The sequence below is a fragment of the Schistocerca cancellata genome, chromosome 8, assembly GCF_023864275.1.
Source record: "Schistocerca cancellata isolate TAMUIC-IGC-003103 chromosome 8, iqSchCanc2.1, whole genome shotgun sequence".
Taxonomy (NCBI): domain Eukaryota; kingdom Metazoa; phylum Arthropoda; class Insecta; order Orthoptera; family Acrididae; genus Schistocerca; species Schistocerca cancellata.
In genome coordinates, this window is record NC_064633.1 from 591,076,948 (window position 1) to 591,149,036 (window position 72,089).

General features: G+C 43.5%; 1 non-coding gene across 1 annotated transcript; it reads right to left on the reverse strand.

Annotated features, from left to right (window-relative positions):
• Window positions 1-44,899: 44,899 nt before the first annotated feature.
• Window positions 44,900-44,974, reverse strand: Trnaw-cca (transfer RNA tryptophan (anticodon CCA)). Its single transcript has one exon. It is a non-coding gene; the product is annotated as a tRNA-Trp (tRNA).
• Between the last annotated feature and the right edge of the window lie 27,115 nt (window positions 44,975-72,089).

Genomic DNA, 72,089 nt, shown 5'->3' on the forward strand with positions numbered 1-72,089 from the left:
AAGCTCCATCTGCTTAAATAGTCGCTTTATCCCTTCAACATTTCTACGCTGTTTGAACTAAAGATATCTCACGATTTGTATCATTTTTTAGAAGTAGTACCTGTTCATAAATTTTTTCTAGATGACATGGAAAAATGGGCACAAAAGGAAAGAAACAAATAATAACCGGCTCTGAACATAAATTTCATCTGTTATTGAATTAGTAGTAAGTCTTTGTGTGATTCTCATCACAAACAACCGCGTTTCCAGTCAAAACCGTCTGCAAATTTCGCATATTGAAAACATTACTGTCGTTATATAACCCTCCTTGAGGAATAATTCAAGTTTGTTTATGCAAAATGAGATATTCAGAAACACATCACTTCATGAATTTCGTTAGAACTTATCTTGCTGGGGAATAATACTCCGCAACCTGTTTTGCTGAAGAACTGTTGAAATCATTGATTGTTAATGCCCCTGTATTTAGGATGATAATAAACCGAATTCTGAGTTTCATTGTTTCTACGAAGGTTGTATAACGACAGTGATGTTTTCAATGTGCGAAATTTGCAGACGGTTTTGGACTGTAAATGCGGTTGTTAGCGATGAAAATCACAGAGATGGTTTTGTCTGCACAACAGTGTTTCACAGAGTTGCCACACAGAATCCAAAACCGCTATAATCCTCTGAAATACACAAGATTCGATTAATATTATTTCGATTTGACCGACAACTGTGGAAGAAACGAGCAGAGATGTGCAGATCACAAGTCGGCGGTTGAAATCCTCATACGACAATACAGAACTACATTTTCCATGGTTTTCGTAAATTACGAGTAATAAAGATCTAACTGGTTCCATCGGAAAGGACAGAGCCTACAGCCTTTCCTAGTGTAACTAGTTTTATTTAAGCATTTCGTCGAGGAGCGTAGCGTTAAACCCAAGTAATCCTTCATTTCATTGAGCAAATGCGTAGAAAACCCTCAGACTTTTCCTCACGATTAAGAAACGCAGGAATAGAATTTTAAAAATTACACCTATGGTAAATTGAGAAGAAACCAATTTAATCATTATTAACTATCTACGTCTTTAATTAGGCGGTAGATCAGCACAGGCCGTAACCCACCAGAAATACGTGAGAGGCACGCCAGGCTCGATGAATACGGACATCCATACATCGGTGACGCAGTTGTAGCAGCTACAACTATCGACGTAAAATAACTTTTCGAAAGCTACTCGTGGGGTTCATTTCTGCCCACATTCCTTCTTCCCAGACGCTGCTTGTACTGAGAACAGCTACAGGTACTCACTCTATACGACCTGCTGTACGTCATCATTGTGAACTCTTCTAACATACTTCTTTTACATGCTCAGACATCTTGCATCTTAACACATACGTTGTTTGATCGTAGCTGAGTTTTCATGATTTATTTACGTCGCATTGTGTATTCTTCATTCGGATAAATTTCGATCACGTTCATCATGTAACTTCCAGAATTATCACGATAACACCTTCATTTATGAAAAATAGTGCGCAGAAGGCATTCGTTTGCGTTTCTTCAGGAAAATTTTAAGCTTCTGCTGTAAACAAACAACCAATTACTTAGGTTGGTTTATGGATTAAGATTAACCAAAGTTCAGATGGTATTACAACATGAACATAAGAATACAGTACGGAATAAGATGTGGAAATATACTCATGCCCAGGAATCATGGATATGTTAGATGGTATAACAATACAACTTTTTCAATACAATCTAATAAATTTTAATTAACAAATGTGGTGTACCGGTATCGTATATTAAGAAATAACTTAGAAGGAAATAACTGAAATTGTAAATACGAGGGTTGGAACTTAAATAATGGCAAGTATTTATTCACAACCCATACAAAACAGTTACATGTTTGCACCTGTTACTGTCCTTCAAAGAAGTCACCAGCCTTGTGTAGAACCCCGTTGCCAGCGATGTGAAAGGCGTTGTATACCGTTAGCAGAGCCTGTTCTGTTGATAGCGCGAATGGAGCGGTCTACTGCCTGTCGAATCTCTGGAACAGTTCTGAAGCGCATGCCACGAAATAGTTCCTTCATCTTCGGAATCAGATCAAAGTCACAAGATCTTAAGTCCGTGGAGTATGGTGGATGGTACAGTACTTCCCAGTCCCATCGACCGAACAGAGCAGCCACAACCTGCGCTGTTTGCGCCCGCGCATTGTCGTGCAAAATGATGGGTGGGTTGCGCAGAAAATGTCGCCGCTTCTTTCAGAAAGCTGATCGCACGTGATGCTTCAAAAACGAACAGTTATACGACTTAAGACCTTGTGATTTTGATTTGATTCCGAAGATGAAGGAACCTCTTCGTGGCATTCGCTTCAGAACTGCTCCAGAGATTGGACAGACAGTAGACCGCTCCATTCGCACCATCAATAGAACAGGCTCTGCTGATGGTATACTACGCCTTCCACGTCGCTGGCAACGGGTTCAGCATAACGTTGGTGACTACTCTCAAGGACAGTAACAGGTGCAAACATGTAACTCATTTTTATCGGTTGTGAATAAAAATAGCAGAGAAAGTAGGCCTTAGAATATCATTTGAAAAAACGGAGATTATGCTAACTGATCCACCACTTGCAAACAAAATTACAATAGCAGAACAGAAAATCAAAATTGTTGATAAATTTAAATATTTAGGCGAAATAATAACATACAATCTAAATGAGAAGCCATCATGGCAGAATAGAATAAAAAAACTGAACTATGCAAATTACACTACCAAAACTACATACAACAAAAAAAGCCTATCTACAGATACAAAATTAATACACTATAAAACAGTTACACAACGAGAAATAGCGTATGCAGCTGAAACTATCTTCAAAACAACTAATACAGCAGAAATTGACAGAATACTAAAAATAGAAAGAAGAATAATTAGGACGTGTATAAATAAACAGTATAAAATAAATGGACAATGAGAATAGCATCAAATGAAACAGTATATAAGAAAATAGAACCAGTCATGAGCACAATCAGGAAGAAACGCATCTCATTCTTTGGATATCTGATGAGAACTCCAGAAAACAGAATTAGTAAGAAAATAATACAAAAATTGTGGAATAGCAAGAGCGACATTAAATGGATCACAGAAATTAAGGAATATATAAAAGAACTACAAATTACAGTAGATGACCTAAAACACAAGACAGAAAAAAACCAGAATACTGCAAGACCCGCAAACCAGACTACAAATGAAAATGAATAAAAGGAGTACAGGAAGAGTTGTCTCAGATGAAGAAAGAAAGAAAATATCTGAAAGAATGAAGAAATATTGGGCAGACAGAAAAGCAAAACACCTTTCATATAAGAATAGACTCTAATAATTATATTACCTAAATATCATATTAAGTTATTGTTGAACCAAATTGTATCCCGGTGTAACAACTTGTTTAGAACTTTGTATTTTTGGCTAGAGTGGTCCAATGAAGGCCATATAATAAATAATAATAATAAGTTGCCACTATTTAAGTTCCAACCCTCATATGAAGAGAGTTTTCTATGGAATGTGGAATGCAACAAAAAATGGTACTGGAAGTGTTTAAAACGACGTGATGTACAGTTGTGTAAGATATAAGTAGTCCTACGAAGTGTGAGGCTGAAAGGTATTTCCAGGAGTAGCTGAGGATGAAAGCCAAAAGAGGGTACTGCTTGGTAGCATTCTTGCTGCGGCATCAATGACTGTTTGCCTAGGCACTTTGTAACGTTACTGAATTGCTTTTTAATTTCATTATTTGTACAGATTATTCAGTGTTTTAAACATCAATAATGGTGTCACTGGCGACTATATAGGCACAGAAATGGAGATTTCTCCCTGTTTATCGTCTTATTTTCCTTTTATTGTTGTTAGTATGTAAGTACTAATTAGCTAACACTGCAGGCTGCTTATTGCTGATAGAGAATGTTACATTTTATGATTCTGACAGTTGTATTTGTATGCTGATTAATTCACTAGAGATAAAGGAGAAACTGTCATTTATCAATGTATGGATATTGAAATTGTAATCTGATACGGCATCATTTGGTTACTAATTATTGCTGATGCCGTATTCATCACTCCAAGCTATTCATTTCGCAGATTACTTTCAACCGTCATTTGCAACTGATGTTTGTTTTGACCCTTAGCCAGATACGTTTCACCAACAGATATATGATACGTGGGAGAGATAACAATAACAGAACAGTATGTTTCCTTTATGTGCAAATGATAGAGTAGAGCAACGAAACAAATTAATAAATGAGACAGGCGTATGTTAAATACAAAACAGATTGCAGTAAAAAATTATGTAACACAGCCACTTTTGTTTCAGGACTTTGTCAATGCCTAAACAAATAAAGGGCAAATGGTTAATTAGTTACAAAACATTTAACATAATACTCATTTATTGTTCCATTTCAGTTGCACATTTTTAACTATATTACATATTTCGATCACTCTGAGTATTCTTCGCATGTAAAGAGTTGCGTCAGCAACCAGTGTTGTCTCCTGAGAATCGGTCTGAATCTCGTGGTCTAGTGGCTAGCGTTGCTGCCTCTGGATCACAGGATCCTGGGGACTGGGTGTTTGTGTTGTCGTCATCATTTCATCATCATTCGTGACAGTGGCTACATTGGACTGTTTAACAATTGGGACTTTGTACTGGCTCTAATAACCGCGCCGTTGAGCGTCCCACAGACCAAACATCGTCGCCATCCTGAGAAGCACATATCAGAGTGTCGTGTCTGGCCGTACATCTACATCTAGATACACACTCCGCAAACCAAGTATGGAGCGTGACAAAGGGTACATTGCACATTTCACTTCGCATTGTGCTTCAAAATAGAGTGACGAAAAAACGACTCTCTGTATACCCCCGTCCAATTCTAATTTCTGTTGTCTTATGTTTGCAGTCCTTACGCGAAATGTGCGTTTGTGACAGTGAAATAGTTCACCAATCAGCTTCAAATGCCGGGTTCCAATTTTATCAAGTGTTCCTCACAAAGAGCGTCGTCTTCCCTCCAGGGATTCTCGAAGACGTATGTAGTTCTGATAGAACGTCATGTACTCCAGCAGCCTAGTTCCGATTTAGATCTTTCGTCTCGCAGTATCATATCATCTTTTCTTTATCTACGTCCTCTTCTCTTTCTATAATAATTCACCTGTCTTGTATAGCTCCTTTACGTACTTGTTCCACCTTTCTACTTTCCCCTTCTTTGCTGTGTACAGATTTTCCATATCAGCTCATGATATGCATACACCCACTTTTCTTTTCTCCAAATGTCTGTTTAATTTTCCTATATGCAATACCTATCTTTCACCCTAGTAATATATGCTTCTATATGATTACATCAATTGTGTAGTCATTGCTGCTTAGTCATTTTGTACTTTCTGTCAATCTCATTTTTTAGACTTTTGTATTCTCTTTCGCCTGCTTCATTTGCTGTATTTTAGTGGTTTCTCCTTGCATACATTAAATTGAATATCTGCTGTAATATCCAAAGATATCTATTAGGCCTTGTCTTTCTGTCTATTTGATCCTGTGCTGCCTTCACTATTTTACCTCTCAAAGTTATCCATTCGTCACCCTTGCATTCCTTCCCGCTGTGTCAGACAATCTTTGCCTAACGCTATCTGTAAAGTACTCAAAAACCACCGGTTCTTTCGTCTGATTCAGATCCCATCTCCTTAATCTCGCACCTTCTAGCAATTTCATTAGTTTTTATCTAACCAATAAATCGTGCTCAGAGTCCACATGCGCTTACAGTTTAAAATCTGGTGCCTAATCTCACTCTTACCATTATATAATGAATCTGAAATCTACGAATTTATTCGGGTCTCTTCCATGCATTCTTTCATGATTCTTAAACCAAGCATTAACGACGATCAAATTTTGGTCTAGCATATTCTACTTCTATTTCTATCTCCCAGTCCATATTCAGCTATTACTTTTCCTCCTTTTTCCTCTTCCTACTGCCGAATTCTAGCTCCTATCAAAATTAAATTTTCTTCTTTCTGAGCTACCTGAATAACTCTTTTATCTTGTTACCCAATCTTTAAGTCTCATTATTATCTGCGGAGCTAGTTTGCATGTAAACTTCTACTAATGTGGTGGGTGTTGGCTTCGTTTCTATCTCGGCAATGGTAACGTTTTCTCTAGGTTGTTCGTAATATCTTATCCACATTTGTGTTTTGTTATTCATTATTAGACTCACTCCTGCATTGACCCTATATGATTTTGTAACATGGCTACCAAGAACGGGATCAAATCCAGACTGCGCTCTGCAGGGTACAGGGTAGAGGGCGAGGGGCAGTTATCCAAGTTGTGGAACGGATTCTTATGGATGCCAAGAGGAGAACAGTGTGCAGCCAACTACAGGTGGTGCCTCGCGCCGGTACTAATGATGTGTGCAGTTTTAGACCAGAAGACAATCTCTATGATTTTGGGCGGCTAACTGAATTGGTACAGACTGCAGTCTTGTTTGCGAGATGAAAGGCAGAGCCCACCAGCTGTAGTATCACCAACAGGACGGACTCCGAACCTCTGGTGGCGAGTGGAGGGTCGAATCAGAGGATCAGACTGTTATACGACCACGTAGGCTTCAGATTACTCAACTTTCCCCACAGAGTGGTGTGGTGTAGGGTCCCGCTTAACAGGTTCAGAGATTCTACACACACAAAGCGTCTACACGGGTAACAGGAGCTCGGTGAAACGGACCGGGCAGCTTTCTAGATGAGAGGGTATCTGGAATCTATAAAACGGCGTTCAGTCTGGGTGCCAAGGCAGGGTGCAAGGCAGACACAGGATGAGGGTAGACATAGCAAGAAGCTGTAGTTATAAATTGTCGTAGCTGGGTTGACAAACAACCAGAGATAAAAGTACTAATAGAAATCACAGATGCAAAAATGGTTATAAGTGCGGAAGGCCGGCTAAAGCCGAAGGTAATTGAAGCCGAAATTCTTACAAACGACCTAACGGTGTTCAAAAAGAATATATTAAATACGGTTGGTAGTGGCGTCTTTGTTTCTGTTGGAAGTAGTTATCTTGTAGCGTACCTGAAGTTGGTAGATTCTTTGTGTTAGCAGCGGCAGAGGTTATGTTTCACAACCGTATTAAATCGGTAATAGGTGGCTTTTACCAACTTGAGTCTCATTTCGAATAGGTATCCCCTTCATACAATTATGCTTAACAGGGACTTTAATCTACCCTCGTTATTTTGCAGATATTGCATGTTTTAAGTCGGCAGTAGGTACAAAACTTCGCCCCAAATCGTACAGAATGCTTTCTGTGAAAATTATTTTGAACAGTTAGTTCAGGAGCCCACGCGAAGTGTAAATGGTTGAATGGTTGCGAAAACATATAATTCGAAGCAAACAGAGAACTTTATGATGGACACGTGGATTAGTGACCTCAAGGTCGTTGTACCCTGCCAGGTTCCTAAGAAAGAGCCTCCACTCGTAGCAAACAAACTATGAAAAGCGTAGACTAGATGTCGATTAGATTCAAAGAAATAAATCTGTCGTTAGCAATGGAGAGACTTATACCAAATAAATTAATAATGGTCGTAACTGACCCTCGATGGCACGCAAAACAAGTTGAAACAGTGTTGCAGAAGCAACGAAAAAAGAATGCCAAATTTAAAACGCAGAATCCTCTAAATTGGTGAATATTTACAGACGCTCGAAATATAGCGCGAATTTAAATGAGAGATTCTTTTAATAATTTTCACTACAAAACTCTATCTTGAAGTCTGGCATGAAATCCAAAGAGATTCTTGCCCTTATGTGAAGTACATCACCGGGTTGACAATCAATACCACCGCTGTACAGTAGAGAAGATAACGTTGGCACCAAAGCAGAGTTACTAAACACGGTTTTTCTAAACTTCTTCAACAGAGAAAACGGAGCAGGTACTCCAGCATTCGAAAGAAGACTAGCTCCTATATGAGTAACTTGGGAATCGATATCCTTGGTGCAGTAAAGCAGTTTAAATCACTTAGAGTCAAGTGCTCTGGTGCAGATTACATGTCAGTTACGTTCATTACAGAATGTGCTGATACAATGGCTACGTACTTAACGATCATGTAGATCAGCTCGCTCGACGTAAGACCTGTACCTAAAGATTGGAAAGCTGTACAGGTCATATCAATACTTACGAAAGGAAGGGGGAGTAATCCGATGAATTACAGGCCCATATCACTGACGTGGATTTGCTGTAGCACTTTGGTAGCCCTACTGTGTTCTAACATTATGAGTTACCTCGAGGAAAACGATCTGCTAACACATATTCAGCACGAATTCAGAAAATATCGTTCTTGTGAAACACAACTATCTCTTCTCACGAATTAACGAGTGCCGTCGACAGTAGAAATCATACTGATTCCATACTTATAGGTTTCCCAAAGGCTTTTGACGGGTTCCTCACAAGCGGATTATAATTAAGTTGTGTGTCTGTGGAGAATCATCAGACTTCTGCGACTCGATTCGTGATTTCGTGTAGGAAAGATCACAGATTTTAGTGACTGACTGGTGGTCATCGATTAAAAAACAATTGATAGTTGGCTTTCCCAACGATGACCTGAACAGTACATAGATCGTTTGCAGATGATGCCATCATTTACCGTCAGCTGAAGGATTCAGAAGATCAAAACCAATTGCAAAATGATTTAGGCAAGATATGCGTGATGACAGAAAACTGGCCAATGGCCCTAAATAATTGAAAGTGAAAGGTCATCCACAGTAGTACCAAAAGGAATCCGTCAAATTTCGGGTACACGAAAAATTACACGAATATGAAATCTGTCAATTCACCTAAACACCTAGGAGTTACAGTTACGAACAAATTAAATTGGAACGATCGCACAGATAATGTTGCTGGAAAAGCGAACCAAAGGCTGCGTTTTGTAGGGAGAACACTTAGAACATACAAAAGGTCTGCTAAAGACACTGCCTACACTGAAGTTCTACTTCCTCTGCTTGACTATTGCCGTGCGTTATTGAATCCTTGCCAGATGGGACTGAAAGATGGCACTGAAAAAATCCAAAGACGAGAGCACTTTTTTGTATTATAGCGAAATAGGGAAAAGAGTGCCAAGGAAGTGATAAGTGAATTGGGGTGGAAGTCGTTAAAACAAAGGTGTTTTTATGTGTGGCAAGACATTATTGTGAAATTTCAGTCTCCGACTTCCTCCATCGAATGGGAAAATATTTTGACACCCACCTACATACGGAGAAATGATCACTGTCAAAAACTAAGAGAAATCAGAGCTCTCAGAGAAAGATTTAAGTTTTCTTTTTTTTTTTCTCGCACGGTTAGAGAGAGGAACGGTAGAGAAATAGTGTGAAAGTATTACGATGAAATTTCTGAGAGGCACTTACGAGTGAATTGCAGAGTAGCCATACAGATGTAGATGTAGATGTGCAGGAAAAGTCTTTTTCCACATATTTACGTTTACATTTTATGTGATTAGGTTAATTTTGAAGTTATTTAACACGAAACTATGTAAATCGCTTTTCTACTAATTATTTCTTGAATTTATGTAAATAGTATGCATCAGTTAAACTAAATTAAATCTGTGCCACTGCTGCACGTAATTTAAATGCCTTTACCAACACATACAGTCGTTGATCTATCTCTCACACTTCATGAGAAGAGTGCTCCAAAAAAACAGTCATGTGAGTGAATTTATGCAGACAGGCATGTGTTTGCGCAGACATATCGAATAGTTCGAATTTTGTAGCTCATGTGAGCAAATATCTGATAAATTTGGGAGCTGTACGTAATTTGTGAACCAGGAGACTGAGAATTTTTAAATACAGAGGCAGAGAGGAAGGAATTATTACTATCTCTTAGCTGAAGTGGCCCAGTAAATGAACCAATTACGAGGGCAGTTCAATAAGTAATGCAATACATTTTTTTTCTCGGCCAATTTTGGTTAAAAAAACCGAAAATTTCTTATGGAATATTTTCAAACATTCCCGCTTCGTCTCGTATAGTTTCATTGACTTCAGACAGGTGGCAGCGCTGTACGGAGCTGTTAAAATGGCGTCTGTAACGGATGTGCGTTGCAAACAACGGGCAGTGATCGAGTTTCTTTTGGCGGAAAACCAGGGCATCTCAGATATTCATAGGCGCTTGCAGAATGTCTACGGTGATCTGGCAGTGGACAAAAGCACGGTGAGTCGTTGGGCAAAGCGTGTGTCATCATCGCCGCAAGGTCAAGCAAGACTGTCTGATCTCCCGCGTGCGGGCCGGCCGTGCACAGCTGTGACTCCTGCACTGGCGGAGCGTGCGAACACACTCGTTCGAGATGATCGACGGATCACCATCAAACAACTCAGTGATCAACTTGACATCTCTGTTGGTAGTGCTGTCACAATTGTTCACCAGTTGCGATATTCAAAGGTTTGTTCCCGCTGGGTCCCTCGTTGTCTAACCGAACACCATAAAGAGCAAAGGAGAACCATCTGTGCGGAATTCCTTGCTCGTCATGTGGCTGAGGGTGACAATTTCTTGTCAAAGATTGTTACAGGCGATGAAACATGGGTTCATCATTTCGAACCTGAAACAAAACGGCAATCAATGGAGTGGCGCCACACCCACTCCCCTACCAAGAAAAAGTTTAAAGCCATACCCTCAGCCGGTAAAGTCATGGTTACAGTCTTCTGGGACGCTGAAGGGGCTATTCTGTTCGATGACCTTGCCCATGGTCAAACGATCAACTCTGAAGTGTATTGTGCTACTCTTCAGAAATTGAAGAAACGACTTCAGCGTGTTCGTAGGCACAAAAATCTGAACGAACTTCTCCTTCTTCATGACAACGCAAGACCTCACACAAGTCTTCGCACCCGACAGGAGCTCACAAAACTTCAGTGGACTGTTCTTCCTCATGCACCCTACAGCCCCGATCTCGCACCGTCGGATTTCCATATGTTTGGCCCAATGAAGGACGCAATCCGTGGGAGGCACTACGCGGATGATGAAGAAGTTATTGATGCAGTACGACGTTGGCTCCGACATCGACTAGTGGAATGGTACCGTGCAGGCATACAGGCCCTCATTTCAAGGTGGCGTAAGGCCGTAGCATTGAATGGAGATTACGTTGAAAAATAGTGTTGTGTAGCTGAAAGATTGGGGAATAACCTGGTGTATTTCAATGCTGAATAAAACAACCCCTGTTTCAGAAAAAAAATGTGTTGCATTACTTATTGAACTGCCCTCGTACAGAGAATTACGGACGTCATCGCACAGGAGGAATTGGAGGCCACCATAGCCCTGAGACGAAGACAATGAAACGAGGGATAAAAATCAGCTAGGAAAAAAATGGTAAGTCTATCAAACTGGGGGTGCCTTTCAGTTTCATTCACAAATTACAAACATCTGGGCCATGAGTGCGTCACAACGAGTACCGTAACCTGTCGTCAGATCTGCGAGAGGTCACCACATGTCCTTCTTACAGAACGGCCAAGCGTCTAACCGGCACGTCCTCGGATGAGGCATGGATGTCCAACAACCTACACGTGGTTTCACAGTCCTACAACCAGCCGGCAAGTTTCTCCGTTCGCAGGACTCTCGTTCACAGGCGCTGTGCCATGACAATTTGCCCTTTGTAAGAGTCGACTAGGTTATTGGAGTTCTCCATTCACGCTCATCATCGGGGCTGGAATGATTCACATTCGTCTCTTCTCTGGTTAATACTGTCGCCACCGCGTGACGTGACCGCTACACAGCTAGACAGCCTAGCGGCATTCAAACGTTTTCGCTCACAAGTATGTATACAATGACGGGACTGTTTACAAAAAAGTTCGTCCCTCGAAATTATAGGATCAGTAATGGGTTGTGACGCATTGGTGTAAGGCGTTCGATGAGGACGAAGAGATGAAGTCAACAGAGGTGGTGTACGATGGGCTGCGTGCCGTACAATGAAACTGGACGACCGCATGTGGCCTATGGTGTTGTGGAATGTTTCACTAAAAACAAGGTGGCAATCGTCCTCCGTCCGCCGTACTCGGTCGACGTAGTGTGTGTCACTTGGTTCTTCCCGTCAGGATGGAAGTCCAGTTTAAGGGGCGAAGAACTGAGGAGGTACAGGAGATTGAAGCTGAGTCGTACAGATCAGTAAACAGATTGACAAAGCTAGGCTTCCAGGTTTGTGATGGGAATAAAGGAAGGGAGATTAGTGCAGGAACATACACATGTTGATAGCTTTTTTTGTAACTCAATACCCGAATGGAATACGCAAAAATTATCATTTAAATAAAAAAGAGTTACTAATGTGCCTATTATTTTTTAAATCTGGGAAAAAGTACAAAGTAATTTCTCGTGGCACCGTACGGATTACCAACCTCATACGATTATTCCTGAATATTTTTGATTGTGAAATTTTTGATAGCTATGAATATACTTGTAAGATTTAAACCGGAGAAAGTAGGGTGCATGCAGCAGACAATAGTGAGGTGGTCATGCTTCAGCTATGTATTGCATGTCTCCCATGTTTAAATCTTAAAACTAATTTTATAGCTATAAAAAATTCACAGACAAAAATTTTCATGATTATCTGTATGGGATTAGGAATCTGCATGCTGCTAGAAGTAATTATTTCATATTTTGTAGTCTTATTTAAGACATGGTATATCGATATCAAAATTTTGATGAGTTCGTAACAGAGGTATCCAGTAAATTGCAGGTTTGTTTTAGTTTGTCTTTACCTGGCTCAAGCAACAGAGTGCTTCCTCCTCCGTGTATCTCGTGACAAGAAGATGATCACAAAAGTCAGAAAGATTAGAAGTCACACGAACGCTTTTAGCAGCAGCTGGTATTCCCGTAAACCATTCGTCACGGGAACAGGAAAATAGGGAAATGGCTATCATACACAACGTACCCTCCACCAGACACCACGTTTCATTGTTACCCACTTCCGAGTTATGCTGATAGTTCCAGTTACCTAGCTCATCGGAAAATGACCGTCATAAACAAAGTATCCACCGCGACGCAGCAGCCACAAGAGAGCGAGATAATATTACATTGCCATCCAGCTCTAAGCTGTGTTTATAGTTTTAGTCTCAAGCTCAGTCGCAAGGTCATTTATAATGAATTACGGGATTTGTACCGAACAGAGAGATAAGGAAGCGATAGATGTCTACGCTCTCCGTCTCTACATCCACATTTACCTCAGCACTCCGAAAGCCGCCTCACCGTGTATGGCGGATGGTATTCCTGATACCAACATATGATCCACCTTTCCCTACTCCATTCTAGATGGCACGCGGGAAGAATGGTTGTCGGGAAACCTCTGTATTAACTCTAATTTCTAGAATTTTCTCCTCGTGCCAATTTCGCGAGACGTATGTTGTATGTAGTAATAGGTCTATGTTTTCCGACAGTTCCCACAATAAACTCTCTAGTAGGAAGAGCGTAGCGTTCCAAAAGGTTGGCAAAGGGCACAGGTCATCCCCGTGTTCAAGAAGGGATGTCGAGCAGAAGTGCAGAACTATAGACCTTTATTTCTAACGTCGATCAGTTGTAGAATTCTGGGACACGTATTATGATCGACTATAATGACTTTTCTGGAGACTGGAAATCTACTCTGTAGGAATCGCCATGGGTTTCGAAAACGACGATCGCGTGAAACCCAGCTCGCGCTATTCGTCCACGAGACTCAGAGGGCCATAGACACGGGTTTCCGGGTGGATACCATTTCTCTTGACTTCCGAAAGGCATTTGATACAGTTCCCGACATGGTGCATGGAATGGTAATTGAATCTCAATGTAGACAAGTGTAATGTGCTGCGAATACATAGAAAGCTTGATCCCATATCATTTAGCTACAAAATAGCAGGTCAGCAACTGGAAGCAGTTAATTCCATTAATTATCTGGGAGTACGCATTAGGAGTGATTTAAAGTGGAATGATCATGTAAAGTTGATCGTCGGTAAAGCAGATGCCAGACTGAGATTCATTGGAAGAATCCTAAGAAAATACAATCCGAAAACAAAGGAAGTAGTTTACAGTACGCTTGTTCGCCCACTGCTTGAATACTGCTCAGCAGTGTGGGATACATACCAGATAGGGTTGATAGAAGAGATAGAGAAGATCCAACGGAGAGCAGCGCGGTTCGCTCTAAGATCATTTAGTAATCGCGAAAGCGTTACGGAGATGATAGATAAACTCCAGTGGAAGACTCTGCAGGAGAGACGCTCAGTAGCTCGGTACGGGCTTTTGTTAAAGTTTCGAGAACATACCTTCACCGAAGTGTCAGGCAGTATATTGCTTCCTCCTACGTATATCTCGCGAAGAGACCATGAGGATAAAATCAGAGAGATTAGAGCCCACACAGAGGCATACCGACAATCCTTCTTTCCACGAACAATACGGGACTGGAATAGAAGGGAGAACCAATAGAGGTACTCAGGGTACCCTCCGCCACACACCATCAGGTGGCTCGCGGAGTATAGATGTAGATGTAGATGTAGACTTCGCTCCAGCCTCCAGCGTACTTTATCACCATCGTCTCTGCCTTCGGATCACGAGGGCAAAAGGGTTGTCAGTCCTCCACATATATGTAGAGAGTTCATTGAAAATGTCCACAGCAGAGTTCAAAGCTGTCATCAATGCGAAGGGTGGGCACAACCCATATTATTGTCCAGTAATAGGTGACTGGACACCTCTGATCAAACAGTGTACCATCGCTACATCTTCAATGGAAGTACTTGTGTAGGGAGTAGTGGCACTGCAGCGGCTATTTCCAGGAACTTGGCTATTCCGGCCGCCTGTGAGGATGGACTGTGTGTCTCGACTGCGTCAGAGCCAGGACGCACACACACACACCTCGGCTGCTGAGCCGTCGCCACGGCTCCGTCGCACGTTCCTCTCCTCCTCCCCCGCCTCAACCCGTCTGCCCCTCGCAGGAGTCAGTCGCTGAATAGGGCGGTAACCCGATGCCGGCAGGAGGCGGCTGCTTAATGAGCGGTTAATATTCAGGAAGGCCAACCTAATTAGACGCACGCGTAATTAGCGAGCGCGCCGCGGCGCCGGGCGGCCCCGGTCTGCCACCACCGTGAGGGCCATCTTGTTAGCCAAACTACCTGCGGCGTCGCCGTCGCCGCTTGTTAGCGCTAACGTCTCTCGCGGAAAGGACGCCGGGCAGAGCGGCCGCAGCATTCCTGCTGCGACGACGTCCGTAGGGCTCACAGCGTGTCGTCGCACGTCACCAGCCTTCAGCCTGCTGTCTGTCCACACGACACACCCGCGACACCGACAGTCCGTATCATTTCGACATCTCCACTCATACAGCCCGGAGTTGTTCATTCAAGTATTATCTACACTCCTGGAAATTGAAATAAGAACACCGTGAATTCATCGTCCCAGGAAGGGGAAACTTTATTGACACATTCCTGGGGTCAGATACATCACATGAACACACTGACAGAACCACAGGCACATAGACACAGGCAACAGAGCATGCACAATGTCGGCACTAGTACAGTGTATATCCACCTTTCGCAGCAATGCAGGCTGCTATTCTCCCATGGAGACGATCGCAGAGATGCTGGATGTAGTCCTGTGGAACGGCTTGCCATGCCATTTCCACCTGGCGCCTCAGTTGGACCAGCGTTCGTGCTGGACGTGCAGACCACGTGAGATGACGCTTCATCCAGTCCCAAACATGCTCAATGGGGGACAGATCCGGAGATCTTGCTGGCCAGGGTAGTTGACTTACACCTTCTAGAGCATGTTGGGTGGCACGGGATACATGCGGACGTGCATTGTCCTGTTGGAACAGCAAGTTCCCTTGCCGGTCTAGGAATGGTAGAACGATGTGTTCGATGACGGTTTGGATGTACCGTGCACTGTTCAGTGTCCCCTCGACGATCACCAGTGGTGCACGGCCAGTGTAGGAGATCGCTCCCCACACCATGATGCCGGGTGTTGGCCCTGTGTGCCTCGGTCGTATGCAGTCCTGATTGTGGCGCTCACCTGCACGGCGCCAAACACGCATACGACCATCATTGGCACCAAGGCAGAAGCGACTCTCATCGCTGAAGACGACACGTTTCCATTCGTCCCTCCATTCACGCCTGTCGCGACACCACTGGAGGCGGGCTGCACGATGTTGGGGCGTGAGCGGAAGACGGCCTAACGGTGTGCGGGACCGTAGCCCAGCTTCATGGAGACGGTTGCGAATGGTCCTCGCCGACACCCCAGGAGCAACAGTGTCCCTAATTTGCTGGGAAGTGGCGGTGCGGTCCCCTACGGCACTGCGTAGGATCCTACGGTCTTGGCGTGCATCCGTGCGTCGCTGCGGTCCGGTCCCAGGTCGACGGGCACGTGCACCTTCCGCCGAACACTGGCGGCAACATCGATGTACTGTGGAGACCTCACGCCCCACGTGTTGAGCAATTCGGCGGTACGTCCACCCGGCCTCCCACATGCCCACTATACGCCCTCGCTCAAAGTCCGTCAACTGCACATACGGTTCACGTCCACGCTGTCGCGGCATGCTAGCAGTGTTAAAGACTGCGATGGAGCTCCGTATGCCACGGCAAACTGGCTGACACTGACGGCGGCGGTGCACAAATGCTGCGCAGCTAGCGCCATTCGACGGCCAACACCGCGGTTCCTGGTGTGTCCGCTGTGCCGTGCGTGTGATCATTGCTTGTACAGCCCTCTCGCAGTGTCCGGAGCAAGTATGGTGGGTCTGACACACCGGTGTCAATGTGTTCTTTTTTCTATTTCCAGGAGTGTATTTTCACATGACTCTAGTTGGTTTTAAACTAGTTCCCTGATAAGCTAGACATTTCAAAAACCTATCTCAGAACTATGGAGTATTGACTAGCTTTCTTGTCAGTCTGTTTGATGCAGGTGACGGTGGGGATGGTAAGCTGAGTAACGCCTGATATCTCGGCCGCCCTGCTGGACTGACATGTTGTGTGGTCAGTATCAGAATGCACACAGGGCCAACACCCGGCATCATGGTGTGGGGAGCGATCTCCTACACTGGCCGTACACCACTGGTGATCGTCGAGGGGACACTGAATAGTGCACGGTACATCCAAACCGTCATCGAACCCATCGTTCTACCATTCCTAGACCGGCAAGGGAACTTGCTGTTCCAACAGGACAATGCACGTCCGCATGTATCCCGTGCCACCCAACGTGCTCTAGAAGGTGTAAGTCAACTACCCTGGCCAGCAAGATCTCCGGATCTGTCCCCCATTGAGCATGTTTGGGACTGGATGAAGCGTCGTCTCACGCGGTCTGCACGTCCAGCACGAACGCTGGTCCACCTGAGGCGCCAGGTGGAAATGGCATGGCAAGCCGTTCCAAAGGACTACATCCAGCATCTCTACGATCGTCTCCATGGGAGAATAGCAGCCTGCATTGCTGCGAAAGGTGGATATACACTGTACTAGTGCCGACATTGTGCATGCTCTGTTGCCTGTGTCTATGTGCCTGTGGTTCTGTCAGTGTGATCATGTGATGTATCTGACCCCAGGAATGTGTCAATAAAGTTTCCCCTTCCTGGGACAATGAGTTCACGGTGTTCTTATTTCAATTTCCAGGATTGTATAAAAAGTCCACATGGACTCTGCAAACAAAGATTTCACTCAGTTCCTTCACGAGACTGACAGATTTGTAGACATAAATACTCAGACGCAGCGAAATGGCCCACTCGACTCGTATTTGAGAGAACAATGGTTCAAACCCAAAATGGTTCAAATGGCTCTGAGCACTATGGGACTTAACTTCTATGGTCATCAGTCCCCTAGAACTTAGAACTACTTGAACCTAACTAACCTAAGGACATCGCACAACACATAGTCATCACGAGGCAGAGAAAATCCCTGACCCCGCCGGGAATCGAACCCGGGAAACCGGGTGGGGGCAGCGAGAACGCTACCGCACGACCACGAGCTGCAGACGGTTCAAACCCATATCCGGTCATCCAGTTTTAGGTTTTCCATGATTTCCCGAAATAACAGGTGGCAAATGCTGGGCTCGTTCCTTTGAAATGGCAAAGCCGATTTCCTTCCCCATCCCTGACACGATCCGAGCTTCCGCTCCGTCTCTAATGACCCCGATGTCGACGGGACATTAAACCCATTCTTCCTTCCTCCTCTTAGGTGCTCAGGTTAGTGCCACGTTTTTTTGTTTTTTTTTCAGAGGAACATTTCACAACATCTCGCACTGCAGTTTAGTGAGAAAAAATCCATCTAACCCAGCATCGCACTAGATTTATGACTTGATTCAATATTTCTTTTCAGATATAAACCAGCACGTTGCTCTTAACGGATTAAAATCGATAGATGTAAAAGTTAGGGAGCGGATGGTACGGCGGGTGAGTCAGAAGCCAAGGGAGTGTGATAGCAGAATTACTGTTTTCAGTAGATATTGACGATCTAGCACTATGTGTCGGGAGTTCTTTGAGCATCTTCGCAAATAATGCAGTTGTGTACAAGAAGGTTGCAACGCCAGCGGACACTATCGATATGCAAAGACCTACAAACGACTGATGAATAGTGCAGGGACTGATACCCTACGCTGAACGTAAATAAAAATAACACACCGCGCATGTACAGGATAAGAAATCCACTACTGCAACACTGACGAGAAATTTATGGAAACAGTATCTGCCTTAAAATACCCAGCAGTAACCATTGGGAGCACCCTTAAGTGGAATGAACACACAAAGAATTTTAAGGAAAAATAGCTCACCCACGAAGGAAGTGGCTTATAAGGCGCTTGTTCAACCGATTCTTGAATATTGTTCATCAGTATAGGATTCTTGCTAGGTAGGACTGATAGAAGACATAGAGAAGATCCAGCGAAGAGCGGCACTTTTCGTCACGTTTAGTCGGCGCTAGAGCGTTTCAGACAAGCTCAACAAACTCCAGTGGCTCATGTTACAGGAGAGTCGTTGAGCATTACGGAACAAATTCTATATCTACATCTACATCCAAACTCGGCAAACCACCTGACGGTGTGTGCCGGAGGGTACCTTGAGTACCTCCATCGGTTCTCCCTTCTATTCCAGTCTCGTATTGTTCGTGGAAAGAAAGACTGTCGGTATGCCTCTGTGAGGGCTCTAATCTCTCTGATTTTATCCTTATGTTCTCTTCGCGAGATGTACGGAGAAGGGAGCAATATACTGCTTGAGTCCTCGGTGATGGTATGTGCTCGAAACTTCAACAAAAGCCATACCGAGCTACTGAGCGTCTCTCTTGCAGAGTCTTCCACTGGAGTTTACCTATCATTTCCGTAACACTTTCGCGATTAATAAATGATCCTGTCACGAAGCGCGCTGCTCTCCGTTGGATCTTCTCTAACTCTTCTATCAACCCTATCCGGTACGGTTCCCACACCGGTGAGCAGTATTCAAGCAGTGGGCGAACAAGTGTAATGTAACGTACTTCCTTTGTTTTCAGATTGCATTTCCTTAGGATTATTCCAATGAATCTCAGTCTTGCATCTGCTTTACCGACGATTAATTTTGTATGGTCGTTCCATTGTAAATCACTCCTAATGCGTACTCCCAGATAATTAATGGAATTAACTGCTTCCAGTTGCTGACCTGCTATTTTGTAGCTGAATGATAAGGGATCAATCTTTCTATGTATTCGCAGCACATTACACTTGTCTACATTGGGATTCAATTGCCATTCCCTGCACCATGCGTCAATTCGCTGCAGATCCTCCTGCATTTAAGTACAATTTTCCATTGTTACAACCTCTCGATACACCACAGCATCATCCGCAAAAAGCCTCAGTGAACTTCCGATGTTATCCACAAGGTCATTTATGTATATTGTGAATAGCAACGGTCCTACGACACTCCCCTGCGGCACACCTGAAATCACGCTTACATCGGAAGACTTCTCTCCATTGAGAATGACATGCTGCGTTTTGTTACCTAGGAACTCTTCAATCCAATCACACAATTGGTCTGATAGTCCATATGCTCTTACTTTGTTCATTAAACGACTGTGGGGAACTGTATCGAACGCCTTGCGGAAGTCAAGAAACACGTCATCTACCTGTGAACCCTTGTCTATGGGCCTCTGAGTTTCGTGTACGAATAGCGCGAGCTGGGTTTCACACGTCTGTCTTTTTCAAAATCCATGCCTGTTCCTACAGGGTAGATTTCTAGTCTCCAGAGATTATACTCGACCATAATACGTGTTCCAAAATTGTACAACTGATCGACGTTAGAGATATAGGTCTATAGTTCTGCACATCTGTTCGACGTCCCTTCTTGAAAACGGGGATGACCTGTGCCCTTTTCCAATCCTTTGGAAGGCTACGCTCTTGTAGAGACCTACGGTATACCGCTGCAAGAAGAGGGGGGGGGGGGGGCAAGTTCTTTCGCGTACTCTGTGTAAAATCGAACTGGTATCCCATCAGGTCCAGCGACGTCCATTGGGTTCAGATCGGAAATCTGGGCAGAAAAGTCTACGTCCACAAACCATTGCCTCCCAGACGTTCCTTTACGACAGGCTGCATTGTCACGGTGACACTATTATCGTCTCCAAACTGTTCCCCTACCGTATGCAGTACCCAATCTATTACAATGTGTTCATATCATTCCGTATTTAGCGTTTCCTCAAGGGGTGGGGTGGGAAGGGGGGGGGAAGGAAGTCAAACGGGCCGTCCTGGAGCAGGATAGGTACCACAGTACATTTTGATTTCCACTGTCTACACTTTTACAAATAAATAAATAGAGGATTCACACTCATACAAGTAAGAGTTTAAAACCATAACATAATATTTTTTTACGCGTAAAATTTCATCACTTTTTCATTTACTATTGGCTGCATTTGTTGCTTCAGGTACACTTTCCCTCATAGGTAAGAGAGATTTTTCGATGTATTTGGCACAGCGTAAAACCATATTTACAGGTATACGAAATTCTAGAATTTAGTTAATGAAAAATGATTAAGCTGTTACATTTTAAACTTCATGTTCAGAAAACACTCAATTTTTATAGTTAATTGTCTCAGATTTTACCATAGTTTTTAATAGATTAGGAAAAATGTAGAATTTTGCTTTAACGAGATTGTATGTATTAAGCACACGAGGATTGAAAGTAGTAGGCTATTGATTTTGGATCTTACGTGTACCGTAGTACAGAAAGTTGTGTTTTGCGTAAAATATCCATTAAAGTTACTGCTTGTATTTGGCATTCTTTCAGAACTGTGCAGCACCATAAGCAGGTTCTTTTCCATTTACTAAATCAGTTTTCTTCTCTTTCTCAATCCTATGATGCACTCTTCTTGATTTTATCAACTCCAAAAATGATTTTTCTGGTTTCATTACACGCTCTTTTTCAATCGCATACAGAGCTTTGGTGCAGTTCGCTCTGGGCTTGATTCCCATTTTCTCTAAAACATATTTCCTGCTTCGCACACCACCATTAACACATGAAACTGCGTCATAAACACAAATAGCAAGAGCTTTTCTTATCACGAAAATTGTTTTTGGCAATTTTTCCCATACACATTGGTTAAACTTACATTAGGATTTTGGGTACCGCCATGAAGACATTTGTTCAATAAGTTTTCATTAGCAACGTCCCTGAATATAGCTGTGATTGTTTCCATTACAGCAGTTGTTAGAGAATTCCTGTATGATATTCTCCACTTACGTACGACAGAAGAATGCTGTGCGAAGGGTTGTGTCGTTGCATCTTCTTACACTTCAGACCAAGTAACGTGCCTTATAATCTCTCAAATATATACATTTTGTATATCAAAGTATTCAAGGAGACGTGTGCTACAAAAGAGGCATATTTTCGAAAAAACCGATTTCTTTAAATTTTTTACGTCATACCTCCCTTAAGGAGAAAAAGACTATCACACCCTAAAGACACTCTTATGCCGTAATATCACCTCCTCGTACTTCACTGTTGGCTACACATGGTAGCTGGTAACGTTGTACCAGGCATTTTCCAAATCAAAACCAGTCTACCGGATTTCCGGAGGATACAGCGTTATTCAACGCTCCAAATCACTCGTTTCCAGTCATCCACAGACCAGGGCGTCAAAATTCCCTATACACGAGTCACTGATTCCTCTTATTAAATGTTGTAAGGGTTTACGGGTTGCACCCAGGCGTACTGTACGTAACACGCGCTCACCAGCCGACCTGTCTGGGATGCTGACAATTTGCCTGGTCAGTAGACGGGCGCCTGGCCGCAGTGCGACGCGGAGAGTAAGCGACTGGCCGCCGTCCGCAGCGTGCCTTATTAACTAGCGTGGCCTCGGGCGCGAATATGTCATCTTTTTCTTAGCTCACCATGGACCCTTTCGATATGACCGTAATTAGCCCGTGTTAGGATGTAAGACACAGTGATGATTGGTGTGCACAGCGTGCGTGTTTCATAGTCAGCCTTTTGTTAATAAAACTGTTTAAACTTACTTCTCGGTGTTCGCGTATTGCTGCACCTCAAGGACACACCGCTTAAAAATCCAGACAAATATTTCGTCTAGTTATCATCCAGGGCAACAACACAAACAGCCCCCTTATAAAAGTGGTGTCAGCATGGGAATAATTATGGAAAATCTACAGTCCTGGAGAGGCGCAGCACAACACGAACTTCGAGCAGCAGCAACAGCATGAACCTCTTCTGACTACGTGGCGACATCCAAAGCTGGAATTCAGGTTGGTCTACTCCAGTTTGGCTAGAATACGAAAGGCAGTGAGGGATTTTTATTTTACAGTTGAGTGACTCGTTGGCGTTAAATTTTTTCGTAATCTTGAAACTACCTCCTTGTTAGAATCATGGACAGATTTCGATAAGCTACTGGATGCCAAATTAAGAATTCAGGGAGCAGCACGAGATTTCATTAGCGCACAGCCTAATTGCGTGAAAACAGAAGACTACAATGAGTTTAGAACGATTGCTCAGAGATTTAAACGTAAAACCGCGACCAGATTTTACAGAGAGATGCCTCACAATTTGCGAATGCACCGAGACGAATCTGTCGAGCAATTATGCCGACAGAATACGAAACATCAACGCTCAAACGTACGAGTTAGTAGCAGATGGAAATGAAAATCGCATGTTGTTACTGTTTCTCTGCTGACAACAGAATACCCACCCTTCTCTCTCTCGTTATATGCTGGTGGGTCACCGTCTCGTGACATCTTGTGCTCAATCCCGTATTTCATAATGTGTCCGGATACTTTCTATCTGATGTTGCATAAGGTATACCCATTAGCGTATTTAAAAATGTTCTTGTTATCTCCATTTGTTGTTTAGGTAGACTGCCGAAATCAGTGGACCTACATCTTTCGCACTGCTCAAGAACACTTGAATACCTATACCCCGCACAGGTACAGACGCCTTTACCGCTACTACGTATCCATTCTTGCCTTACCTATCTCTGCTGGATCGAAGATCAGACGGCGCGGGGACGCACGGTGAGCTGGCTAATATGGGGGAGCTTTCGGCCCTTGCGAAAAACGTCGTGACAATAGGCGGGTTGAGAAGTGATATCATAGAGTGGACGCGTACGAGTTACAGCGCAGGCCCGTTGACGCACATACTGTCGCAAAGTATTTATTCCCTATAATATTGTGCCATCTAAATCAACATACTGTTTGTTTACAAAGGCAAGCGAACTAACTTCATATTAGCAATGTCTAACTCGTTTGATAGACTGAATAGTGTACGTGAATTCGTGAGCTAAGTGGTTTATTATAGCGGCTTAGGGACCATTTTTATGAACCGGAAATACGCTAAACGCAGTATTACACATAAACTGTTTAGTTTCAAGAGCTTCGTTCATCATACGACACCGTCAGTATAAAAGAATTCAAGGCTATATTAATAAAAAATATAGAGAAAAGTTAAGATGGTGGCCTTAAAACTCCAAGGGCTTTACGTGGTCCTTCCCCACTTGCGTAAAATGCACAGATTGTTGGTACAACCATGTGAAACTGTAATAAAAGTCTTGCTTTCGGATGTTGAACTTACGCGTCATATTGACTTGATTGTCGGTTAAGTCTTCGGTGCATTAACCCTCCATGTGAATTTCTGCAGTTTGTTGGTTTATGGTACGTTCGTGTTGATAACATCAAGTCTTGGTCATTTGCGATGATTTTTTACAGTGAAGAATCGATCCCCTCTCTAAGTTCAATCAAGTAACTGCAGGCCTACACGTCTCATCGTTTCTGTTAGCGAGTCGTGGCAAAATCTGACATATTTTTGTCTTCTTTATAACATACTGGAACGAGTTTTGAGCAATTGTCTTACAGATTCTCGGTTCGTTGTTCAGTACTGATCTGTCATACAATAGCGTTGACACATAAGGACCGAACGTCCTCCACTGAAAACTTCCTGCTCACAACTGGTCGTATTTATAGCTGTTCTTTAGAATAGCTAGTTCGAGGCTGCCACCTTAGTCACTACGTCGATGTCGCCTACACACAATAAACAAAATCAGTCTCGAAACATTGTGGACAGACGTTGCATATTTAGTGAAAGAAGTTTTCTGAAGAGAGTAAATCTCAGTTTCAGAGTACACCTATGAGATAATCAGATGTTCGGTAACGTTATTATACTCATACATGTACCACTACAGTATGATAGTCCTGTAACGAATAATCCGATGCTGAGTCAAAACGACAAGATACCACGAGTCAAGGAAAATATCTGGAAAGAAGAGTAATCGAAAATACCGGACATCTTATCTCCTTCACCTATGTGCCCTGTCGCTCAATGCATACAACCAGTACTCTCCACGCATCACGGGAAACATCAGCGCGTATTTATAAAAACGCCAAGGTTGCTACCGGTTTCCCAAAAGAGAACAAACAAAATTAAGTCAGGATATTTTTATTGAGATGGTCACACCACAGCAAAAATACATTTTATAAAGAATGAGATTTTCACTCTGCAGCGGAGTGTGCGCTGATATGAAACTTCCTGGCAGATCAAAACTGTGTGCTCGACCGAGACTCGAACTCGGGACCTTTGCCTTTCGCGGGCAAGTGCTCTACCATCTGAGCTACCGAAGCACGACTCACGCACGGTACTCACAGCTTAACTTCTGCCAGTATCCGTCTCCTACCTTCCAAACTTTACAGAAGCTCTCCTGCGAACCTTGCAGAAGTTTCACATTTTATAAACTTTGCGAGAACACTATCTATAACTTACGCTACCACTCTTTGGTCTAAAATGGCCAGGTCACAAATTGTTCCTGGATAGGATAACCAATGCCAGTGGAACAAGGTAACATATATACAACGTCTAACCAATGTTGTGCAGTGTTGTAATAAAAGCTCTCAGCCGATGCTCATAGTGCTGGAAACAAACACATGCTTGTACGCCACCCTCGGGTGCGTAGGACGAAATTCTTTCGCGCGCAATATAATCTTCGTACAACGTATGTTTTGGACATCCAATTATGGGTTGGTATCTCCTTCCTCGTTACTTTGTATTTTAATGTAATGTTGTATTATCTGCAGCTTTGAAGAATTAAATAGAATTTTCCAAAAGATTTTTAAGGGGGATTATCCCTATTTGCCTGTGCTCTGAATTTAGAAAGAAGACCTTTTATTAAATGTTAGTAACAGTAAATGGCCGAAGTTCATCCATACATCACTGCAACGTTGACAACGTCGAAGAAATTATACAACACAATGTGGGAAGTTGAATAAAATATTACAGCTAGATACATTCAGATACATTTGCTTGGTAGACCAATGTACAGGTACTCGTTGATTGGTTGTCGTGTCCACTTCCGTAGGTGAGAGGTAAGTGTGTCTCAGTGCCATGCGAGGGACCCGGGTTGGATTCCCGGACAGGCTAGAGATTTTCCAAATTCGGGGACTGGGTTTTGTGATGTTATCATCATTATTTCTTCGTTATCAGTACACGAGTCGACGAAGAGACGTCAGATAAAAAGACTTGCACGAGGCGATCTAAACCCCCGAAAAAGGAATGCCGGCCAAAGTATCCATTACACACATTTCGTTTCATTGGTTGTCGTGTTATGTCTGAAGCTCCAGAGCGATGAACTTCCGACCTGCGGTTATCTGGAGAATTTTACTCTACTCGATATCTCCCTACCTTTCTCTGGCCTTATTATGATGTTGCCTTTCTTACCCTACAGACCCTTGGGAACTCTCATCATGAAAGTGAAACCCAGTTTCTGTGACGAAGTTTATGCAGTACGACGACAGGCAGCGGCTTCCGCGAGCTTCCCCGCCTGGTGCAGAGATTGCGGATGGCTGCTAACGTGATTAGGAGGCGGTGTGCAACGCGACGGTGACGAGATGCGACAGCCGGCAGCGGGCGGCGAGTGCCGAGCCGTGTCGGCGCCGCCCGCGCCTGACGCTGCTGCGGGTAGGCCGCCCGCAGCTCTGCTAAGCCGAATTGGTGGTCGCGCGTCACAGGCACGCGTGTGCTCGTCTGGGTCGGGGCTTCACAAGCATTCCGTCACCATCGCCAGTGAAATAGGGTATACATTAGTCAGTACTTCCAAAAATTTTAAAACTACGAATGTACAAATAAACACTCCATAGTTCAAAATACGTTCTTGTTGTGATCTTAAACCCAAAGACTATTTTCACGTAGCTCACCTCGGTAAACTATTCTGTGCAAGCGTCTTAATCTCAGCGCAACTACTCCAACCTACTTCCATTTGAATCTTTAAATGTTACTTTCTCTTCCTGATCTGCTTTTTGACTTTATTTTGCAATGAGACGCCCTGTGTTTCGGTAGCAGTCTTGCAACCTTCTTGCCAATCTCATCATCCCAGCACAAAAAAAGGACGACTCTCACAGCGATTTCACGCTTTAAAGAGGGAGAGAAAAAATAAATTTTCTGCCCGTTGGATAATTAGTCGCACAGAATAAAACAACCAAAGGTTTCCACTGAAATGTTCTCAAATTGATCTCAGTGGGATAATGGTATTGCACAGATTAAAATAAACAAATGTGACTGATCTTGAAACTTCCTGGCAGATTAAAACTGTGTGCCCGACCGAGACTCGAACTCGGGACCTTTGCCTTTCGCGGGAAAGTGCTCTACCAACCGAGCTACCGAAGCACGACTCACGCCCGGTACTCACAGCTTTACTTCTGCCAGTACCTCGTCTCCTACCTTCCAAACTTTACAGAAGCTCTCCTGCGAAACTTGCAGAACTAGCACTCCTGAAAGAAAGGATATTGCGGAGACATGGCTTAGCCACAGCCTGGGGGATGTTTTCAGAATGAGATTTTCACTCTGCAGCGGAGTGTGCGCTGATATGCGCTGATTTGCCCGCGAAAGGCAAAGGTCCCGAGTTCGAGTCTCGGTCGGGCACACAGTTTTAATCTGCCAGGAAATTTCATATCAGCGCACACTCCGCTGCAGAGTGAAAATCTCATTCTGGTGACTGATCATATTTACAAAATTTTCAGTAATGAACGGTTGCCTGTTAAAGCGAAATAAGTTAAGTGGATCATTTTTAATCTATTTAAGTTCGTTGATTTAGAATACGAAATATAATCTGAGCTCAGTCTAAGAATGGTATAATAAGAAAACGCTAGCAGGAAAGTGAAAATCGTGGATCTTACCTATCAAAGAAATGATCAAAGAGTCACGAACTACGGTTCGCAACACCATTAAACTAATTATTAACAAGGACTCCTCACAAAGAAGATCGAGTTATCAAACCAGAGAGTTGATTGTTATATCTCATTATCACACAAATTATTGTGGATAATACCTTAATTATTTACAGGCAATTGAAACTAATTATAAGGAAGACCACTAGCGAGAGTGCAGGCCTGAACAGCGTTCAAACACAGTTAAAGGAAACTGTCGCAAACTAAATCCCACTCTGAATTGATACAAGTGCAACACAAGTCGTGACACGCGAGTTGCAGGTTGCTCAGAAGCGAAAGAACTGCGCTGCTGCGAAATCGCGACGCTCACTCGAACAACAGTCCTCTCCAAGACTGCAGATCGGCGTCTTGACGAGCGAAAACAGGCCTCAAGGACCCAGCCGCCGCTCTCCGCCCTATCTAAATCCACGCTCTATCGCTTTATTCACGAGGGAAGAGAGTATTACGATTACCAGCTTGACATTCGAGGAGTTCTCTTCGCAGCATAAACTCCAGGGGGAAACCGGTAAAATTCTTGATCAGCATCCACTGTGTATACCTTATTTTTGTGAAAGCTGACACCCCTACTGCTATTTCTCCACTCACTGACTAAACCGAAAATATGGGCAGTCGGCTGCTGGAGCTCCCAGAACAGGAAAAATTCTCTTTCTGTGGAATCACAAAATGGCAGAGTAGCGTTCTTCAGTGCCCTGCAGAGAGAACACATTCGTCAGGCTTGCGAACACTTCTAGTATTCAGCTGAACTTCCTGACATGAAAAGGCATGCTCTGTCCTGCCGACAGACAAGAATGATCACAGATATCCTGTGAGTTCTTAGACTTTCGAGTCTCTTGAGAAGCTTAGAGACCGAGCTATGTGTTCCGAAGCGACCAGCCCTCCTAGGCACGATGCTGAGTCGCTGGAGCTGTTACGCAAAAGAGAAAATATTGAACTTGGCTCCAAAAGTATACACAAAAACACGCACTCCCTTACCATGCTGACGATTCGTTGATTTTTCAAGATTAGACCTATCAACAGAAAACTCAAAGCAAAGAAATATGTCGCTCCCCATTGAAAAAGTGGGATATCATGCTGTAATTCGTTTTCCACATTTAAACGGAAGCAATGCTGCAATTAACCATGTCACGTTGGTTCATGTGTACGGAAACAATTCCCTATGATAATAGGCAGAGCAAACACATCCAGTGCGACTGAAGAATTCAAAATGTCGAAGTACAAAATGGGAAATTGGCTCTCTGTGAGGAACCGAGAATCACACGAAAGGGTCAAGACCGTGCTGCTCCAAGAGAAGTGTACCACAATCTAGACGTCACCGGAAAAAGTGAAAATCAGTCAAGAATGAGTTTCAAAAATTTTTTCATTATTTGAACATGGCGAAGGCCACCCTTCAAAGGGTTCTCCGCCTGCTCACAACTATTCAAAGGGCCTATTGACTCGATGCAACAGCGCAAGTATTCCATCTCTAGCAGACCAAGCCGGATTACTTATTTATCCGCCTAATAACCAAGTAAGAGTTCTGGGCGTATCACTAGACGAAGAAGCAAAGCTAGAAACGGAAGGCTTGGATTCACCATGGTCGAAAAGTCTGAAAACTTTCATCACCGGGCAAGGGTTGGGGTTGGGTTGTTTGGGGAAGGAGACCAGACAGCGTGGTCATCGGTCTCATCGGATTAGGGAAGGACGGAGAAGGAAGTCGGCCGTGCCCTTTGAAGGGAACCATCCCGGCATTTGCCTGGAGCGATTTAAGGAAATCACAGAAAACCTAAATCAGGATGGCCGGACGTGGGAACCGGGCAAGGCAAAGCAGAGTGTTTTCTGGAAGAGCTATGAGATGATGCTAAATGATTAGCTTGTAAAGAGTTAACCGTCACATGACTGTACAACAGAAATCTTTGGAAGAGTTAACGAGTATCTGTGAAGAACAAGCGTCACATCAAAATATCCAAAAGGATGGTTATGCTTCACAGCAATGTCTCACCTCAGCTTGTACAAGTTGTAATTTGACACCCTGTTTCACTGGGCTATCAAATCTCCCCTCATATTCTCCTGGCATGCCACCCAGCGACTTCTTCCTCTTTCCTTGGACGAAGAAATATTGTGTGGCATGCAGCTCCAGAAGATGTGATTTTGGGAGCCTTTGCAAAACAGCCGTCACCCAGACATATCTCTGCCCAGTTATCCAATGATTCGAAAAAATATGGATTGAGGGGTCAATTTGTGGAGGAGAGCTAAGATCAGCAACAGTTTATTTTATTGAACAGACAGTTAAAACATTTTATTAAACCACGTATACCACATTTTCAATGGGAACTTCACTTTGTTGTTATTTGCCATTCTCAACACTGGCTCTGTAACTACAATATTGGCAACCAGAAAGTCATTAGCGAAACGTGAAGCCTGTAATTAGAATTCCTAATGCCCACTTCATCTGAGAAATACATTTATAGCTCTGAGGAATTAGGAGATTGTCTGGGATTCATAATCCAAAACCATTCTCTCTAAAATGTTCACTATATTCTAAAAAGTCACAGACCAAAAAGAATGCACACAATCCAACTACCAGAGCAGTTCAGAGTCTAATGCACTGATGCAACTATAACTCTTCAAATTAAATGTTTAAGTCAATGCTCGCCATAATTTGATGATAATGTTCATCAAACGCCACGCTAATAGTGGTAGAATGTCTGTCCTGCAGCGGCACGTGAAAATACGAGATACAAAAACTAAAGATAGATCATTAACGTCATCCCAAAATTAACACATCACTCGAAAACGATTTCATGGTTACGCGTATCCCGAGTAACGTATTACTACATCCAAGGCTGTTTATATCAACGATACCGACGCGATGCGACTCCCAGCACAGGTGGTGCGCTAATCAGCGTCTGGAGAGAACTGGGGCCTTCCTTTTCTCGCGCAGCGTTCTTACATATAAAGCCACGGTGCTTGCGGCTAAGGTAACTCCTGATCAAATCTGCTCTCCCGACTAGCCGATAGGCTAGTAATGCACCACTTCAAGTTATCGAATAAATCATTGCTTCCTTTGTTGATGGCCGATGAAGATTTCAATTTAATTGTGCAATGAGCACACAAGTGCGTAATCATAATAAAAGTCTAACGTGCCTAAGTCAAATATTTTGGGCGAGAGAATTAATTTAATTACACTACATGCAGTAGACGAGCTCTGAACTTGCTCTTTGGAGATGCGCTATAGCTATAGTTCTATAGTTATTCTGTTGAAACTTCTCACATTTTTATGATTATAGCGGATCTCCCTTCTACTTAAATTTAAGCATCCTAGCATTATTTATTCGCCTACCTAATCTATCTTGCTTCCTTAGTTTCTAAGACAAAAACCAGAAAATCATGAATTTCAACTAAAATTTTAATTTGTGAGATCCAGAACACTGTTTCTACTAAATTATTATGCAAAAGGAATGTAAATATAAATTTTTAAGCTTCTAGCTCTTTTCTGTTGTGCCAATGATTTTTACAGAAAAACATCCAAATTTCGAAAGTGGTTAAAGTTATTGAACTGATATCCAACACATATTGATTTTGCATTATTTCTGACATAATAGAAACGTTTCAGGTTATTTACTTCATTTTGAAGTATTGCGTAATATTTATGACGTCAGAACTAGTTACAGCGGACTAGGCTGGCACACAATGGAAAGACTGATGTGAATTTTATAAGGCGTGAGTATGCTGCTTCCCTACAATAAGCACAAAATCTGCCCGAGGTAAATGCAACATAATATGTCCCCAATGTAGACAACCATCAAAGTCCAATCTGTCCTCTGTTCCTGGCCGCGGTTCCTTGTAACTAGTTTTTAGCGACAGCGGTAATATCTCCCGATCTGCTCGCATAACGAATGGTTGTGCCGGCCAGTCAGTGACGGATAACACCCGCCACCGTGTTTGTACTTTCAATGAATTTTATAATTAACTGCAAGCTTAGAAGAAAACAGTTTACCTTCGTGGAAAATTTGGAGCCAGACTAACTCTTGTTATGTATTTATCGTGAATGAAGACAGCATTTAAGTAGGACATGATGGTGATTCGAGGGTTTAGTATTTGATGGACTCGAGTGTTTCAATGTGCCCGACACCTACCGAGCCGCTGACTCCCTCCCCTCGTGTGAACAGCCTTTATGTATTTATCTTTTATTTTTGCCTTGGCGTCAGCACTCTGGCGACTCGCAGCTGTATCAAATTTCACCTGGCACGTACAAGGAGCGATTCTAGACACCAAATCTTTAAATTGCATGTCCATGCCTACCGGATATTTTCCACTTCTGAACCAGTATTCGAACCAGATTTGTAAGTTATATGTTGATTAGAGATACTTGTGGCAGGAATGGTAAGTGCCCAGTGGGTGCCTCTTACCAGTCCTTTTGACAGATAGATATGAAGATCTGATGTGGAAACCACTCCAGAATCCTAAATAGCTCAGTGATCAATTGGGAGACGCGTGTGAAGAACTGCTAAGAAGCACAGCAAACAGAATAGGGCAGAAAACATGATTTTGGTTGCAATCGAAATGAAGTGCGGAGGAGAGCGTGAAATAATGGAAAATCCACCAATTAAGCTTTTTACAGGTTTTCATCTACTTAGGAGACACCGTACTGACGATCAACTAAATGGTGGATGTATCACTTCGGTACCTCACATGCAACAGAATGAGGATGAGCTAGAAATCAGTTGAAAACGAAGGAAAACCGTCAAAAACATTATGCAGGCGTTCTAAGAGAGTGCAGTAATAAATTATACGACCACTGTTAGTTGTCCAATATCGGTCACAGCAAATATAAACAAACAATAAAAGAAGGAGAATAGTCTATGTGCATACAAACACTGTCATATAAATTTCATATGGATTGCTGGACACTATGAAAACAAAAGGTTAATTACAAGAAACTTTTTTGCAACCATTCATACCGAAATCGATAGGTTTTTGAGAGATACTTAGTGTCCCGGTGCTTGCAACCAAAATGCATTTGTCAGAAGACTTGCAAGATGAAACCCACCTAATAAACCTACAACATGAAATCCACCTAATAAACGTACAACATGAAATCCACCTAATAAACGTACAACATGAAATCCACCTAATATGGCATTTAACGTGACGTAATCCAATACGTCGTATCCCAAGTTCTACTCGTGACGGAAAACATGGTCTTGCATCGTATTAGCCACGAACCTTTCGCTAAAGCAAAAATGTGACTCATCTTATACAGCCTTTCACGCTTCGGAAGGCTGTGGATCGCGAAATATTGCGCTCTGACCTCACGGAACCGGACGATCCTCTCGTCTACGAACGCTTTTACGTCCCGTGTGCTAAAGGCTTCAGATTTGATGGGAGGACAAAGAGTGTAATATTTAGAACAAAATATTGAGGATGTAAGCAACTAGAAAAAGTGATCGTCAGTAGAACACAGTTTGAGAAATCAATGGCTCACTAGATTAGTACTGGAGATCAGTGTGGTGGGTTCAAATGGTTCAACTGGCTCTGAGCACTATGGGACTTAACTTCTGAGGCCATCAGTCCCCTAGAACTTAGAACTACTTAAACCTAACTAACCTACGGACATCACACACATCCAAGTCCGAGGCAGGATTCGAACCTGCGACCGTAGCGGTCGCGCGATTCCGGACTGTAGCGCCTAGAATCGCTCGGCCACCGCGGCCGGCTAGTGTAGTGGGTAAAAGCCGTAAAGGGTGACAAAGAGATGAACATGGTAAGCAGATTCAGAAGAATGTACGTTGTTGTAGCTACTAGGAGATGAAGAGGCTTGAACAAGATAGAGTAGCGTGGAGAGCTGCACCAAAGCAGTCTTCAGACAAACAGAACAACAAGACGTAAGTGCTACTTTGAGATAAAGAGTGATGTACAATGGATGAAATCGTGTCGGTTCGCATCAGTTATAATCGGAGGACTGATTATCCTCCAACCGCGGCAAACAAGAAGTCTTTCAATAGCGTGACCTCTTTTTTGTGCCGAATTTATTGTTCGTGCATCCGGAAGCGATTTGGGTGCGCGCACAATTCCTCCGCTGCTACGAGAGTGTGGGTGGTGGAAGACGTGTCCCGTGAGGGCCGCTGCTACCACCCCCGAACGAGCAGCCCTCCTGCCCTCCTCCCTCCCTCCCTGCTCAGCCATAACACGCCCTTCCTACCCCACCCCCTCCTCCCCCTCATCCCCTTCCCTACGTGCTCTGCGTTCAGCGATAAATTGCGCGGCGCTGCCGTTGCGGCCGAGCGTGAATGTTGGATGTGTTCCGGTCGCTCCTTCCCCCGCGTCGTCCATTTCACGGCCACTTTGACGACCCTTGGATTTTCTTTCGGGGGCCATCCCTGCGTGTTTCCACATTTTTCTCTGAAGACGGCACGTGTAAGCGCTTTTCTGCGCAATGCTGCGGCCATTTATAGTGGCCAGGGCAGAATGCGCACCACTGAACTCCTGCGCGTGTCAATATCGCCGTCTACATCGTTATCATCAACCACATCATCAAACACTCGACATCTACTTCTATATAAAATCCAGCTCTAGCCTTCTTCACGCACTTTGATCTAGGCGCATTCATGCTGCTCTTCCAAATTCTCCACTGTCATACAACCAATTTCAATTTTTAATTCCTGGCTTCGATTATTTCTTATATCTTGGAAACAAGCAGAGTGTCTCACTGACACGCTTACCAACTATTCGCCTGATTGCATGGTGTTTCCATCTTCACTTCGTTTTCAATACGCTCATAATTACGTTTTCAATGAATTCTTTAAAGAAGAATAGAAATACTGGTAGAAGCCGACCTCGGGGAAGATCAGTTTGGATTCCGTAGAAATGTTGGAACACGTGAGCCAATACTGACCCTACGACTTATCTTAGAAGAAAGATTAAGGAAAGGCAAGCCTACGTTTCTAGCATTTGTAGACTTAGAGAAAGCTTTTGACATTGTTGACTGGAATACTATCTTTCTAATTCTGAAGGTGGCAGGGGTAAAATACAGGGAGCGAAAGGCTATTTACAATTTGTACAGAAACCAGATGGCAGTTATAAGAGTCGAGGGGCATGAAAGGGAAGCAGTAGTTGGGAAGGGAGTGAGACAGGATTGTAGCCTCCCCCCGATGCTATTCAATCTGTATATTGAGCAAGCAGTAAAGGAAACAAAAGAAAAAATTGGAGTAGGTATTAAAATCCATGGAGAAGAATTAAAAACTTTGAGATTCGCCGATGACATTGTAATTCTGTCAGAGACAGCAAAGGACTTGGAAGAGTAGTTGAACGGAATGGACAGTGTCTTGAAAGGAGGTTGTAAGATGAACGTCAACAAAATCAAAACAAGGATAATGGAATATAGTCGAATTAAGTCGGGTGATGCTGAGGGAATTAGATTAGGAAATGAGACACTTGAAGTAGTAGATTAAATTTGTTATTTGGGGAGCAAAATAACTGATGATGGTCGAAGTAGAGAGGATATAAAATGTAGACTGGCAATGCCAAGAAATGCGTTTCTGAGAAGAGAAATTTGTTAACATCTAGTATTGATTTAAGTGTCAGGAACGCGTTTCTGAAAGTATTTGTATGGAGTGTAGCCACGTATGGAAGTGAAACATGGACGATAAATAGTTTAGACAAGAAGGGAATAGAACCTTTCGAAATGTGGTGCTACAAAAGAATGCTGAGGGTTAGATGGGTAGATCACATAACTAATGAGGAGGTATTGAATACAATTGGGGAGAAGAGGAGTTTGTGGCACAAATTGACTAGAAGAAGGGATCGGTTGGTAGGACATGTTCTGAGGCATCATGGGATCACCAATTTAGTATTAAAGGGCAGCGTGGAGGGTAAAAATCGTAGAGGGAGACCAAGAGATGAATACACTAAGCAGATTTAGAAGGATGTAAACTGCAGTACGTACTGGGAGATGAAGAAGCTTGCACAGGGTAGAGTATCATGGAGAGCTGCATGAAACCAGTCTCAGGACTGAAGACCACAACAACAACAACAGGAATGTTATTTGCATGACTCATGTGTTAACTGGGTAACATTCATTTGACAAGACTTCCTGCAAACATCACGTCATTTTTACGTCACGCGCAATATCGAGAACCGCAGCTATCGACTATCGTTTCCGTTCGATGCTGGCATCTCTTGCGCGGGTAACAGCTCAAACATGTCGTTATCTGCAGAAACATACCAGTAGGACGTGTCGTTGGTTTGCAGGAAGTCCTGTGAGATGACTATAACCCATGCTAGCTCTCCTGCCCCTCTTACTCTTAGTATTTCCCAGAAAGCCTCTCTCCATTGTTCGATAAGACATCCCCCATCGTTTGAGTGCTTCTTTCATTACAGTCCCAGACTTCACTGCCTTAAGTTAACAATCGTATGAGACAGTGATCCTATTTAGCTTAAGAAATGGCGCCTCGAGTCGTCTTTAATCTTCTGTCAATCCTCTTCCATCTCTATTGAGTGGTTAACTTTAACTGCACCAGATAGAAAAATTCCATTTTGTACTTTTACCCTTTCAATACTTTCACTATATTCTTTTCTACTCCTAATGTAATTAATTTTCTGTCCTTCTTTCAAAACTTGTTCTCTTGAATTTTTACGTTCTTTGCGGAGGGTTATCTTCACTTTGTAAGTAGGCTGTTTAGGTTCTTATATTAGTAACGCCGCCGCCACGTAGCGCTCTCTGTATGAAAATCACTGGCTGTGCTGTGTGCAGTCTGTGGGTAGTTTGCGTTGTTGTCTGCCATTGTAGTGTTGGGCAGCGGCAGCTGGATGTGAACAGCGCGTAGCGTTGCGCAGTTGGAGGTGAGCCGCCAGCAGTGGTGGATGTGGGGAGAGAGATGGCGGAGTTTTGAAATTTGCAATACTGGATGGCATGAACTGCTATATATATTATGATTATTAAGGTAAATACATTGTTTGTTCTCTATTAAAATCTTTCATTTGCTAACTATGCCTATCAGTAGTTAGTGCCTTCCGTAGTTTGAATATTTTATTTAGCTGGCAGTAGTGGCGCTCGCTGTATTGCAGTAGTTCGAGTAATGAGGATTTTTGTGAGGTAAGTGATTTGTGAAAGGTATAGTTTAATGTTAGTCAGGGCCATTCTTTTGTAGGGATTTTTGATAGTCAGATTGCGTTGCGCTAAAAATATTGTGTGTCAGTTTAAGCACAGTCTTGTATAAATGTTCAAAAGGGGACGTTTCATACGGCGACCCTGCAGGGCAGCGGCAGCTGGATGTGAACAGCGTGTAGCGTTGCGCAGTTGGAGGTGAGCCGCCAGCAGTGGTGGATGTGGGGAGAGAGATGGCGGAGTTTTGAAATTTGGAATACTGGATGGCATGAACTGCTATAAATATTACGATTATTAAGGTAAATACATTGTTTGTTCTCTATTAAAATCTTTCATTTGCTAACTATGCCTATCAGTAGTTCGTGCCTTCCGTAGTTTGAATCTTTTATTTAGCTGGCGGTAGTGGCGCTCGCTATATTGCAGTAGTTCGAGTAATGAGGATTTTTGTGAGGTAAGTGATTTGTGAAAGGTATAGTTTAATGTTAGTCAGGGCCATTCTTTTGTAGGGATTTTTGATAGATTGCGTTGCGTTAAAAATATTGTGTGTCAGTTTAAGCACAGTCTTGTATAAATGTTCAAATGGGGACGTTTCGACTTGGTGGCAAATAATACATCTTCGGGAAAATGATTATGGCAGAGACGCGAAAAGATAGGTTCTTTGGTTTGTTCCGGAAGGAGACGGAGTGGATCTATGGCATGTGAAATATTAATTCACTTTATTAGAATATAGGTACGAAGATTAGCTTAAGTGTGTATCATCCATTTCGACATGGGTATTGTTAGTATTTACAACTGTCTCTGAGTAACTAACAATCACCTGATACAAACCAGTTTACAAGGCTCTTCACTTGAAGAATCACAGGAAACCTAAATCACGATGGCCGGACACGGATTTGAACGGTCGCCCTCAGGAACGTGTGTCAATTGCGCCTAGATCGGTGATTCGTAAATGTTAGCTCATAAATGACATTTTATGTGCCTGGCGGCACACCTACCGCAATATAATGTCAACTGATGTGCTGCTTTCCTGTTAAGACTTGATCGTGAAAGGCATTTGAAATATCTTTCTTTTCTAGGTGATAGAGCCTAGTGGCAACCTTTTTGTGCAGTAAGTAATTTCTTTGCACTGTATTCCAATACCGCCCTTTGCTTAGTAACAGGGTCAAATGAACTCGCATATTGCCCAGTGTTGGGACTACATCAGAGCGAAGTAAAGGAGTTCCAAGAACACTTGTTATGGAAGAACACAAGGAAACTACCAACCCAACAAAGTGTCTTTGTGTGTTATTACTGAAAAGTAAATACGATATCAAGAACAGCAGGATAACGTATTAGTGTTCACCATAGGCAAGTAAAAAAAATGAATATCACGATCTCCATTACTACGAATAACCCTGATATTACCCCATAAAGTCGACATCAATAATAGATGAGTAATAAAATAGTATTCGGCACTTGCACCTGAGAATATTAATATGACGTTCTAAATATTACCAAGTTAGTCACAAGGACGTTAAAAACTCACTTCTTTTTCCCAAGTGTATTAAGGAATCTCTGTTTACGATCACATTATCCAAAGCTTCTTCCAGCGTCATGCAGCTGCGATTAATTATTATGCCTTCCAGTTTGCCTGCAGACATTAGCTGCATGCTTCGATGTTTGCCATTTCACGTGATATTACCTAAGTACGTCATTCATCTCTTCTAATGTATTGTTATGTCTCCGCTGATTTACTTGAAGTGCTTCTTCATTTCCCGTCTTCGATATTAACTCTTATACTCTGCAGGACGGCTGCTTCTTGGAAAAATGTTGGTGTGTTTGAATTTCAACCCTCTACATCGTCAATTTGTTTCTCTCCCTCACTCCACCTGCTCCTTTCCCTGTGCCCATCTTTCCTGTGCCTCCCGTAAGTCCATTCCCACCACCCATCTCTCATTGCCCATATTCCCCTACATCCTGACTCTTCTCTCCTTTTTCTGCCCCTTCTCTCTATGCGTCTCCTTTACACCCCTCTCTGTCAATCTATTTTTCCCCCCTCCCGCTGTTCATCTTCTTCTCTTTCTCCTCTGTGTCCTTCTCCTCCTCTTTCCTTTCTGCATCCGTCCCTTCCTCTCCTACTTGTCTCGCCACCTCCTCCTCTTCCTTTCTCTGTCCTTTTCCCCTTCCCTCTCACTGTTCGTCTCCTCCTCTCCTCCCTATCTACGCCTATCCCCTCCTTCTTCTTCGCTGTCTGTCCGTCTTCTACTCCACCATCTCTCTCTACGTTATCACCCATCTCCAATAGGAAGCTGCTGCTTCTTACCTCCACAGTATTTCTTTCCAGACAGTGAGTAATATGTGTATAAAATTGGGTTTAAATCAATACAGGGCTTTAGGAGGTGCATTTTACGCATGGCTACGCCCGCGTATGTGCGTCACATGTATTTTTGACATATTTTCACACATATTTCACTTGTACTTGTTTCTAAACTCACCCTGCAGTTTCGTTTCCACACACCTCAGCAGATATGACTTATATATATATATATGCAGAACTATACGTCGTACATCGATATAAATTGGCAGGTGCATCCAATGGGATACTTGAATAACGTTTGCGAAATGTGTTGCTACTAACGTTCATAGTGCCGAAATAATAAATTCAAAAGTTATGCATGATGCAGCCGTTTCTCACGAATCACAGTGTTTATGACGTAATATCTCCTAAACTATGTATCGCACAATGATTTATTTTGCTGGTGCATTCAGTGCCATATGTGAATACTGTCTGAAAGATTTGTCCGAATACAGAAAGTAGTAAAGAAATAATGAATTAAAATGGCATTCCTAAAGCAGAAATTTTACTGCACGTACACCGAAATTGTAATAAACGATAAAATTTTCTCCTTTCATCATTTTATAGGGGTGGATAGCATGAAAAACTCTCGTAATGTTTTGAAATTGGTTGTAAATTTGGTTGCAAGTTACTCAATGCCCTCATTCTCAAATACTGGACGAATATAGTCTGGCTACCTAGGCGCCGGGCGCTTCGCTACTTCCTCACTCATAACCGAACCATTTCTTACCCCCCACAGCGCCTTTTTCCAGACAGTAAGTGATATGTATACCAAACTTTGCTAAAAACTGCCCAGTGTTTTAGAAGGAGATGTGGTAAATACATGTATAAATATGTATGTATATCCATTTTTATAATATGTATGAATGTAAGGCAGCTTTATTCCCAATGTCTGACATATATGTTTCTTGAAGAATAGGTATTTGTCCAAGAGAACTCGAAGATACCTGGTGAATTCAGATAATGTAACACTTTCATGAACCATGGACCTTGCCGTCGTAGGGGTGGCTTGCGTGCCTCAGGGAAAGAGGTAGCCTTACGGTAGGTGCAATCACAACAGTGGGGTATCTGTTGAGAGGCCAGACAAACGTGTGGTTCCTGAAGAGGGGCAACAGCCTTTCCAGTAGTTGCAGGGGCGACGGTCTGGAAGGTTGACTGAACTCGTCTTGTAACATCGTCCAAAAGAGCCTTGCTGTGCTAGTGCTGCGAACGGCTGAAAGCAGGGGGAAACTAGAGCCGTAATTTTCCCCGGGGGCTCTCAGTTCTACTGAGTGGATAAATGATAATGGCGTCCTCTTAGTTAAAATATTCTGGCGTTAAAATAATCCCCCATTCGGATCTATCGGCGGTGACTACTCAGGACAGTGTCATTATCAGGAGACACATAACTGGTATTCTACGGATAGGAGAGTGGAATGTTAGATCCCTTAATCGGCAGGTAGGTTAAAAATTGCAAAACGGAAAATGAATAAGCTGAAGATAGATATAGTGGGAATCAGTGACATTCGGTGGCAGGAGGAACAAGACTCCTAGTCAGCTCAATACAGGATCATAAATACAAAATCAAATAGGGTAACGTAGGAGCAGGACTAATAATGAATAAGAAAATTAGAATGTTGGTAGGCTACTAAGAACAGCATAGCGAACGCATCATCGTAGCCAAGATAGAAATGAAGCGCACACCCACCACAGTAGTACAGGTGTACATAGCAACTAGCTCCACATATGATCAAAGGACTGAAGAAAAGTACGACGAGTTACAAGTTATTCACATAGTTAAGGGAGACTAAAATTTAACACTTATGTGGGACTGGAATTCGATAGTAGGAAGAGGAAGAGAAGAAAACATAGGAGGTGAATATGGACTGGAGGAAAGGAATGAAAGAGGAAGCCGCCTGGTAGGGTTTTGCACAGTTCTTGAGTGTTTCAGAGTGTGAATTAGACAACTGTTCACTGGAACAGGGTATAGTAATACAGTAGAAGATGAATGGGTAACTTTAAGAGATGAAATAGTGAAGGCAGCACGGGATCAAATAGGTAAAACGACTAGGCCTTGTGGAAATCCTTGTATAACACAAGAAATATTGAGTTTAATTGATGAAAAGAAAAAAATATAAAAATGCACCCAGTGAAATATGCGAAAAGGAATACGAAAATTGAAATGAGATTGACAGGAAGTGCGAAATGGCTAAGTAGGGACGGCAAAAGGACAAATGTAAGCATTTAGAAGCATATTTCACTAGGGTAAAGGTAGATACTTCCTACAGGAAAACTACAGAGGCCTTTGGAGAAAAGAGAAGCAGCTGTATGAATGTAAAGAGCTCAGCTGGGAAACCAATCCTGACCTAAGAACGGAAAGCTCGAAGGTGGAAAGATTATTTATCAGGTCTATACAAGGAAGGCGTTCTTGAAGGCAATAATATAGGAAGGGAAGTGTAAGCAGATGAAGATGAGATGGGAGATGCGATACTACGAGAAGAATTAGACAGAGCTGGAAGGTCTGAGTCGAGACGGGAGCCACGCGGAGTGGCCGCGCGGTCTCGGTCGTCTTGTCACGGTCCGCGCGGCTGCCTGCGTCAAAGGTTCGAGACCTCCCTCCGGCATGGGTATGTGTGTTCCGTCATAAGCGTAAGTTAGTTTAAGTAAGATGAATTAGTGTGTAAGCTTAGGGACAGAGGACCTCAACAGTTTGGTCCCGTAAGACCTTACCACATTTTTGTCGAAACGGGACCCCGGGAATAGACGATATTCCATCACAACAGCTAATAGCCTTGGGAGAGCCAACCATGACAAAACTCTTACACCTGGTGTGTAAGATACGTGAGACTGCGAAATACCCTCATACTTAAAGAAGAATGTAATAATTTCGATTCCTGAGGAAGCAGTTGCTGACAGATGTGAAAATTTGCCGGTCAGGGTGGCCGAGAGGTTCTAGGCGCTACAGTCTGGAACCGCGCGATCGCTACGGTCGCAGGTTCGAATCCTGCCTCGGGCATTGATGTGTGTGATCTCCTTAGGTTAGTTAGCTTTAAGTAGTTCTAAGTTCTAAGGGACTGATGATCTCAGCAGTTAAGCCCATAGTGCTCAGAGCCATTTGAACCGTTTTGTGAAAATTACCGAGCTATCAGTTTAATAAGTCATAGTTACGAAATACTAACGTGTAATCGTCACAGAAGAATGGAGAAACTGGTAAAAGCCGACTTCGGAGAAGATCAGTTTCGATTTAGAAGAAATGTAGGCCCATGAGAGGCAATACTGACTATACCAATTATCTCAGAAGATGAGTTAAGGAGAGGCATTTGTGGCATTTGTAGACTTGGAGAAGGCTTTTGACAATGTTGGCTGGACTAGTGTCTGTAAAATTCAGAATGCAGATTGGGTAAAAATCAGAGAGAGAAAGGTTATTTACAATTTATTCAGAAACCAGACATCAGTTACAAGACTCTAGGGGAATGAAAAGGAAGTAGTGGTTGAAAAGGGGGTGAGCCAGTGTTGTAGCATGTTCTCGATGTCCCCAATGTGCACGTTGGACAAGCAATAAAGGAAACCATAGAAAAATTTGGAGTAGGAATTAAAGTTCAGCAAAAACAAATAAAAACTCTGAGGTTTGCCAATGACACAGTAATTCTGTCAAGGGCAGTCGAGGACTTGGGAAAGAATTTGAAACGAATGGACATTTCCTAGAAGGGAGGATATGAGATGAACATAAACGTTAGCCAAGCAAGTATAGCGGAATGTAGTAGAATTAAATAAGGCGATCCTGGAGAGTTCGATTAAGAAACAACACTCTTAAAGTACCAGCTGACTTTTGCTATTTGGGCAGCAAAATAACAGATGATGGCCGAAGTAGATAGGATATAAAATGTAAACTGGCAATGGCGAGAAAAGCATTTCTGAAGGAGAAAATCTTTTAACATCGAAAACAGATTTTAGTGTTAGGAGGTCTTTTTGAAAGTATTTGTCTGGTGAGTAGCCATGTGTGGAAGTGAAACATGGACAATAAACAGTTTAGATACGAAGAAAATAGAAGCTTTTGAAATGTGGTTTCACAGAAGAATGTTGAAGATTAAACGAGTAGATTACGTAACTAATAACGAGGTACTGAATAGAACCGGGGAGACAAGAAATCTGTGGCACAACTTGAGCCAAAAATGGGATCTGTTAATAGGACACATTCTGAGACATCCAGGGATGACCAGTTTAGTATTGGAGCGAAATGAGGGGGTGGGGGTAAAAGTCAAAGGGCGAGACCAAGAGATGGATACAGTAGGCAGATTCACTAGGATGTAGGTGCCGCTAGTTATAGAGTAGCATGCAGCGCTACATCAAACCAGTCTTCGTACTGATGACCAGAACAGCAACAACGCTTTCACTGAATAACAGCTGTGGGGTTTGTAAATCCGGTTTCTCTTCCTCCCATAATATGTTGCTTACCTTTTGCCCACAGTTATTTTTTCTCCAAACCAAGCAGTAGTATGATGTACTTCATCGTGAATGTTAGCTGTGTTGTTGCCTTTGTAATATACAGCCATATTGTCGGTGTAGGAAGTTACACTATGTGATCAGAAGTATCCGGACACCTATCTGAAAATGGCTTATAACTTCGTGGCGTCCTCCATCAGTAATGCTGGAATTCAATAAGGTGTTGGCCCACCCCTATCCTTGATGACAGCTTTCACTCTCGAAAGAATAGCTTCAGTCAGATCCTGGAAGGTTTCTTGGGGAATGGCAGCCCATTCTTCACGGAGTTCTGCACTGAGAAGAGGTATCGATGTCGGTCGGCGAAGCCTGGCACGAAGTCGTCGTTTCAAAATGTACCACAGGTGTTCTACAGGATTCAGGTCAGGACTCTGTGTAGGCCAGTCAATTAGAGGGATGTTACTGTCGTGTAACCACTCCGCCACAGGCCGTGCATTATGAAAAGGAGCTCGTCGTGTTGAAAGGTGCAATCGGCATCCCCGAATTGCTCTTCAGCAGTGGGAAGCATGGTGCTTAAAACATCAATGTAGGCTAGTGCTGTGATAGAGCCACGCAAAACAACAAGGGATCCAAGGCCACTCGATGAAAAACACGACCACACCATGACACCACCGCCCGGAATTTCACTATTGGCACCACACATGCTGTCAGATGTTGACTGGGAATTCGCCATAACCACAAACTACCATCGGATTGCCACAGTGTACCGTGATTCGTCACTCCACACAACGTTTTTCCACTGCTCAATCGTCTAATGTCTACGCTCCTTACACCAAGCGAGGCGTCGTGTGGCATTTACCGGCGTGATGTGTGAGTTATAAGCAGTCGCTCGACCATGAAATCCAAGTTTTCTCACCTCCCGCCTAACTGTCATAGTTCTTGCAGTGTATCCTGATACAGTTTGGAATTCCTGTGGGGTGGGGTGGATAGACGTCTGCCTATTACACATTACGACTCTGTTCAACTGTCGGAGGCCTCTGTCGGTCAACAGACGATGTCGACCTGTACGCTTTTGTGCTGCACGTGTCCCTTCACGTTTCCACTTCAATATCACATGGGAAACAGTGGACCTAGGGATGCTTAGGAGTGTGGAAATCTCGCGTACAGACGTATGACACGTGACACCCATTCACCTGGCCGCGTTCGAAGACCGTGAGTTCCGCGGAGCGGCCCATTCTGCTCTCTCACGATGTCTAATGATTACTGGGGTCGCTGATATGGAGTACCTTGGAGTAGGTGGCAGCACAATGCACCTAACATGAAAAACGTATGTTTTTGGTGCTGTCCGGGTACTTTTGATCACATATTGTATGTTGACCGGATGCAAGTCTGGAATGTCAAATAAGTACAATATGAAACTTCCTGGCAGATTAAAACTGTGTGCCCGACCGAGACTCGAACTCGGGACCTTTGCCTTTGGCGGGCAAGTGCTCTACCAACTGAGCTACCGAAGCACGACTCACGCCCGGTACTCACAGCTTTACTTCTGCCAGTATCTCGTCTCCTACCTTCCAAACTTTACAGAAGCTCTCCTGCGAACCTTGCAGAACACTCCGCTGCAGAGTGAAAATCTCATTTTGGAAACATCCCCCAGGCTGTGGCTAAGCCATGTCTCCGCTATATCCTTTCTTTCAGGAGTGCTAGTTCTGCATGGAAGGTAGGAGACGAGATACTGGCAGAAATAAAGCTGTGAGTACCGGGCGTGAGTCGTGCTTCGATAGCTCAGATGGTAGAGCACTTGCCCGCGAAAGGCAAAGGTCCCGAGTTCGAGTCTCGGTCGGGCACACAGTTTTAATCTGTCAGGAAGTTTCAAGTACAATACGTCTTATGTTAAACAGTGTCGGTTTCGAAAGGGAACCATGTGGTTCTCCCGATTTTATAGAGCAGAGATCAGAAGCAGTATCACCGATAAGTACACTAAAAGTACAGCCTTTAAGATACAAATTAATTAATTTTATAGCATGCTATGGGAAACTGTTACCACATTTCTTTACTGCTTTTCGAAACAACAGGGTGAACATAATTGGGGATGTTTATAACCCTCTTTCATTCCATTCTCACATACTGCCACCATTTGATTTCGTTAGACTTTTAGAACTGCAGTCTGATTTCTGTGGAGGTTGCAGAAAACGTTCCGCTTTCTATTTTAATTCAATAGTAACGTCTTAATTTGTGCTTGTATCAGTGATTGTCCCAAGTTCTTGCAACAATACAAATCAACATAGAATTAAAATTCGTAGAAAGAGTTTCAATCTTTTTCTGTGGTATTTTACCCGTAAAAGTACTTCGGTACTTACTGCAATAATACTATCAACATGCAATGAATTTACCGCTACTATAGTGGAAATGTCGTAATGTCACCTTCGATGCGGAACTGTTTCCACTTCAGTGTAACGAATCTACATGGAAACGTATCTGGATACCTGTTAACTATAATATAATCACTGCATCCAATACGAGAGCTCATTAGCAGTGATGGCTCATTTTCTAGCAAACGTGTAGATGCTGGCATTCAATTTCGCCGTACCATTGACGAAGTGGAATTAAACGTACCACGCTTCTGCTCTGGTTGCCGCTTTAATTTCACATTTCAGTTGCCCTGCGAACTGGAGTCGGAGTTATGATTGGACGTTCGCATGTCGCAAGTAATACGAATCTGCTTCATGCTCTGTAATTTCCGACTGCCGCAACTCTCTACGCTGACTGCTCTGTAGTATGTAATGCATTGAAGGGTACAGACCAACAATCTGTCAGCCAATAGAAAGAGGTAAGTAAGTTATTATATCAATGCAAAGATATTGTTTGTAGCGCAGGTCGTTCAAAATCTCTAGATGTGTTGCAGTGTTATAAATGTTCCCTTATCAGTGACTTTTGATTACAGACCTTAGAGTTTTATGCGCAGTTACAGACCGCTCTATTTTATGCGGGGAAATCGCACCATATGACATATCAAGAGCGCATTAATAACTTGTTCTTATGTATCGACAAAGATTTCTGGTCATACCTGAACCCATGGCTTTGAGACGTCTGATTTTGGTTCCTCAGTTGATAATTAGACGTTCTGTGCGAAGGAGTGAATTGCATTTTCCAAAAACTATCCTCCATCGTTTGTGGTGAACTGGGTTTATACTCGCAAGTACTATTTGTACATACACTCCTGGAAATTGAAATAAGAACACCGTGAATTCATTGTCCCAGGAAGGGGAAACTTTATTGACACATTCCTGGGGTCAGATACATCACATGATCACACTGACAGAACCACAGGCACATAGACACAGGCAACAGAGCATGCACAATGTCGGCACTAGTACAGTGTATATCCACCTGTCGCAGCAATGCAGGCTGCTATTCTCCCATGGAGACGATCGTAGAGATGCTGGATGTAGTCCTGTGGAACGGCTTGCCATGCCATTTCCACCTGGCGCCTCAGTTGGACCAGCGTTCGTGCTGGACGTGCAGACCGCGTGAGACGACGCTTCATCCAGTCCCAAACATGCTCAATGGGGGACAGATCCGGAGATCATGCAGGCCAGGGTAGTTGACTTACACCTTCTAGAGCACGTTGGGTGGCACGGGATACATGCGGACGTGCATTGTCCTGTTGGAACAGCAAGTTCCCTTGTCGGTCTAGGAATGGTAGAATGATGGGTTCGATGACGGTTTGGATGTACCGTGCACTATTCAGTGTCCCCTCGACGATCACCAGTGGTGTACGGCCAGTGTTGGAGATCGCTCCCCACACCATGATGCCGGGTGTTGGCCCTGTGTGCCTCGGTCGTATGCAGTCCTGATTATGGCGCTCACCTGCACGGCGCCAAACACGCATACGACCATCATTGGCACCAAGGCAGAAGCGACTCTCATCGCCTCCATTCGTCCCTCCATTCACGCCTGTCGCGACACCACTGGAGGCGGGCTGCACGATGTTGGGGCGTGAGCGGAAGACGGCCTAACGGTGTGCGGGACCGTAGCCCAGCTTCATGGAGACGGTTGCGAATGGTCCTCGCCGATACCCCAGGAGCAACAGTGTCCCTAATTTGCTGGGAAGTGGCGGTGCGGTCCCCTACGGCACTGCGTAGGATCCTACGGTCTTGGCGTGCATCCGTGCGTCGCTGCGGTCCGGTCCCAGGTCGACGGGCACGTGCACCTTCCGCCGACCACTGGCGACAACATCGATGTACTGTGGAGACCTCACGCCCCACGTGTTGAGCAATTCGGCGGTACGTCCACCCGGCCTCCCGCATGCCCACTATACGCCCTCGCTCAAAGTCCGTCAACTGCACATACGGTTCACGTCCACGCTGTCGCGGCATGCTACCAGTGTTAAAGACTGCATTGGAGCTCCGTATGCCACGGCAAACTGGCTGACACTGACGGCGGCGGTGCACAAATGCTGCGCAGCTAGCGCCATTCGACGGCCAACACCGCGGTTCCTGGTGTGTCCGCTGTGCCGTGCGTGTGATCATTGCTTGTACAGCCCTCTCGCAGTGTCCGGAGCAAGTATGGTGGGTCTGACACACCGGTGTCAATGTGTTCTTTTTTCCATTTCCAGGAGTGTATATGTACACCAGACGAAAATTAGTCACCCCAGGAGACATTATAGTAACACCATGTATCCACAAATTTTGATCAGGTACACTTCATTTTGCAGTAGCCTCTCGCTGATTGTAAGATCCCGTAGAGCAGGGTCGGCCATGGTGTGCCAAAATGCGCACAAGCAAGATGCGTGGGCAGCATGCGGACCAAGGCTCAGCCTGTCTCATCTCTGATCGGTCCTTTTTGGAGAGACCATGTGTGACATTTCATTCAGTGTTGCAGAGTGGCATTTTTCGGTCAGCGCAACATTCTTCAGTTTGACAGAATCATGGTGTCGGAGCTGCTTACTCTACGCCATCTATTCATTGTGCAAAAGAAGTTCATAGGTCCAGGGGCTGTTTGCACAAAAAGAGGCAGTCTAGCGATCTATCATTAGAAGCGTTCAAATGTGAATGAGAGAGGAAGAAGGGATGGACAAGGATTCTGAGTATCTATTATGCGCTATACAATTGCATAATCATCAGGTACCACAAATGTGCTACACATCAAGATGTATTTTGTGCCAAATTCGTAAGAACGGAGGACGTGGTCACCTTGGTAGCACAAAAAGCAAATTCTGTGATGTCGCACGCATTATTCCACTATCATTAGAAAATTGAACGAAGACTGTGTAGACCTCATATATTACTTCAGTGTACATTGGCCAAGCTTTGCCCATGCCTGGAACGACTTCCTCAATTTAAATCTGCTGTAGCTGAATTAATGAATGAATATGAAGAACAAAAAATAGTTCAAATGGATCGAAGCACTATGGGACTTAACATTTGAGATCATCAGTCCCCTAGACATAGAACTACTTAAAACTAACTAACCTAAGGGCATCACACACATCTATGGCCAAGGCAGGATTCGAGCCTGCGTCCGTAGCAGCAGCGCAGTTCCTGACTGAAGCGCCTAGTACCGCTCGGCCACAGCGATGAAGAGCAGGAAGGGAAATTATGGCATCCAGAAGATATGGAAAACACCTTATGTTAAGAGGACTTGACTGATCTCTGCCCACAGTAAGACATTTTAAGACGAGAAAAATTTGATGGGGATGAATTTAAAAATAAAATCGCATTGGGGAAGGGACAAATTCTGACAATATATACCACCCCTTTACTTAAGCTCATTGGCGTTAAAGAAACGCAACGTTAGAAAAAGACACTGTGGTCTTGAAAGAACTGTAAGAACAATTTTCTGAACTATTCTCTGCTATATCTTCTCATGCTGTATTCGCGGACGATTGCCTTCTCAGTTGAAAGCACCCCCATGCATGTGCAGATGGAAATGATTTATCTGCCATGTAAAACCAATTTTAAAGACAAATTGTTTTATGTTAAAACTGTCGACGAGTTCTACATTACTGACCTCCAAAAATGTTTGCATGTCTCCACAACGAGGTTGCAAATGCGATAAATATATCTATGAATGTATGGGTGTGAAAGCCAATTTTTGACAGTCAAGCTAAGTATGTCATGATTACATTTTCGAGCTAACATCCTAAAGATGTTCGGCCTCACATGCAGTTCCTCTTCGTCGAAATGTCTTGGCTCAAACTCGTCTAGTGGTTGAACAGCACGTGTCGCATAAATTAGACACTTGTGACCCCTTTGGTTAAATTGTCTGGCTGAAGGCAAGTTTGCGAAATACAAAGTTAACGTAACATACAGGGTGTTTCAAAAATGACCGGTATATTTGAAACGGCAATAAAAACTAAACGAGCAGCGATAGAAATACACCGTTTGTTGCAATATGCTTGGGACAACAGTACATTTTCAGGCAGACAAACTTTCGAAATTACAGTAGTTACAATTGTCAACAACAGATGGCGCTGCGGTCTGGGAAACTCTATAGTACGATATTTTCCACATATCCACCATGCGTAGCAATAATATGGCGTAGTCTCTGAATGAAATTACCCGAAGCCTTTGACAACGTGTCTGGCGGAATGGCTTCACATGCAGATGAGATGTACTGCTTCAGCTGTTCAATTGTTTCTGGATTCTGGCGGTACACCTGGTCTTTCAAGTGTCCCCACAGAAAGAAGTCACAGGGGTTCATGTCTGGCGAATAGGGAGGCCAATCCACGCCGCCTCCTGTATGTTTCGGATAGCCCAAAGCAAGCACACGATCATCGAAATATTCATTCAGGAAATTAAAGACGTCGGCCGTGCGATGTGGCGGGCACCATCTTGCATAAACCACGAGGTGTTCGCAGTGTCGTCTAAGGCAGTTTGTACCGCCACAAATTCACGAAGAATGTCCAGATAGCGTGATGCAGTAATCGTTTCGGATCTGAAAAATGGGCTAATGATTCCTTTGGAAGAAATGGCGGCCCAGACCAGTACTTTTTGAGGATGCAGGGACGATGGGACTGCAACATGGTGCTTTTCGGTTCCCCATATGCGCCAGTTCTGTTTATTGACGAAGCCGTCCAGGTAAAAATAAGCTTCGTCAGTAAACCAAATGCTGCCCACGTGCATATCGCCGTCATCAATCCTGTGCACTATATCGTTAGCGAATGTCTCTCGTGCAGCAATGGTAGCGGCGCTGAGGGGTTGCCGCGTTTGAATTATTGTATGGATAGAGGTGTAAACTCTGGCGCATGAGACGATACGAGGACGTTGGCGTCATTTGGACTGCAGCTGCAACACGGCGAACGGAAACCCGAGGTCGCTGTTGGATCACCTGCTGCACTTGCTGCGCGTTGCCCTCTGTGGTTGCCGTACGCGGTCGCCCCACCTTTCCAGCACGTTCATCCGTCACGTTCCCAGTCCGTTGAAATTTTTCAAATAGATCCTTTATTGTATCGCTTTTCGGTCCTTTGGTTACATTAAACCTCCGTTGAAAACTTCGTCGTGTTGCAACAACACTGTGTTCTAGGCGGTGGAATTCCAACACCAGAAAAATCCTCTGTTCTAAGGAATAAACCATGTTGTCTACAGCACACTTGCACGTTGTGAACAGCACACGCTTACAGCAGAAAGACGACGTACAGAATGGCGCACCCACAGACTGTGTTGTCTTCTATATCTTTCACATCACCTGCAGCGCCATCTGTTGTCGAAAATTGTAACTACTGTAATTTCGAAAGTTTGTCCGCCTGAAAATGTACTGTTGTCCCAAGCATATTGCAACAAACGGTGTATTTCTATCGCTGCTCGTTTAGCTTTTATAATATACCGGTCATTTTTGAAACACCCTGTATAATAACAGTAAAAATAATATCGGGAACTCAATTATGTAGGCCAAATAGTTCCTATTTGGTTAGAATAATGTTTATTCAGAAAGCAAACTTATACCGAAAGTGGTCGTATTTAGTGTAGTGTTACGCTCGAGGGCATATCCATTTGACACAGTTCGATCGTTTGCAATCTCATCATGAAATACAAGATATCTACTCGAAAAGTTAGAGTTCACACGAGGCAGGCGGCTGCTCACCGCTCAGAGACTAAGTTCTGTGATACCACACAACGCGAAATTTTCTAAATCGTTGACCTAAAGACCGGCCGTCCGTTTTCGCGTCTGCATCCGAACTGTACCCTTTGGTGTCTCCAGCCGAACTGTCCGCTTTCGCGTCTGCACCAGCACTGTCGTCTGCCCGTCTCCTACCGCTTTTTACGCACGCCGAACACCTTCGCTCAACTGACGAGGGTAGTTCCCTCTCCTGAATCCGTCCATCTGATTGGCTACAGCTTATTCTACTTTACTTTACACTTTAACATATATAAATAATCAAAGCATGACCACTTTCACGTTCTAAATAAAGTAACAATAATATCCATTACATAATAAACGTTAAATTCTTTTACATAAATGCAGTACAATTTCCTTCTTCACTTTGAATGTCACGGTCAGTAACCTTGCACCAAAGTGCTTTCTGATAAATAAATAAACAACCAAAGTAAATATTATGCATTAACTTTAGAGTGGTTCAAATGGTTCTTAGCTCTATGGGACTTAACAGCTATGGTCATCAGTCCCCTAGAACTTAGAACTACTTAAACCTAACTAACCTAAGGACATCACACAACACCCAAGCATCACGAGGCAGAGAAAATCCCTGACCCCGCCGGGAATCGAACCCGGGAACCCGGGCGTGGGAAGCGAGAACGCTACCGCACGACCACGAGCTGCGGCCAAACTTTAAAACAAATATTCTATTACCTAATGATTTACTATGGTTTCATGCTGTCATCGTTCAATGTATTCTCTGTGGAGGAAACGATGACCTGGTGCTTAACCGAAAATACTGATAATTTAAATTTACTATATCTTTTAAACAGAGTTGATATTTACAACATTAGTCATTTTAATGATGCGCTTCTGTGTGAAATGTTGATCGTTAAGATCGACCAAAAAGTTCAGATTTTAGCTTTCAGGTCTTTGCTACAAAACTTGTTAATATCCCTGTGATAGTAAACCCTAAACTATTATAGATATGATCAATATTCAAGTTTTATTGAAATCACCATCAAAATTTATGGAGGATGACAGATTAAAATTACTGTTGCTTGATTCCCTGAATTATTACATTATTAAATAGTTTCCATAAATATTTCCTTTTGTGGCCGATTTTAGGTCCGCCATATTTAAAACTGTTACGTATCCCTGCCCACAAAAGCCTTCTTCTGGGTTTTCCTATGACGTAGGTTCTCGTCTGTCTCACTCGCACACTACACCGCTTAGGCCTCAATAGACAAAAGACGCCTGTGAGTTTCCCCATCTCGTGGTGAATCTGCACCCATTGTGGAACGCGGTCCTGGACGACAGGGTTCAAAATGGTTCAAATGGCTCTGAGCATTATGCGACTTAACTTCTGAGGTCATCAGTCGCCTAGAACTTAGAACTAATTAAACCTAATTAACCTAAAGGCATCACACACATCCATGACCGAGGCAGGATTCGAACCTGCGACCGGGATGACAGGATTCGTTTCACAATTACAGTAGGCTCATTCTTTCAGTCATATACGAGGGTTATTCGGAAAGTAAGGAACAATCGGTCGCGAATCCGATGAAGTTTTGCACAGGTGTGTTGGGCAGTGTCTCTATTATGCCCGTCGATCGCGTTACGTCGTTCTGAGCATACAGGGAGCACGTAAAGATACCTGGAACAATAATGTCTCTCCTCAAGTACGAGGGACTGGTGAGAAATTTCCCCTGAAGCTATGCAGCCAACATTACGTAACTGTCGTGCGTTTTCTTCTTCAAGACTATTCTCAGCCGAATTCTGCAGGGGCAATGAAGATGCTCTTGTATCGTTTTCAATTGGAAATGTTTGATTACCCACAACACAGCCTGTAATTTCCTCCCTCTGAGTTTCATCTGTGCTCACATGAACCGCTGGTTATGAAGACAACATTTTGGCACAGACAACGAGCTGTAGGCCAGCGTAGAGAATTGGCGAAAAGCACTGGCGGCTGCCTTCTATAACGAGGGTATCGGAAAGTTGACACAACGCTACGACAAACGTCTATGTCGGATCGGCGACTATGGAGATAAGTAGCTGGAAGTTGTAGCTAACTGTTGCAAATAAAACAGTTTTAATTTTCGCTGTGGTTTCCATTTCGCGACCTATCGTTCCTTACTTTCCGAATAGCCCTCTTATTTAAATGAGAGCGCAATGCTCGTTAACTCACACATGGCAGCGTGAGAGCTAAAATCTGTGAAAACTGTCTATGTCTCTCCGTGTGCTGACAGCTTATAAGCACTCCGTCTTCAGGCCTCGAGTGGCCCACCGGGACCATCCGACCGCCGTGTCATCCTGAGAGGAGGAGGATGCGGATAGGAGGGGCGTGGGGTCAGCACACCCCTCTATCGGTCGTTATGATGGTATGCTTGAACGAAGCCGCTACTATTCGGTCGAGTAGCTCCTCAATTGGCATCAAGAGGCTGAGTGCACCCAGAAAAATGGCAACAGCGCACGGCGGCCTGGATGGTCACCCATCCAAGTGCCGACCACGCCCGACAGCGCTTAACTTCGGAGATCTCACGGGAACCGGTGTAGCCTCTGCGGCAAGGCCGTTGCCTACCTGACAGCTTATACCAGAAAAAATTACATTTCGCCTTCAATACTCCCAAAATAAACCACTTACTACAAAAAATTTGTTTAATTTGTGATCTATTTTGTTGAGAAATATGTATTATAGAACCAAGTCGTATGCAGTGCACTTACATTGTTATTCAAATGCAGTGCATTCCTGCTCCTCGTCATAGACAGTGTGGAATAGTGGCGGGGGAAGTGTGCAGCTAGCGAGGAAGCTATAGGACCCGAGCAAGAATCTTGTCTGCATGCTGGATACTTGGCTGTCCCTGGTATAGAGTTTCAAAGTTCTAAATCTCTTGAATGCTTTGTCGGATCTGCCATTTGTGATGATATCACACATGTTCTGTGAGATTAAAGATATGGCAAGTTAACGAGCCAGCGTAGGTGGTTAGTGCGGCAACACTGCTGTTGTTATTTTGAAATGAAGGAGCGCCCACAGCATACTCATTATGAATTAGTATAACAGAGGTAAATACTTTCTCACCGAGAATGTTGAAAACTTTGTGGTTCATATTCAAAGGAACCTGTGTGAGTTGACTCCTGCCATGTACCCAAAGACATCACCAAATCATCACAGTAGTATTTTCGAACACCTTCTCTATCTGAACGTTATGAATTACCTTGAAGGAAACAATATATTGATACATAAAGAGGAAGGAGTCAGAAAATACCGGTCATGTGAAATCCAACTAGCTCTTCATTCACATGACAGAGTACAGCCTCAGTAATGCAGCTGTATCGTGACTTCCTGTCACGAACATCACAGTTCGTAGTAACTGATAGAAAGTCATCGAATAAAATAAAAGTGATGGATGCATTGTCCAGAGAAGTGTTACATGCCCTCTACTGTTCCTGTGCCATATAAACTATGTAGAAGACAATCTGTGAAGCGTCTATGAAAGTTTGCTGATAATGCTGTCACATACAGTTCAGTAAAGTCTTCAGAACATCAAAAACAATTGCAAAACGATTTATGCAAAATATCTGTTTTTAGCGAAAAGTGACAATTCAGAATAATGAAAGGTGTTACCATCCACATGAGTACCAAACCATTATATTTCAGTTACAAAACAAATCATACGAATCTAAAAAGTGTCAGTTCAACTAAATACCTAGGGATCACAATTACGAACAACTTAAATTGAATTTATCATTTAGCCGGCCGGAGTGGCCGTGCGGTTCTAGGCGCAACAGTCTGGAGCCGAGCGACCGCTACGGTCGCAGGTTCGAATCCTGCCTCGGGCATGGATATCTGTGATGTCCTTAGGTTAGTTAGGTTTAATTAGTTCTAAGTTCTAGGCGACTGATGACCTCAGAAGTTAAGTCGCATAGTGCTCAGAACCATTTGAACCAACCAATCTATCATTTAGCTAATGTTCTGCGGAAGGCGGACCAAAGACTGCATTTTATTGGCGCAACACTTAGAAGACACAACCAATCTGATAATCAGACTTACTAACTATGCCTATCTATTCTCTTCTAAAGTATTACTATGGTATATGGTCTCCTTGGCAGGTAGGTCTGACGACAGACACTGAAAATATTCTGGGAAATGCAGCTGGGTTTGGTATTGCTGCGGAAATGGATATAAAACGTGAGTTCGGAAGGAAATAATTAAAACAAGAGCGTCTTTCGTTACACGGAGATGTTTTCTCAAAATTTCCGTCTCATCCTTCTGCTCCAATTGCAAAAATATTTTCTTCACTCCCACTTTCAAGGGAAAAATGCCCATCGTCATAAAGTAAGAGAAATTACATCTCGTACGTTAACGTTTAAGTGTTTATTTGACCATCTGCTGCTCTAGAGTGGAATAGTAGAAAAACAGTTTGGAAGTGGTTCGATCAACGCTCTACCAGGCACTTAACTGTAAACTGCAGAGTATCTATGTAAACATAGATGTAGGTCCACCTCTGGCCTGAACTACACTTTCAACACATTGCTGATTAAATGCCACAATGGACCGTCTTTACGACTTTACATGATTGCGAATTGCTCACTTTCCCAATTCCACACATTACATTACTTGGACATAATTGCAGGCTTCTATCTCCTATGTCCAACTGGTTCCGAACTGTGCAACATGTTCTACCCTGACATATAACGATGTTTATGAAGATCGAAAATGTCTTGTGTTAATAGCAACACATGCATTGTGAAGCTCAGCATGTAGGGTTTGTCCATGGAATCTATGGATCATGGATCGTCTGTGGTGCATGTGAGCGAAGAGATGAAGTTCAGAGGAAGGTAAGAATGCGATGTATGTTAGGTGCTCAAACACTTCCCATTGAAAATGCTGCCAGAGCGTCTTCATAAGTTCCTGCAGTGTGCAAGCGTGAACCCCAAGACAGTTATGTTATGCGGCCTGCAAGAAATCAGGCGAAACACTCGGCAGGACTTCACACTTGGCAGGAGAGACAGTTTTCTGGGCATCCGTATGTGCTCAATGTGCTCTCAGAACTGAAAGTGCCACGTGACGAAAGATGCGCGTACTAGAGCTACTGTGCAACACATCAGCACAAAAATTCACCATCGCATTTTCGCTGTGGCTTTAATTTCGCGAACGATCGGAGGTTGAAATGAAAATAAAACTTATAAATAGACAGAACGTAATTTCAGAAGTACTGAGATGCAGTGATATGCGCCCCCTGCTGTTTAGAATTTATATTAACAATTTAGTGGGTAACTTTGGGTGCTGAGGCCGGTAACAGACGAAGCTGATGGCTGTAGGAAGACCGCAACGCCAGAAGTTCGATGACGGGCAGTTGATTGCAAAAGTAAATAAATTTTAGCATTTTTCCAAAGAATAGGTACCGAGATCATGTACTATTCTATTACAACATCGATTAAAAATTACTGGAAACAGTAACTACTGTATAATAACTGGAAGTAAGCGCTTATAGCAACCTAAAGTAGAATGAGCACATAACATGAATATCAGGGAAAGCAAATGTCGGGTTGAGAGTCATTGAGAGAACCATACGGAAAAGTAATACATTCGCAAAGGAAATGGCTTAAAAAACACTTTTCGATTGGGTCTTGAATATTGTTGATCAATCTGGGACTCTTTGCAGGTGAACTGACAGAGAAGATGCAACAATAAATGTGTCAAATGGTTCTAAGCACTATGGGACTTAACATCTGAGGTCATCAGTCGACTTGACTCAGAGCTACTTAAACCTAACTAACCTAAGGACCTCACACACATCCATGCCCGAGGCAGGATTCGAACCTGCGGCCGTAGCAGCAGCACGGTTCCGGACTGAAGTACCTAGAACCGCTCGGCCACAAGGCCGGCGAAGGTATAACAGATAGCGACGCGTTCCGTCACGGCATTGTTACAGACATTCTCAAAAAAACTTGAGAGGCAGACGCTACAAAGTTTTGTGCATCACGGCGAAGTTTGCTGTTGAGATATCGAGCTTTTATGACACAACAAAATGTCGAACAACGTATTATATCGTCCTCTGCCGAAATGACTACAAGGAAGAATCCCGATAAATTGAAGCTCAAATGGAGATTTAGCGACAGTCATTCTCTCCATGATCCATTCGTGATTGGAAGAGGGATGGGGATGAAATATGTTGACTGCTGAAGTACCATCCGTCCCACACTGTAGGTTGACTTACCGAATAGAGATGTAGATGTAAATGCAAGCCAGATCCACCGAAGCAGAAGGAGAAGGAGGGCGACCCGTACGCTGCCGGCTCTTTCCGTCAGCTGAGACGTCGCGATTCCTTTCTCCTGCGAGCCCCCTGGCCTAGGTGGCGGCCCGGCAGCGCCCGGTCTGATGGCCTGCCACTCAGGTGTCCGCGCGGCCCTAATGGAGGGAACTTGTTCCGGGCCTGCCCGCGGCAGCACAGGCGGCGGCAGCAGCGGCTCCTCTTGTTCCAGGCCACGGAGCGCGGGACAAAGCCGCTGCCGCCGCCCCGGGACCTGCCGGTGACGTCACGGCTGGGAACCCCCAGCTGCCGCGGACGTCACTGCCGCGGGCCCACGGCCGCCAACCATGCGCGCGTTGTATCTGATTACAGCGCCCTGGGGACCGGCGGGCCGTGGCGACGGGACCGCCTCAGCTGCTACTGGGGAGCAGCGAGTTATCTGACGTGTTGCACAACGATGTAGCTGATGGGCCGCTCCGACGTTACTGAGCAGGACGCGAAGGAAAGCGTTTGTAAACAGAAAAATCTTTAAACATTTATCCTGTCAGCAGCAACACTATCTTACGTGAATCTCGCTACATCCACATCTGCATGTTCTTGTTGTTGTGGTCTTCAGACCTGAGACGCGTTTGTGTAGCTCTCCATGCTACTCTATCCTGTGCCAACTTCTTATTCCCCCAGTACTTTCTGCAACTTACTTCCTTCTGAATCTGCTTAGTGTATTCATCTCTTCGTGTCCCTCTACGATTTTTACCCTCCACGCTGCCCGCCAATGCTAAATTTGTGATCCCTTTATGCCTCACAACATGCCCTTCCAACCGGTCCCTTCTTCTAGTCAAGTTGTGCCACAAACTCCTCTTCTCCTCTATTCTAATCAATACTTCCTCATTCGTTACGTGATCTACCCATCTAATCTTCAGCATTCTTCTGTAGCACCACATTTCGAAAGCTTCTGTTCTCTTCTTGTCCAAACTATTTATCGTCCATGTTTCACTTCCATACATGGCTACACTCAATACAAATAATTTCAGAAACGACTTCCTGACACTGAAATCTATACTCGATGTTAACAAATTTCTCTTCTTCAGAAACGCTTTCCTTGCCATTGACAGTCTACATTTTATATCCTCTCTACTTCGACCATCATCAGTTATTATGCTCCCCAAATAGCAAAACTCCTTTGCTACTTTAAGTGTCTCATTTCCTAATCAAATTGCCTCAGCATCACCCGACATAATTCGATGACATTCCATTATCCTCGTTTTGCTTTTGTTGATGTTCCTCTTATATCCTCCTTTCAAGACACTGTCCATTCCGTTCAACTGCTCTTCCAAGTACTTTGCTGTATCTGACAGAGTTACAGTTTCATCAGCGAACGTCAAAGTTTTTATTTCTTCTCCATCGATTTTAATACCTGCTCCGAATTTTTCTTTAGTTTTCTTTACTGCTTGCTCAAAATACAGATTGAATAACATCGAGGAGAGGCTGCAACCCTGTCTCAGTCCCTTCCCAACCACTGCTTCCCTTTCAGGCCCCTCAACTCTTATAACTGCCATCTGGTTTCTGCACAAATTGTAAATAGCCTTTCGCTCCCTGTATTTTACCCCTGCCATCTTTAGAATTTTAAAGAGAGTATTCCAGTCAACATTGTCAAAAGCTTTCTCTAAGTCTACAAATTCTAGAATCGTAGGTTTGCCTTTTCTTAATCTTTCTTCTAAGATAAGGCATAAGGTTAGTATTACCTCACGTGTCCCGACATTGCTATGGAATCCAAACTGATGTTCCCCGAGGTCGACTTCTACCAGTTTTTCCATTCGTCTGTAGAGAATTCGCGTTAGTGTTTTGCTGCTGTGACTTATTAAACCGATAGTTCGGTAAGTTTCACGTCTGTCAACACCTGCTCTCTTTGGGATTGGAATTACATACATCTGGATACATATTGAAAACGACAGTGAATGGCGTGTCAGTGGATGTTATCATACACTGCAGGTTAGATATCTTCGCCTTTCAATCGTGTTTGGAGTGCGGGAATGATGACTGCTTGAATATCTCTGTGCCCGCTGGAATCAGTCTAATCAAGTCATTCTGGTCTTTGGGAGTGATTTGTAAACGGCGGAAAAATATTTCTAGATTCTTCACTTTATAATGGTGCTTTTGCATGATTTATCCTCAGACATCTGCCAACTCAGGTTTACAACATTTCCTTGCGGTCTCCTGTGAGCCAGAGAAGCCTGTGATTATTCATTGTTTTCCTTCTTTATATATGTTCAGTATCACTCTAAGTTCTGTTTCATATTGGTCCAAATGGTTCAAATGGCTCTGAACACTACACGACTTAACTTCTGAGGTCATCGGTCGCCTAGAACTTAGAACTAATTAAACCTAACTAACCTAAGGACATCACACACATCCATGCCGAGACTGCAGCGCCTAGAACCGCACGGCCACTCCGGCCGGCTTTCATATTGGTCCCATACACGTCGGAAATACACTGAGTTGACAAAAGTTTTGGGCACTCCGTCTTCAGGCCACGAGTGGCCTACCAGAACCATTCGACCGCTGTGTCATCCTCCGAGGAGGATGCAGATAGGAGAGGCATAGGGTCAGCACACCGCTCTCCCGGTAGTTATGATGGTATTTGTGACATAAGCCGCTACTATTCGGTCGAGTAGGTCCTCAATTGGCTTCACGAGGCTGAGTGCACCCCGAGAAATGGCAACAGTGCATGGCGGCTGGACGGTCACCCATCCAAGGGCCGGCCACGCCCAACAGCGCTTAACCTTGGTGATCTCACGGAAACCGGTGTATCCACTGCTGGCAAGGCAGTTGCCAAAAGTTTTGGGATACCTCCATATTTCGTGTCGGATCTCCTATTGCCTTCCATAGTATAACAGCTATACGTGCCACGGATTCAACAAGTCGGTGGAAATTCCCTACAGAAATACTGAACAATAATGCCTATGCACCCATAACCGGAAAGTGTTGTAGATGCAGTATTTTGTGCACAAACTGACCTCTCCATTACGTCCGATAAAACTTCGATGAGTGGCCAAATATACTCGTTCTAACTGTGCGGGGTGTTCTTCAAACTAAGCGCGAACAATTGTGGACTGATGTCATGGTCAACTGTCATCCATAAAAATTCCATCGTTTTTTTAGGGACGTGATGTCAATCAATGGGTGCAAATAGTCTCTAAGTATCCAAACAAAACCATTCACAGTCAATGATTTGGTCAATGGGATCAGAAGACCAAGTCAATTCCATGTGAACACAGCCCACACCATTATGGAGCCAATATCAGCTTGCACAGTGCCCTGTTGAGAACTAGCGGGCAAGGCTTCGTGTGGTCTGCACCACACTCGTACCCTACCATCAGCTCATACCAATTGAAATCACGACTCATCTGACCATGCCACGGTTTTCCAGTTGTCTCGGGTCCGACCGATATGATCACGAGCGCAGGAGAGACGATGCAGGCGATATCATGATATTACCAAAGGCACTAGGGTCGCTTTTCTTCTGCCATAGCCCATTAACCAGGGGTGGCTTCTCAGATAGTGTCCCTCTGCTGTAGCACCACTTATACGAAAAATAAAGAATGAAAAATCTTTGCAAACTGTGCATAAAACGTGGTTTTGGAGTATGTATTTTCTGATTTGAAGAGGGGCGTTTCACCGTACACGCTGTCACGGAAGTTATCAAATAGCTTGTAAGTAGGCTGTTTCTGTTTTCTTATTGGTAACACCACGTAGCGCTCTGTATGAAAATCACTGGCTGTGCTGTGTGCAATCTGTGGCCAGTTTGCATTGTTGTCTGCCATTGTAGTGTTGGGCAGCGGCAGCTGGATGTGAACAGCGCGTAGCGTTGCGCAGTTGGAGGTGAGCCGCCAGCAGTGGTGGATGTGGGGAGAGAGATGGTGGAGTTTTGAAGTTTGTAATACTGGATATCGTATATTATGACTATTAAGGTAAATACATTGTTTGTTCTGTATTAAAATCTTTCATTTGCTAACTATCCCTATCAGTAGTTAGTGCTTTCTGTAGTTTGAATCTTTTATTTAGCTGGCAGTTGTGGCGCTCGATGTATTGCAGTAGTTCGAGTAATGAAGATTTTTGTGAGGTAAGTGATTTGTGAAAGGTATAGATTAATGTTAGTCAGGGCCATTCTTTTTTTGGGATTTTTGAAAGTCAGATTGCGTTGCGCTAAAAATATTGTGTGTCAGTTTAAGCACAATCTCGTATACAATTGTTCTAAGGGGACGTTTCATAAGCTCTAAGCACTATGGGACCTAACATCGGAGGTCATCAGTCCCCTAGAATTTAGAACATCACGCACACTCATGCCCAAGGCAGGATTCGAACCTGCGACCGTAGCGGTCGCGCGGTATTAGACTGTAGCGCCTAGTAGCGATCTGCCATCTTGCGATCATGTTAGAATACATCGGGATGTAGATTTCTTGTAATCCAATTTTATGATATTTCTGCAAGTTAATTACAATACATTCCTAAAAGTTAATTAATATTATAAATAGCTATATGTAATTTGAATAGAAATATGTCCTTAGATTTTGTAACTAAGAGGCATTATTTCAATATCGGTGTATTTCACAACAGCAGGGCAATTGCTACAGAACAAGAAAAAACTAACTTATTCACCACCTATTCAGCATCTTTTTGCCAAACAAAGGTGGAGTCTTTCTGTTTATAATCATTACATTCGTGTAATGTAGTTCTGTACAAACACGTCGTAGTTATTGAGAGGCCAGATAATTGACCATAATATATAGCTTCCAGAATTCTGGAAACATCCCCCAGGCTGTGGCTAAGCCATGTCTCCGCTATATCCTTTCTTTCAGGAGTGCTAGTTCTGCAAGGTTCGCAGGAGAGCTTCTGTAAAGTTTGGAAGGTAGGAGACGAGATACTGGCAGAAGTACAGCTGTGAGTACCGGGCGTCAGTCGTGCTTCGGTAGCTCAGATGGTAGAGCAATTGCCCGCGAAAGGCAAAGTTCCCGAGTTCGAGTCTCGGTCGGGCACACAGTTTTAATCGGCCAGGAAGTTTCATAATATATAGCTGTCTGCGCAGTGTTACCTGGAAGGGAAAATCCAGTTCACTGAGAAAATAGCAATCATGAACAAAGTAAATGAGTTATTAAAAACACTATTTAGCGACAGACTTGTAAAAAAAAAAACACTTTGTTGGCCACTCCCGAATCTTAATCTTTAGAAGCAAACCAAAACACGATACCGTAAGTGCAATCCAGAAGTCTACCAAAAGATGAAACGGATTTGTGGTTGCCAAGAAAGCAACGCTGTTTTTTGTTTTCCTTGTGTGTTATTTGGAGAGATGTTCATTGGTGTATGACCGTAACAACTGATATTGAGCATATATGGTGCAAAATGAAAGTACATGAAATGTTAAAAAGACAGATGAATTATGTCCTTGGTCTTTCATTTCTAGGCAAAGCCAAGATTCAGCAGAAATTAGATTCGAAATATACACAACTGACAGCCACAAAAAACGTGTATAAGAGAATATATATATAATTATAAACTGTATTCGGCTCTGTGATGCTTTGGAACTGACTTTCAAGGGCACGATGAATCTGATGCCTCTCAAAATAAGGGGGTTTTTCGCGAGCTAATTCAGTTCAGCGAGGAACTGGATAAATTTCTTGAAGTTCATCTAATTTAAGCATCAGTGTTCAAAGGCATTTCCATGATTGTTGAGAACGAACTACTGCAGTGCACATTGGAAGTGTACCACGATGAAGTTCGTAAAGAAATAAAATGTGCCGATTATGTTGAAATAATTGCGGATGAAAGCACAGACGTGTCTATCGAATTTCAATTGGTTATTGTTCTGTGTTATGTTGTTGAGGGAAACCCTATTGAAAGGTTTTAGAACTTTGTTAATCGAGAAAGTCACAATGCTCATATATAGCTGAGAGTATTCTGAAGGAAATCGAACCATTAATTGGCGATGTTCGAGCAAAACAAAAAAATGGTTCAAATGGCTCTGAGCACTATGGGACTTAACATCTATGGTCATCAGTCCCCTATAACTTAGAACTACTTAAACCTAACTAACCTAAGGACAGCACACAACACCCAGCCATCACGAGGCAGAGAAAATCCCTGACCCCGCCGGGAATCGAACCCGGGAACCCGGGCGTGGGAAGCGAGGACGCTACCGCACGACCACGAGATGCGGGCGAGCAAAACAAACCGCTCGAGTTACGACGGTGCAAACGTTATGAGTGGCAAGTCGAACAAAGTTCAAAAATTAAAGGTAAATATCCAAATGCACACTACTTCCTCTGTTACGCGGATCAGTTCAACCTTATGTCTATGGCAGCCTCTGTTAATCGCAAAGCCCGCATCCTTTCTTTGGACACCTTTCGGGTAACTCTTCTTTCGGCAGTCTCTGTTAATAGCAAAGCCCGCATCTTTTTTGCACACCTTCCAGGTAATTCTTCTTTCGTTTCTAACTCGCCACAGAGATCAAAAGTGGTCAATAATATTATTCAGAATATCTTGCCCCGTGTGTGTGACGAGATGGAATTATCATTCGCGAGTAGTAAAATATGATTTTGAAAAAACAGGGCAAAATCTTAATACTGTTATGGTAGTCACTGAAACAAGTGAGAGCATAAAACTATCGTCTACTATTGAAAAAGTTGGTTCATACAAACAAAGACTGGAAGATAACGAATTCATTTATCGCTATCATTTTTCTGTAAGATAATGCCTCATGCCAAGAAGATAACCGAACCGACTACAGCGACGCAACACAACCAGAACGTCGAAGTGATAATGCAAAACATCAGAGATGACATTGACTCTATCCTTAACGAGATTAGTTTCGAAAATGGGGAAACAATGCCTACCAAGATGCCACGAATCCTTGATGAGCATAAAAAATCGATGCTTTTTCAGTTCATTGGACACCTCGTTACAGGCAACATACACTCCTGGAGATGGAAAAAAGAACACATTGACACCGGTGTGTCAGACCCACCATACTTGCTCCGGACACTGCGAGAGGGCTGTACAAGCAATGATCACACGCACGGCACAGCGGACACACCAGGAACCGCGGTGTTGGCCGTCGAATGGCGCTAGCTGAGCAGCATTTGTGCACCGCCGCCGTCAGTGTCAGCCAGTTTGCCGTGGCATACGAAGCTCCATCGCAGTCTTTAACACTGGTAGCATGCCGCGACAGCGTGGACGTGAACCGTATGTGCAGTTGACGGACTTTGAGCGAGGGCGTATAGTGGGCATGCGGGAGGCCGGGTGGACGTACCGCCGAATTGCTCAACACGTGGGGCGTGAGGTCTCCACAGTACATTGGTATTGTCGCCAGTGGTCGGCGGAAGGTGCACGTGCCCGTCGACCTGGGACCGGACCGCAGCGACGCACGGATGCACGCCAAGACCGTAGGATCCTACGCAGTGCCGTAGGGGACCGCACCGCCACTTCCCAGCAAATTAGGGACACTGTTGCTCCTGGGGTATCGGCGAGGACCATTCGCAACCGTCTCCATGAAGCTGGGCTACGGTCCCGCACACCGTTAGGCCGTCTTCCGCTCACGCCCCAACATCGTGCAGCCCGCCTCCAGTGGTGTCGCGACAGGCGTGAATGGAGGGACGAATGGAGACGTGTCGTCTTCAGCGATGAGAGTTGCTTCTGCCTTGGTGCCAATGATGGTCGTATGCGTGTTTGGCGCCGTGCAGATGAGCGCCACAATCAGGACTGCATACGACCGAGGCACACAGGGCCAACACCCGGCGTCATGGTGTGGGGAGCGATCTCCTACACTGGCCGTACACCACTGGTGATCGTCGAGGGGACACTGAATAGTGCACGGTACATCCAAACCGTCATCGAACCCATCGTTCTACCATTCCTAGACCGGCAAGGGAACTTGCTGTTCCAACAGGACAATGCACGTCCGCATGTATCCCGTGCCACCCAACGTGCTCTAGAAGGTGTAAGTCAACTACCCTGGCCAGCAAGATCTCCGGATCTGTCCCCCATTGAGCATGTTTGGGACTGGATGAAGCGTCGTCTCACGCGGTCTGCACGTCCAGCACGAACGCTGGTCCAACTGAGGCGCCAGGTGGAAATGGCATGGCAAGCCGTTCCACAGGACTACATCCAGCATCTCTACGATCGTCTCCATGGGAGAATAGCAGCCTGCATTGCTGCGAAAGGTGGATATACACTGTAGTAGTGCCGACATTGTGCATGCTCTGTTGCCTGTGTCTATGTGCCTGTGGTTCTGTCAGTGTGATCATGTGATGTATCTGACCCCAGGAATGTGCCAATAAAGTTTCCCCTTCCTGGGACAATGAATTCACGGTGTTCTTATTTCAATTTCCAGGAGTGTATTTCATGCAAATCAGCTTGACAAATAAATCAGAGATTTTCCGGACAAATACCTTGCAATTAAGGACACAGTTACATTTCCGGAAAAAAAAGTTGAAGCGTGAGCCTCAAGTCTTCTATGCTAGGCCTGAGTTGAGAGCAGTCGTCTTTCTTTCGCTGATTCCAGAGGATGAGCTTCACGACATATTCGACGAGAGGTGCTTTTCAACGCTCAGGAGAATTAAAACGTTGCTACGGAACACCATGAAAGAAGAACGGCTGAGTACTTTAGAGATGCTATCCTGTGAAAAGGCATTCGTGTGTAAAACTGAAGATTTCAATCTGGGATGAGAGGTTTATTTGCCAACAAGAAGCAGCGACGAATCGATTTACAATATAATTCGTACTAATTATTTTGAAGCTGTCTTCCCAATATCATGGAGTTGCTGCATTGGTGAGTACAATGTTCTTAGTTTTAAATGTTGGTAATTTTATCTAATTTACTTCGCAAAATCCAGATTACAAGTTCGAATAATTATACATGCTCTATTATTTCTCGTACTGGCAATGATGTTGTAGTCGTCCGCGAACGTAAAACATGCGAGGAGTTCGGGCTGTTGTGGGGAGAAGAGTGGAGTGGGGGGGGGGGGGCATACGGCACGCCTCCCTCTCACAGAGTTGGCAGTCTACATCAGTGTTCTGTGCTCCTGGGAGGGCAGAACCGACGTAATAGTGGATATATGGATCGCTGACTCCATCTGGTGTTGCGAGAGTCATATTCGTACCCTGTGCAGAGCAAGATTGCTCTCTGCATTCATTCCAAAATAAGAAAACGAAACAACCAGCAAGCACAGCTCAAAGCAAAGCGGAACGCGTAAATCATTTGGTAGCGGCTAGAGCGCAGTTTTTAGATGATGTTGGTGGTGTCGTTACCCGGTATCTTAAGCAACTATACATCAAAACACCCCCTTCTTACGACTTCCGCGTAAAAGTGACCTAACAAACCCTGTGAGGAATAAAGAATTGTGCTGTTGATACGTGTGCGTGCTTGTGCAGTTGTATGTGCGATAGAGATTTTCGGAGTTAGTCTTACGTTTTAAATCTCATGCAGACAGGCGAAAAAGGTAGCTAAAGCAACTTCTCTCTCTCACACACATACTAACACTTGCTGTCATGTTCTCCAGGAATATCTCAATTTCTTACTGTGCATAAGAAGGGCGCTGTTGTAATAAGTGTTTATTTCTGTTTCTCTATACGCTTTCCTTGCTATAATATACAGGGTGATTCAAAAAGAATACCACAACTTTAAAAATGTGTTTTTAATGAAAGAAACATAATATAACCTTCTGTTATACATCATTACAAAGAATATTTAAAAAGGTTTTTTTTCACTCAAAAACAAGTTCAGAGATATTCAATATGGCCCCCTCCAGACACTCGAGCAATATCAACCCGATACTCCAACTCGTTCCACACTCTCTGTAGCATATCAGGCGTAACAGTTTGGATAGCTGCTGTTATTTCTCGTTTCACATCATCAATGGTGGCTGGGAGAGGTGGCCGAAACACCATATCCTTAACATACCCCCATAAGAAAAAATCGCAGGGGGTACGATCAGGGCTTCTTGGAGGCCAGTGATGAAGTGCTCTGTCACGGGCTGCCTGGCGGCCGATCCATCACCTCGGGTAGTTGACGTTCAGGTAGTTACGGACAGATAAGTGCCAATGTGGTGGCGCTCCATCCTGCTGAAATATGAATTGTTGTGCTTCTTGTTCGAGCTGAGGGAACAGCCAATTGTCTAACATCTCCAGATACTGTAGTCCAGTTACAGTAGCACCTTAGCTTTCCCTTTGCACAAACACCCATTCTCTGTAAACTGTTTATACCAACGTTTAATACACCACCTATCAGGAGGTTTAACACCATACTTCGTTCGAAATGCACGCTGAACAACTGTCGTCGATTCACTTCTGACGTACTCAATAACACAAAAAGCTTTCTGTTGAGCGGTCGCCATCTTAGCATCAACTGACGCTGACGCCTAGTCAACAGCGCCTGAAGCGAACAAATGTACAACTAAATGAAACTTTATAGCTCCCTTAATTCGCCGACAGAAAGTGCTTAGCTCTGCCTTTTGTCGTTGCAGAGTTTTAAATTCCTAAACTTGTGGTACTCTTTTTGAATCACCCTGTATTATGAAATATGGGAATTATCGACTAAATTCCGTAATACGTTCGACGCTACCAAACTAAGGATTTTTTGGCACCACAAATGGAGTGTCTCAGCGGCCGCCACTGCCATTAGCGTCAAATTTCGCCACACTGTCTTAACCGATAGGTACGTCGTACGTCCCACATAGTTTTCTACGTTTATAGCACTCAGTGTTCCCTGTCCGCTAGCACCGACAAATCTATGCAAGCGCCACTGCTTTCAGTCGTTAAGTGAAATCCGTCAGCCACTGAGTTGTTTGTTGTGCGAGGTAATGCCTGAAACATGGTATTCTCGTCATACGCTTGACGCTGTGGGTATCAGAATAGTGAATTCCCTAACGATTTCCGAAATGGAAAGTCCCATGCTTCTGGCCCCAACTGTCATTCTGCGATCAAAGTCTAATTGCCATCGTGTGGCCACGGTCACGTCGGGAAGCCTTTCCACAGGAATCACCTGAGTACAAATGACAATTCCGCCAATGCACTGCCTTTTTATACCCTGTGCACGCGACACTACTGACGTCAGTGTATGTGATGTGACTCCTGTAATCTCAGTGTGTTTTGAGGAGAGACGCACAAGAGTTTTCTTAGTAATATCCTTTGTAGACTGACTTCATTTCCCAGTATCCAGCCAATGAATCAAGGTCTGTTTTCTGCCTTACGTACGATTGTGCAAAGTGGTTATCCCATTCCAAATCCCCACAAATTGTTACACTCAGGTATCTGTATGAGTTGACTCCCTCCATCTGTAACTCACCGACATTGCAGTCATAGCATATTACATTTCCGCTTTTCGTAAAGCTCACAGATACAAGTTTCTGAACATTTATTGCAAAGCTGACACTACTTTGAAGTCTCATGAAGATCTGACTGGATATTTGCGCACTTTTTACAATTAATTGCATCACCTACAGACTTAATAATACTATTGTTTACTAAGCCACTAATAAACAATAACAACAGCGAGTTTCCTAGCTCACTTCCGTGGGGCACACCTCAAGTTACAGTTAAGTGTGTCGACAATTTTACATCTGTAATAAAATGGTAGTTTCTCCATACCAAAATATCCTCGATACAGTCACAAATTTTAAATTTTCGTTGATTCTCCCTAATACCCGTAATTATTTTAATAAAATCTGACTTTCCTGAAGTCACGAAATACACTGTATCTCTGACTGCCTCATTGCAAAGCTTACATTATGTTATGTGGGGAAGCGTAAGTTGGGTTTCGCAACATCTGTATTATAGAAGTAAATGCTGGGTAGCGTGGAAGAAGTATCTCATAATAATTGGGTCCAGCTAATAAAGTCGTTAATCTGGTATATACTGTGCCGTTAACATAAAGCAGTACGACTTTTCATGCTTGTAAACATATGTCGTAACATCTGTTGAGAATTTACTAGAAAGGGTTCGACGTCTACTTCTACATCTATATCCTGCAAACCACTGTGAGTTGCACGGCAGGGATACGTCCCAATGTATCAGTTATTGGAGTTTCTTCCCGTTCCGTTCACATATGAAGCTCGGGAAGCATGACTGTTAGAATGCCTCTGTGCTTGCAGTAAATATTCTTATCTTTTCCTCACGATCTATATGTGAGCGATGTGTAGGGAGCTGTAGTATATTCCTAGAGTTATCACTTAAAGCCAGTTCTTGAAACTGTGTTAATAGACTTTCTCGAGACAGTTTATATCTTCAAGAGACTGCCACTTTCTTCATTATTTCTGTGGCACACTCCCACGGATGAAACAAACCAGTAACCATTCATGCTACTCTTCTCTGTATACGTTCAATATAGCCTATTAGTATTAATTGATCCGGATCCCACACACTTGAGCAGTATTCTAGAACCAATTCCCATGAGTGATTTGTAAGCAATCTTCTCTGTAGACTGATTGACTTCCCCAGTATTCTACCAATAAATCGAAGTCTTCCACCTGCTTTACCCACTACTCAACCTATCTGTTCATTCCATTTTATATCCCCACAAAGTGTCACGCCCAGGTAGTTGTGAGTTGGCCGATTCCAATAGTGACTCACTGATATTAATAGTCAGAGGACACCACGACTTTCGTTTTTGAAGTGCACAATTTTACATTTCTGAACATTTTAACCAAGTTTCCAATATTTCCAACACTTTGACGTTTTATCTAGATCTGGTTGAATATTTATGCGATCAGACATAACTTCATCATACAAATCTGCATCATCTGCAAAAAGTTTGAGGCTACTATCAATACTGTCTCAAAGGCCATTAATATACAACATGAACAGTACGGGTCACAGCACACTTCCCTGGGGCACACCTGGAGTTACTGCTACATCTGACGGTAACACTCTATCCAAGATAATATGCTGCTTGCTCTTTACCAAAAAGTCCTCAATCCAATAACAGATTTCACTTGACACCCTATATGATCGTACTTTTGACAAAAGGCTTAAGTATGATACTGAGTCAAATGATTTTCGGAAATAAAGAAGTACTGCATCTACCTGACTGATATGATCCAAAGCATTCAGTATGTCATGTGAGAAAAGGACAAGTTGGGTTTCATAGCCTCACTGTTTCCAGAATCCGTGCTAGTTGGCATTGAGGAGGTCATTCTGTTCAAGGTGCCTCATTATGTTTGGGCTCAGAATATGTTCTAATATTCTACAACAAATCGATGTCAAGGATACTGGATGTTTGTTTTGTGGATCACTTCTGTTACCCTTCTGATAGACGGGTGTACTGCGCTTTTCTCCACAAACCAAGCTCGGTATTTTGTTCAAGGGATCTAGGATAGATTACAATTAGAAGAAGGGCTAACTCAGCAGCAAATTCAGTATAAAGTTTGATAAGAATTCCATCGTGCCATGGAGCTTTGTTCAGTTTTAACAATGCAGCTGTAACTCAACACCACTGACACAAATACTTATTTCGTTCATCTTTTCAATGGTAGAAGGACTAAACTGGGGCAGTTCTCCTGGGTTTTTCTTTGCAAAGGGGCATCTGGAAACGAAATTAAGAATTTTAGCTTTTGCTTATCTACTTTAAATTTCAGTTCCTGTCTAATTCGCTGGGGACTATATACTAACTTCGGTGCCACTAAGAGCCTTTACATTGGACTAGAAATTCTTTCCGTTTTGTGAAATATCATTTGACAATATTCTGCCTCAGTAACGATTGAAAGCATCACGCATTGCTCTTTTGACACCCAAACGCATTTTATTCAGTGTCTCTCTATCTATAGTTGTATGCTTTTTTTCATGTACTATGCAGTAGTGTCTGTTTCTTTAGAAGTTTCTTTACAGTGACTGTATACCAAGGAGGTTCCCTCCCATTATTAACTGCTCTATTGGGTACATATCTACAGAGTGCATGGTCAACTGTTCTTTTAAACTTGAGCCATAGTTCCTCTACATGCTCCTGCCCTATGTTGAAGATTTCAAGTTACTCATTGAGATTTGGCACTAGTGACTTTTTTATCTGGTTTACGACAGTGTATCTCTTTCTGCTTGTTTTAGTTGCCCTGTGTAATTCGGAAAATACTGTTGCCGCAACCGTGTCATGATCACCAGTTTCGATTTTGACATCCCCAAAGAGGTCAGCTCTATTTGTTGACATTAGATTCAATATATACTAATCATGAGAGAAGGTTCCAGCTATCTGTTCTAGGTAACTTTCAGAGAAGGCATTTAGTGACAATTTGCAGGATGTCTAA